This window comes from Haemaphysalis longicornis, unplaced genomic scaffold (assembly GCF_048455015.1).
Source record: "Haemaphysalis longicornis isolate Haplotype H1 unplaced genomic scaffold, Haemaphysalis longicornis Haplotype H1 scaffold_1, whole genome shotgun sequence".
Taxonomy (NCBI): domain Eukaryota; kingdom Metazoa; phylum Arthropoda; class Arachnida; order Ixodida; family Ixodidae; genus Haemaphysalis; species Haemaphysalis longicornis.
This window is the reverse complement of record NW_027526203.1, coordinates 174,313,519-174,385,437: the sequence shown is the minus strand read 5'-3', so window position 1 is coordinate 174,385,437 and position 71,919 is coordinate 174,313,519. Positions and strand designations below refer to the sequence as shown.

The 71,919-nt window shown below is 47.1% G+C and overlaps 1 protein-coding gene across 13 annotated transcripts; it reads left to right on the top strand.

The window, feature by feature from the left end:
* Positions 1 to 13,280: 13,280 nt before the first annotated feature.
* On the top strand, positions 13,281 to 67,157 carry LOC144139488 (uncharacterized). 13 transcript variants are annotated; one of them, XR_013316254.1, is made up of 9 exons: positions 13,281 to 13,398; positions 13,570 to 13,674; positions 13,892 to 13,980; positions 29,533 to 29,656; positions 36,828 to 36,929; positions 37,009 to 37,188; positions 44,971 to 45,090; positions 53,404 to 53,539; positions 66,845 to 67,157. XR_013316254.1 is itself a non-coding variant. In XM_077671831.1 (8 exons), the coding sequence occupies exons 3-5, from the start codon at positions 13,902 to 13,904 to the stop codon at positions 45,010 to 45,012; spliced, it is 264 nt and encodes an 87-aa protein (XP_077527957.1). In that variant the 5' UTR covers positions 13,281 to 13,398; positions 13,570 to 13,674; positions 13,892 to 13,901; the 3' UTR covers positions 45,013 to 45,090; positions 46,101 to 46,232; positions 53,404 to 53,539; positions 66,845 to 67,157. The 13 variants fall into 13 exon arrangements, 4 of the variants coding, with proteins under 4 accessions (XP_077527957.1, XP_077527953.1, XP_077527944.1 ...); XR_013316246.1 differs by having other exon boundaries at positions 29,519 to 29,656; XR_013316249.1 differs by lacking the exons at positions 36,828 to 36,929; positions 37,009 to 37,188 and adding an exon at positions 46,101 to 46,232 and having other exon boundaries at positions 29,519 to 29,656.
* Positions 67,158 to 71,919: the final 4,762 nt, after the last annotated feature.

Sequence of the window (71,919 nt, the reverse complement as noted above, 5' to 3'; positions counted from 1 at the left end):
GTCAAGTTTTCAATGCTTCGTGCGTAAATGCCCTACAGTCTGCCTGAAGTAGTGTACTATTGAGTAACTTTTGTTGGGCGGCAATCCCCCTTAGGTGTAAGTACCACTCCTGGATGAGGTAGAGCAAATCACTGCAATGTTCAATGAAATAACGAACTTTAAATTTATCAAGAACAAATAATAACGCGAAGACGGCGTTGTTTGACCATACTCTTGCGGTTAGGCATGCAAGTTGAGCAAAACCTTGCTGCATTTGGAATTTTGTCGTGAGATCTCAGGAAAGAATTATAATGAGGTCCTACCATTCTGGTTACAAACATTAATGAAAGGACATACTGTTTAGTGGACGCGTGCGCTGCCATTGTTGAGCCGAGCACACACTGGCGGTTTGAAAGGTAAACGATAAAACAGCATTGGTGGACGCACAGGAATTTTGTGGTTTTGTTAGCGACTCGGGAAATGGAAATATATTATGTTGGGACGCTCCTTGGTCCACCAGGAAACAGGGTGCAGTGGGAAGCTGCACATGACCTTCAGGCTTGGGTCGATGCTCGAAATGAGTCAGCATTTTGTTGCCCGGAATACCAAGAAAACATGCGAAATGCCATGGCCCTGCGTACATAAATGCCACAGACTACCGTATTTCAGCATGAAACGGACAGTAATGGTACAGTTACGGTGGTACAGCGACCGTGATGTTCAAATTGAAGCATGGTTTCAGGCTACGACATAATACATTGGCAAAAAATTGCAAAGTTGTTTACAGTGATAATTTTTCGGTCATTTCGGTTACTTAAGTAATGCTCGAAATTTACTTCATGCGATATTTTAGGACGTATAACAGTAGTGGATCCAGGCAAAATCACTTCAGCGCGCACCCGCACGTGGGGCGGGGGGCGGAGGTGTGCTGGTGCTCTTGAGAGGGCCTGTGGTCTGTAGCCTGTTTTTTTGAATTACGACATTCGTTCATCATGCCAAATCGATTGAGCATTGAAAGAACGATACTCTTGAGCCCACAAAACTTCAAAAAAAAGGCCAGAAAGAGCTGAAGGAAAATTTTACTAGAAAGACACGTTGGTTTTTTCGTCAGCAGTACGAAGGCCCTTCACGCTATGATGATTTTAAAATGGGGTGTAGCAGTGAATGCGCGCGTCGGTATGAAACGCGGCAACAAAAGTTCCGATAACGGGCACGCCATGTGACAGCGGCTACCTCACATTGCGTTGTGTGAATGTAGATGAAGCAAACTACTAAAGCTGCAGCGAACACAAATATATTTTTAACTCTTCATGTACTTCATGGACAGCGGTAACTCTTAATGAACGTAACGCTGTCCGGATACGCTTTGAGTAACCCTCGTCAACTTTGTGCATCATAGGATAGTTGAGCATTTATATGAGTAGAATTTACGTTTCCCCTCTTTCAAAGGTACCTACCCGGTTCATACCTGGCGCTCCTTTCAACAACCAATTCAAACGCAAAAATTGCATTAGAAATAAAAGGAGATATATTTTTTTTGGCTCGCAGACATAAAGGTACTGTGACATCGTGTAAATATTACGAAGCGATTATTTAAATATTAAAAGACACAGTGATCACGCAAGGATAAATCAGGGGCAGCGGCCTCTTTTGTGTGTTGCATGGAACTTCGAGTGTGAGCTTCCCAAAGCCAGGGCGCTTCTGCCCTTGCACCGTTGTCTCATGTCGGCGTTGTTGTGACTCAGGCCCCTGAATATACACAGCTCTGGGCAGCCGCCGCCCAGGCAAAAAGCGGCCGTGGACGCAATGGAGGGGCTTTAGTTGTGACCGAGGTCGAAGATGGCCATCGGGTATTAGTTACTGCCGCGACCGCCGTCTGCCCGTGGTAGGGCTGGTGATTGTCGCGCCTTCGCGCTTACAATAAAGCCGCGCCGGATTCGCCGAACCAATGCGATACGCTGCTGCCGCATTCATGTAAACCCGCTTTGGGGGCAGCGCGCCCTTTTTGTCAAGTTGGTGTTCCCCAGTTTCCTAGATTAGCGAAAAATACCGCCGAACGAATCTGCCTAATCACGGAGGAGAAAATGTCTGTCTGGAACACCGCTTTCACGAGAGAACATGCAGTGCGCGCAAGCTGAGACCATACAATTATCCCACGCCAACACCCTCCCGGGCTCCACAGAAACGTGAAAAAGAATGAAGGGGTGACGTGCAGAAGAGGGGCATACTTGGCTGCATGCCTCACCCACAAAGGCCCTCTGCCCCCCCCCCCCCCCCCCCCCCCCCCCCGACGGTCATCCAGCTAAAGCAGGCGTTTCGCCCAATAAGCAGAACCATCGTTTTCTTCAGAACCACCACCGATTACACGTGGTTCTGCTTACGCATACAAAGATAGTCTTTTCCCTTTCGGGCCTTCATCGTGCCAGTCTTCACCCATCAATGTCCGGCGGTCCCTCTTTTTTTTTGCGCACTCAATGCTTCCCCAGCCATACCGTGACGAGCCAATCTACTCTGCTGAGAACGACTCAGCCGAGCAATTATTCTCTGTGTGGTGACATGCCACACACAAAGGGACACAACGCACGCCTTTGGCGTCCCGTGGGCTGAGCTTACCCGAAGGCGCCATCGCTTTTGGAGCTGCACCCCTCCGCAATTATCCTGACCTGGGAACTTCGTTTTGTGTCAGCACCAATGCGTCAGGACAGGCATTCAGTCGTGAATGTTTTTAATAGTAGCACGTCAGAAGGTTATGCCCCTTTGTTCACAGGCGACGTACCAGGCATAACAGGCAGCACGGCGCTGGCCGGAAAAATTTCGGGGGGGTCTTGAGCCCGGTTAGCCCCCCCCTGGCTACGCCACTGTGCACAGCCGATGCGCTCGCCATGCCCATCATCTTCGTCGCTTTACGGACGGTGAAGAGAGAAAGAATATATATAGTGAGAGCGAGAAAAAGTGTGAACCATATATATCTCCTAGTTACGGTGTCATGAAATGTTGTAGCAAAAGAGGCAGAGTTGTGGTTGAGGGTAATTGGGGTGGGATTGTGAAACTGCATTTCTTGCAAAATGAATAAGGCGTTGTCTAAAGTGCCGGCGGAGGGTACTATAAGCACTCCACTATATCGACGTCTACCGGTGTTTTGTAAAACAATTGCCGCGTCTGGCACTACGTCGGTGTGGATAACGTAAAACAACCTAACCTAACCTAACTAATACACTATGACCTAACGAACACAAAGCTGTCATTTAAAACACCAAACACTGACCTAAGCCACAAAAATTACCCTTCAATTAAATCATGAACAAAACCGAGGAAAGAGCCGGTCTTGAACCACCATCAAGAAGCCAAGACGGATCATCTACACTACAACGGCAGACGCTTCCAGCGGTGCTAGCCTAGCCTTAAATATTCGAAAGTCGTCGGACGGCACTCTAGCCTTGCCTGCAGCGCTCAGCTAAAGTACCTTCCGACGGCACTCTAGACACTTCGAATGAATAAATACCAGGTTGCCGGAAAGCACAGAGGGAGCGCTGTATCTTTGCGGACGTTGCAAATCGCAGCCAACTGAAACTGTTGCCCCCGACTCAGGACTAAAGTTACAACCTCACTGCATGATTTCCTCATTTCTCTGGGTGAGGAGTTTTGCCGTGTAACAACAACCTTACAAAAAACTTTAAATTGGCGCAGCTTGTACTAGTGCATAGTGTAAGGCTGGAGAAAAACCGGCGCTGGCGGCCCCTCGTCCTTCGACGGAGAACCGGCTGTTGCACCTTACAAAGATTTCCGAACTTGACGCTTAAAGTTCTCCATGATAGAAAGGCCGGATCGTTTTGTCTCCAGGCTTTCACATCTCTCCCTAAGTGGGCCGCGTTAGCACGCGCTAGAACCCGCGGCAACCGGCTTCGAGAATTCGACTTCTGGGCTCCCCACTTCAGGAACGAACGCACGTGAACTGGCGAGACGAGTAGCACGCGAGAGGTCACGCCACGAACGCTAGGAAGAGTGCTCTCGAAGGTCGAGCTGGCCGACGGCGGGCGCTACTCACGGGGCGCACGCTCACGTGCGCTCGGTTGGGGAGAGAGAGAGAGAGAACAACTTTATTTAGCCGCACAAAATTGCGGCGACTACGTGCCGGATGGGGTGGTTCCCTCTTCACGGGACCCATATGCTTCCGCGGGCTGAGTTGTCTGGCAGCGGAAATAAAAGCTTAAACATCTCCACTGTTTAAAAGGACGAAACGGGAAAAGGTGAGAGAGAGAGAGAGAGAGAGAGAGAGAGAGAGAGAGAGAGAGAGAGAGAGAGAGAGAGAGAGAGAGAGAGAGAGAGAGGCCAGAAGTGTCATAGAGCGCAATCCTCCTTCTGCCTCCAGGTAGAAACAGAAGACGATCATGTGAGGAAACGTAAAGCATCGGAAAGGGCCCTAAAAGATGACGGAGTTCTTCCATTTTTAAGAATACAAAACAAGAATATGTCTATGGGTTCTTGCACATTCCATTTAGGTAAAGGGGATCGTCGTGGAACCGGGGAAATTGGTGGAGACAGGATGCCGTACGTGTACAATGGGTGCGGAGACGCAAATGCAGCCGCAGCGTTGTCAGCTTTCGCAATTTTACAGGGATGAAGTGGCTAGTAGGAATTTCCGCTAGGCACGCGAAGCTCCCGAGGTTCTCAAGTCAACAATTATGCTGTGAGCAGCACAGGGCTGGGTCAGGTGCAGAGGTAATGCCCCCCCCCCCCCCCCCTTTCTCCAGCTTCCCACAAAATAGCACTACCAAGGGTATACCCTGTCTGCCGCCATCCCAATCTCTCCTCATTGCCACGATCCATAGCATACACAGAAGTAATCGTCCCCCGCTCTCATTAGTATTGACCAGACCAACAAGCGCCGTGTGTGCATCTACCGTTGATTTCAACTGTCCTGCGTAAGCGCTGCCTTTACCGCCCCCTCTGTCTGTGAGCGCTTCGCGCAGTTAGGAAGGCGGTGTTCCTTGTCCGAGATGGCGTAAAGCACAGTCCGTCAGCACGACTATATACGTTCGATGGCGAGGCTATCTTTGAAGGTGCGCAAGTGCTAGTTGCGCTTCAACATTCTCTGCTGTAAACCACGACGTTATAAAGTTGCAGTGACGGTACTAGGAAAATTCCACCCTCGGAAGTGGCTAGTCGCACTGACGCATGAGTGTAAACCTGCATTGCAATAAAAATGCCCGCCTCATTTACTGTCTTCTGTCTTAATTGTTTATTTCATGTGGTTTGCATTACCACTGAGTCGTCATCCGTTTTTCGCAACGAAGCATCCTGCATTTCATCTGCAGTAGGCTGTTAAAACCGCGTGCAAACCTTTTTTGCCTCTGGCAGTGCATGAGCGCTGCACAAAGGCAACTCGACCCCTACAACACCAATATTGCGCGAGTACTGTCCCTTCACCAACTTCTAATTCACTGTAAAAGTCTTTCGCGATCAACATACTATACGGTGTCTCAGCTACCAGGACGTCTATCAATAACAAGCCACCATTTTGATGCTGTCTACACGGAAAGTATTTCGCAACGAACCGATAACGGGGTCTACGAAACGTACAACACATGCGCAATAAATAATTCTACAGGACTCTCCACTGCCAGTTTAGTGATGAAGTACCCATCTCGTGAAAATCACTGCTAGAAATAGAAACTGTTTCACAGAACTTGTACGGGCTGTAAATTGCGTCAAGCGCACACAACAGCATTGCCTCGGTATTGACGTTGAGAAAAAGCCAGGTCCTTGCGTAAAGTTACATTACGCACCTTCGTTACAGTTTGGTCGCTCATAATAGCGCTGATTTCTTCCTCACTGCCATTTCTGGCGTCAGTGCCAGTTCGTTTTGTTGCCTTTGTGTTTCAGATTGTTTTAGTCCCCCTTACTGTCGCTGATTTCCCCCAGCATTTACAATTTGTTAGTCGGAAACAAAGTATCCATTACATCAAAAACCTGCATCCTGTTGTACGTGGTAAGGGTTTCGTCGAGTAGGATTCGCGGGAGCTTATCTTCGACCTTGGATACGAACCCCGGCGTAAGAAAGCTGTAGGTGCTGACACGCAGCGCCCGCCTTGCTAAAAGCGGGCTTGTTATGTTCGTGGCACGCAGACGTAGAAGGCACTGCCGGTACATAGCAATGGAAGTTGATCGAAGGTCGACCTCTGTTTTGCCAGTTTCGTTCTACGTGACCTAGCTCATCCAGCTAGTGGGCAGCGCTACAACGCTGTAGATTACTTATTTTACCTTCACTCCTTTGCACCTGATTTCCTCCCTCCCTTCAGCTTGCCGGAGAGTTTTTGTAAAAGTTGCGCTAGTGCGCATGCGCCGCAAGCACTCGTGTGTCGTCGCCGCGGCGAAAGCGGGGCGAGGTGCCGGCAATCACTCGAGGCGACTGTTCCAACTATCTCGAAGCAGATGCGGTGAATTTTAGTGCGAGGCATTTTTCGGTCACTTCAGCCACCTTGCCAAATCTGGCTGACTATATGGTCTTGCGCCTGGCCTAGCAGGATGAGCACGATGGTTCGGTCCACGACCAGCTTTATAGATGATTTGGTCTACCATCGCCCTCTCCATTAGATAGATATCCGCCTACTAGCCTGTAGAGGGTGCACCACAGCACTAGTGGTGTTACGGCGGTGAAGCACTCTTACAGTACCTAAAAAACTGTCTGTGGATACGCTCTGCCACAATGCCGCTGAATGGCCAATCGCGAAGTCCGCGGACACAAATTTACAAATAAACATGCCCGACCTATGATCTCATTCAAAAATGTGGCCTGAGCTGCGACATCGCGCAATGCAAATCATCTGCTTATGCAGCTTTTCTGGGTGTATGTGGATACGTGCGTGCGAGTGTGTGTCCCTTTTACATGTATGCCACATCATTGTCTTCTGTACATCCCCGTTTAGTCCATGATTTAGTCTATATCTGTAGTGTTTCTCTCTGTATTAGCAATTTGCACAATTGTTTAACTTTTTTTTTCATTTCTGTTTTATATTTATTCTTGTTGTGCAACTTTTCTTGTGTGTTGTATATATGTACCATGTTAACCTTCTCGCCTATCCTCCTATTCCTATTCCTATGCAGGACCCAGGCTGGGCCCGCAGGCCTATTGGTACGGGCACACTGCCTTCTGCGGCCCTTGCAGGCTTGGGTCTCCCAGAATATGTATGCTAATAAAGTATTATTATTATTACTCTTTCCTCCCTATCTCACCTCCCCTACACCAGCAGGCGTTGCGGTGTCCGCCCCTATGCGAGACAATTTACGCCTGTTGGCGGATCTTCCCATTGCAATTTTCAATAAATACATACATCATACATGCATCGTGCTTGCGTTGCGCGATGTCGCGGCGCAGACTGCATTCTTTTCAGGCCAAGCCTGTCATTTTGGGTTGCTGAAAGCTGCCCCAGAGCAGCTCCATGTTTTGCTGCACTCAAATTGCTGCCTCCCTCGGACATGGTGGCCCAGGCGGCAGCGGACGACGCCCGCCTGCTCATCCTACGACAGCTCCGGACCAGGCATCCCGCGGCTGCGTGTCGGAGGGGGCCTACCGCCTGTGCGGACATCACGCCTGCCTCGTCGACTGCGCTCGGCCGTCCTGCGCGTCCGCGTAGGGGACGCGTGGACGGAAGAGCGGAAACACCGACTGGGGCGGGTTGCCAGCCCCGCCTGCATTCACTGCCGAGTGCCCGTGCAGTCCCTGCCGCACGTGCTGTACAAGTGTCCCAAGTTTGCGGCAGGGTGGGCGGAGCTTCTGGCCGTGCTACGAGGAGTGCGGCCGCTCGAGGAACTGCTTTGGCCGCCAGGCAGTGCCAGGGAGCGGGACAAAGTGCTCGAGGCCCTGGGTGCATACCTGGGTGCCTCGGGGCTCCACAGCGCACTCCGCTACAGCATCATGTAACCACCCAGGTTGCAGTGGAGTGCTGTGTGTGTGCAGGTGTATGTGCATGTGCAGTTGTCTTTTCTGCTTTTCTGTCCTGTACCTTGATGTTTATTTATATATCTAGTGTTTATATGTATTTGGCCTTTGCTCTATTGTTTAACTTCTCTTTTTTCCACTTATACGTTGTATATATGTCCCTTCTTAATCTTGCCTATAGGATTCATGTAAGGATTCATGTAAGCCCTCTACGTCATAGAGGTTCAAACTCTATGCTCTACCCTATCCCCCTATTCCTATGTACTCTTTCCTCCCTATCCCACCTCCCCTACACCAGCAGGCGTTCCGGTGTCCGCCCCTAGGCGAGACAATTTACGCTTGCTGGTGGACCTTCCTTTCCTTTTATAGTACAATAAATACATACATACAGTGTGTTGCGACGATAACTGGAACACTTTAAAAAATTTTCCTGAGCGATCGGCCGCTCTGTTCGCGCTCAAACTTCACACAAAGGTCGCATTTTGTGGTCTATTTTGTTTGACACCGGGAACAACAACGGTAGTTACCTGTTTATTCTGAAAATAAATAAAAACGATTTTCGCCTATGGGAAAATGGCGGCAATTTGGACGTGCGAGCCCGAAAACCGGGTTTTCTGATCGTCTGTTAGCTCATTTCTAGGTGCATTTTCTGGTCGTCTGCTGCACCATTTGGCTCCGTACGTGAATCCCAAACATGCGTTTCACTCTGCAGGTGGTTCCGTCGTTCCAACATCAACTTGCGCTGGCTCGCACGTCCAAATCAGCGGCCATTTTCCCATAGGCGAAAATCGTTTTTATTTATTTTCATAATAAACAGGTAAGTACCGTTGTTGTTCCCGGTGTCAAACAAAATAGACCACAAAATGCGACCTTTGTGTGAAGTTTGAGCGCGAACAGAGCGGCGGATCGCTCAGGAAAAATTTTTAAAGTGTTCTAGTTATCGCCGCAACACCCTGTACATACCAACGTTTATAGATACTTTTTCAGTTTCGGAACTGCGCCTTCCAAAGCGGGCGCGAGTTTACCCTAGGCGCTGAGAGGGCGCTCCGGTCGCGAGTTGCGCTGTGTCGGCGGCTGCGGCGGCGGCTCCGGCGGCAGCGTTGACGGCGTGCGCGGCCGGTCCGCTGGGCTCAAAGTTGCGGTCGTGGTGTAGTTACGTGTCTGCTCTACCAGTTTCTTCTTTTCGCTTGCGTTTGTCTTCGCCCTTGCGGGTGAAGACATGTGCTGGGCTTGGCTTTCGCCTTGACATGTGCTGGCCTTTCATGTGCTGGGCTTGGTGCAATGCCGACTTGCTTAAAGGAGCCATGAAGAGAAAACACAAGTTTGGTTCATTCGAAAGATTGCCTCGTTAGAACCATAACGACACCACTTATAACGCAAACTTCGCTCAAATAAGCTACATAATTAGGAAAAAAGGAAATGACCATGCGACCCACCAGCTCATTTTCCGCAACAGAACCTGTGATGTCACTTGGGAATGCTCTGCGATTGGCGGAAGCCGGCAAAAGCAAACGCATGTTAGGCAGGGCTTACAGCTTGCATAGCGAGCTAAATGCCCGTGAAACATACTGCACATTCTTTTTATGACAAAGAACGGTGGAGTAAACGGTTGAAGGTCCGAACGAACTCGCAAGCGTGTGCGCCAATGCGTACGAAACTAGCGCGCCGGCCGAGCTCGACATCTCGCCGTCGCGCAGACGAATTTTCGGGTTCGAGGCTCTTCGGGGCGAACGAACCGTTCCAGCACGCACAGCCGCGACCTTGCTTCGTATCGTAATCCCTTCACAGGAGGTTGGCCGTCATATCGCCAACCAGCAAAGGTAAAAATAGAAACGAGGGGAGTAAGGAACAGCAAGAAGCGACGAGATAGTGCCAGTCGTCGCGTAAGTTTCGAATGGTGTTCGCTTGCTGCTGTCGTTACGAGCTCGTTTCCAGTTTACAACCACTGAAAACTTCAGTTTGTTCAGTTACGGCAGGGACCCTTACGTTAGCTCACTCCTGGGACATGCTGGCGCTCGTCGCAGACTTCGTCAAATCGCTCTGACCTTGGGGAAAAAAATGCTGTAAACACCGCGCATTGACGCTCGTATCTTTCTGGTCGAAGCAGAGAGCCCGCGCGAACGGCTTTCCATACACGACACCGGCCAACTGGCATAAGTGATACTGCTACTGACATTGAACTATTATTAACCGTAATAAAAATACGGCACATACGTACCAGTCTATATTCGTCCGTTGCGACGGGGCTGACGAGGCAGCGGTGCCGACGGCTGGGCGTTCGTCTGTTGTGGCTATCGCGGAATGGTCGCTTTCCCGTCCACCGCGTATCCCACAACTCTTGCCGCTCGTGCACTTAGAAGCATTGAGCGTTTTTGTGGTGTGAGGTTGTTAAATGCAAGCCCGAGCTCCTCGGCGAGAGTTTTGTTCTCCGGATCAGGCGATTCCATGACTACGGCTGCGGGTGCACTAGGTTTTACTAGTATTTTTAAAATGGCCGCCGTCTCGATCGACTCCCGCGTGTGGGTGCTATATGGAGTCGACATACTAAGTATCTGTTTCATGGACCGGCTCTATGACGCCATTGTACACGTCACGGAATGTTCAATTTTAGCGGGAGATTTAAAATTTTGGCTTAAATTGCCTTATTTCTCAGTGAATAAAGCATCATTTGCTTCCGGGAAAGCGCTTGGGGTACTATGAAACACCTAATCTTTCGAATAAAACAAACTTTTGTTTTCTCTTCATGGGTCCTTTAATTCGCAGTCGGCTGTACGAGATTTTACAGCCCACTTTAGCAGTGATGCTTGTGAAGAGGCTGGGCACATGCCTCGTGCATGGGGCACGTGCCCTTTACAAAATGTACAACTGTGAGGAGGAGGACGGAATGTATATAGATTCGCATGCTAAAGAACTATTATTAAAACAAAACAGAGTAGTGAACAAAAAGAAATAATATTAAAGCTAACATTATAACCGGAAAACATGCAATTCAAATATCAATACAAAACTTCCTAATTTATCCAGGATTTTGGGTTAGCTTTAACCGGCAAAACAATTTGATTTCTTCGGAGCAACAAAGGATACACGGATGTCTTTCATAAAGAAAACATGCAGTTGCTGCGCATGGCTATCAGCTGGAAATATCATTCGTGCTGCAACGAATTTGCGCGATTGGCATGGCAAGCGAAATCGTGTGCCCGCTTGACAGCTGTATACTGCTTACGTGAAAATTCATTTAAAATGCTGTCATTGTTATTGGTGTTTTATCCACCTCTAAAAATCACTGGGCGTACGTACACCTCCTTGCATAATAGGCCCGTTTCAAATAAACCACCAACTGGAATAGCGCGGCAACAACGTTGAGCAACTTCCGAGAACAGTTATTTCTTTTCGAGTACCCAGCCAGAGCTAGCTGGTTACAACCCGAGATGCCGGCGCGGAACGTACATTTCGGGAGGGCCGGTGTTTTCATCAGGGCGAAGGAGTCCAACAGCGAAAAAAAATCACCTGACCACTAACCCTACGTAACGTGTTACGCTACGTAGATTTTTTTTTGCTTTTTTCCTGAGGGTTCTTGTATTTCTCTGCCATTCTTTTCTCTCTATCGCGCGCGCGCTGCCTTTGCACAGCGCTGACGCGCGCTCCGGCAAGTCGACGTTCTCATGTTGTGCTGATTATTCTTCTCCGTGCCTGTTCTAGGTTCATGCGCACCGAGCTTTTCTTGCGCGGGGACATCCCGGCACTCACATGCGGTTTCAGTTATGTTTTCCTTCCGAGCGGAGCAGGACGGCGAAAACCACTTTTCCTAGTTAAGCGCTCCGCATGTTTGCTGTGCGTGCGTGAGTGGGCGCACACATCTGGAAATTGTGTGCATTCTTGGAAGCCAACTGCTACAATAAACAGAAGGCAATAAATTTTTTTTTGCTCCTTGTAGTGGTTTCTTCCGAGTCATCTCCTCCATAAGATCATGTACGCGTGCTCAAGTCGGCTGACCTGAAAGTTTCGGCGTAGTTGCGCGTCTATACATTGCAGTTTCTTCCTTTCGTTTGCGTTTGTTTTTTACCCCTGTGCGCGATCCTTGCCCTTTCAGTGCGTTCAGTTTGCGACGCTATTGAACAGTGCCGATTTCACCGAGGATTTCGTTGGCTTCGTCAATACATTGTGTGCTTTTTTATAAGCCTGGCTTACCGCAATGCCAACGTGCTCCGCACCTGGCTGTACGAGCAGATATAGAAGCAACACTCAGAAGCGTCACTTTTTAGCGCCGCCATCAGATCCATATTTCCCCGCGCGGTCAATGAGCTAAGGAAAACGCGCAAGGCATGTGGGCTTCATTTTCTCGAAAAGGACGTTGCGAAGAAGTATAGGTATCATCAACGTAAAGTCGCCGAGATCGACCGGGCTTACACTGAAGGAAGGTGCAGTCTCCGTTAACTTTCCCAACTTTCCCAGCAACTTAATTTGTTGCGGAAGCAGATTCGGCGGCGATCTCCGAAAAAGACAAAGGCAGCGTGTGCGCACAAGCTAGGTGATTACAAAAAGAGAGCACTTGCCCATGGAGCGACAAGAGGAGTTGTCCAACTATGAGTCGCCTGTTCCCCTGCAGTGCACCTATTTTGCTCAGATAGTCGAGAATAGTGCGATAATACGGCTCCCAGCCAACTTTATAATGGCCGCACTCGAAAAAGAACCGAGCCAGCGTCGGCAAATTGTTTTTTACGCGGCCGGAATGAAAGCGGGGGCGTTGTTGTGAGGCACAATACCACCTATGTTGTCCACAAAACGGAAAGCTGCTCCAACAGTCGTGTGAGGAAATATCATTCATGATGCAATAAATTTGTGCAATCGGCATAGCAAGATAATTTGTGTGCACGCTTTACAGCCACTGCTACGCGAACGTTCATTTAAAACACTGTCGTTCTTGATATTCAAGCCACCGCTTCAAACCCCCTGGCGTACGTACACGACTCCTTGCATAATACGGCCCGTTTCAAATTTATCTCGCACTGCAACGGCCGCAACAAAATGATGAAACATCTGCGAACAGTTATTTCTGTTGCAGTACGCAGCCACAAGTGAGGACCGGTGATGCCAAGCGGAACGCTCCCCGCTAGCAGACGACGCTCGCTTTCGTAGCGCCACTCGCAACCGCAGCGCCGCGGTGGCGAGAGTCGCGGCCGGCCGCTTTCTTTCCATGGCCGCGGCGGGGAGATACGGAACTGAAAAAGTATCTATGAACGTTGGTACATACATACATTTGCTCTTGGAGCCCGCAGACTGCGTCAAAACAGTTCTGGACGGGCAAATAAAAAAAAAGCCACTTGTTTGAACAATCGAAAAGCCCGATCCGCAGCCATAGCATGCCTCCTGGCAACATGAGAAACAACAAACTTCAAACCGCCGTGGAGGGAAGGATGAACGCCGCCTGGTCAAAATCAATGGCACGTAAATCATGGCCCGCGCATTTCTTCCTCAACAGGGTAAGGTTGATTTCAGCAAGCACGCTTTAATTATTACGACCAAGTTTCGAACACTGATGCTTCACGAACCACCCTTAGTGATCTTGCACCTAACTATACTCGAAGTAACCAACCAAAAGTTGGATCGGATCACACATTAGGTCCGATTTTATGGCGGAACGTCCTTTGCAGATTACACTTGCAAGCCAAAGGTGAAAGAACAGTCCCTGTGCTACGGTGGACTGCGTTACCGGGAAACTCTTCGGGAAGCGCAACGTGGGGCTCCACTGTATTGCTGTAAGTCAAGCTTTCGAGCAGCTTGATTGGTACCTGAAGTATTTCAAGGAGATCTTCAGCTCAAACCATAGCGTCGTGCTGAAGCAGAAGTTTGAAGGAATTTTGATGTGTCGTTTGCGAATACGGTCCTGAAATCCGCGGCTTTGTCGTGGAGATTGAGGTAGTAGTCATAAGCCACCAGTGCCTACTAAAATTTTTGTACGTTTCTCTCGCACAGGATCGTACCGATGACGCCGCCAGGGAAAACAAGTGTTTCTCAATATTTGATCGGCGGCGTCTTGATCGAGGGCCACCAGATTTGTCACGGTCAGTTCCCCCCCCCCCCCCTTTATTTCCGTTAAAATTGCTCGCATACCAATTAATAGCCCCGTCAAGTATGCTTTATGTGGAATTTTGTGCAGGTATGAGATTGATGGGGCTTTATTACTGCCAATAAAGACCTTTGCCTGGCATTATTGTGTGTATTTTAATGTTTCAAGAGAACCCGAAGGCCTATACTCACAATTATTATTACTACTACTTCGGCGGGTAAATTCGAAAGGGGACTGCTTCTTTTAGAAGTTCTTTTTCTGTTAGTCGTGAAATTAGGTGTGAAGCAAAACCGTAGTCATAATATTTAGTGGCTAGTTCATTTTCGCACAATTTTTTTCATTTGGGTACTTTTGTTATCAACTGTTGTCCCAGCTCTCACCTCTGTCAATGGCACTTGTGTCAATGAGCCGGGACTCCCTACCTGTTATTGTGGTCGCCATTTATGACAGCATACACCATTCTTTAAAGGGGCCATGAAGACAAAATGCAAGTTTGGTTCATTCAAAAGATTGCCTCATTAGAATCATGCTAACACCATTTTTAACATAAACTTCACGCAAATAAGCTGTATAGTTAGGAAAAAAGAGAATGGCCATGCGACCCACTAGCTCATTTCCCGCAACAGAACCTATGATGTCATACCAGCGAGCTCTGCGATTGGCAGAGGTCGGAAAAAGCAAACGTAAATTAGGCGGAACCTATAAGCTTGCCGGACAGGCTTTTTGCGCTTAAATTTAGGGCACATTCTTTTTATATCGGCAAGAATGGTGGGACAAACAGTGGAAGTTACGAAAGTACACGTAAACATAGAAGTACCGATGCGTGCTGCTGTTGGTACTGCGCGCACTATGCTTTGTTTAGATGCACAGCACTGCGGGGCTTTGGGGCTGTCTCAGACGACACTGGCCGTTTGATGCAAGTGACGGAGTCTTACGCGACCATATTTGTCGAGCGAGCACCATGTTTTAAAAAGAATATTTTCTCCATGAACAAAAACAAGTCAGGTTTAAATACGGCCACAAACAAATTAAAGGCAGAAAACGGCTTGCCGCGGTATGGTGGCACCATCTAGGTTGACTAACCATAAGCAAGTCTCCACTCCACACCAAGTTTAGCTCAAAGACCTGTTCTTATGATGTCATTGCAAACGTCGTTCAAACACACGTTTTGGCGCGAGAGTAAACATTTTAGCTTAAATTGATTAATTTTGCAGTGAATCGAGCATCGTTTGCTTCCGGACAAGCGCTGGGGGCACCAGAGAAAACGAAATCTTTGGAATAAAACAAGCTTGCATATTGTCTTCATTGCCCCTCTATGTACCAAAAAGAAGGGGCCACCATTCTCCTCCTGTTATGGCAGTGTGTGTTCTGTACCTTTGAATGGCGGGAACAGCTTTTTTCTTTTTTTATCATAATATGCTATACCTTCTGTAATCCAGGGCTTTTTTATTTTTTGCTCGCTGCATTGAACTAATCGATGACCATTTATTCAACGGGATTTTTTTTTTTTTTTTTTTACATTAGTATGTATGTTTGGCTCTGGCAGGAAACAGTCGTCTAGCAAAGCTTCTGTCTCGAAAGATGTGAACACGGCAAATTTTACCTTTAAAGCCTGGCTACCTCCTGAGGGAATGTTTGAAGGCATTTTTGTATATTTTAACTGGGATGTGCTGTTTCTTGCTGTGAAAACAGCTGTTGCCACATATACTACTACTGCCTTCAATTCTTCGTCGTACAACTAAAGACAACAGTTGGACAGTTTCAGGTGATTAGATTAGGAACAAATAAAAGAATTTGGTTCTCCTGTGTTTCAGGTGAGGCTTTCATTCTTTTGCCTAGTCTCAGTACCATCTTCACCAGCCATTAAGGTTTGCGTCTGATGTTCAAACTACTCCTCAAAGTCTCGAGGATCTAAAGGGGCAATGTAGGGCAAGAATAAGTGCATGGGCTTAGCTGGTGCATGCGTGATACCATGACCGAACAGTTAGTGCAGTGCAGTTGGAGATCTCTAAGTTACCAAAATTAGACCCATCTGTTCAGAAACTACGAGATCATGACTGTTTAACTGGCCACCAGCAATGCTGTTTAAAGGTGCATTTGAATGAAATAAATATTGCCATTTATTAGGTTATGTCACTCTTTTGTAAATAGCCTTCTCTTGTGTACAAGGGTATGACACCGTCATGTAGTTGGATAATTCATTATTTTGTCCATATTATTCGTTCTCCATTTCAAATGTTTGGGCTTTTCTCCCTGTGTGACTCTTGGATGCATTTTGTTGAGGCCATTTTCTTTAAAAGACACTTCAAGTAAGTTATTTCGTAAACTTTAGAATTGTGCAGTGAAATTACAAATCTGTGGCATTCAGGGGAAAAAGCTGTTTTACATGGAGGAAAGAAAAGAGTAGAATTGCTTGGGTTTGGGCAAGTTGGTTCACTTGAAAATTCAGCTTGAACTTAGGAAGAAAACACGGACACAATGCTGACTATCAACTGAGTTTACTAACAAAAATAGGGAACATATACCGGGTGCGTGAGGTATTTCAGAACAGAAAGATGGTGTCAGGCACAGCATGATATATCTAGCAAAACCAGACATATTTTTACCGAACTTTGTGACGTACTTCTCTTATGGTTTATTTCCATAACTACTCAATTAATCCGCCATCAGCAGCAATAAGCGATTCGGTTTGGCTTCGCAAATGGCTGCATGCATGGATCAGGTGCTCTTTAGAGATGTTGGCCATGGAGTGAGAAATGATGGCCTTCAGCGAGTCTTTTGCATTATGCGGCCCTTTGTTATCCTCTCTCTCAACGACGCCCCAGACATGGTAGTCGAGTGGATTTAAATCTGGAGAACTAGGAGGCCACAAGTTGGGAGTAACGGGATCACAGAAGCTCAGAAGCTGTCAGCCATGCCACTATTGGGTGACATAGGGGGTGTGGACGGGTACCGAATCTTGCTGAAAGACATATGGTCTTCCTTTAGAAACCCTCTCTATTCTTGGCTTTACAACAGTGGCAAGCACATCCACGTAACGGGCAGCATTAACGCAGAGTCCTACAAAAAAATGTGTGGTGGCATGACGTCACCCTCATTGCGAACAACGGATAACACCACCGCCGGAGTAATTAAGGGGTTTTGAAGATGTCTAACCGCTGACCGTGCTTTTTCCTTTTCGCTACAGGTGCCACGTTACCACCACAACACATCAGCTCTGTCCGCACCTTGTAAACGAAAGACTTCGCTAGTTTCAGAAAGGTGGCAATTTCCAAGTCGCTGTGCTGCGCGGCCAAGGTGACAAGGACTGCCTGGCGTTTCATTTCCTGCTTCAACTTTTGCACTTCCATCTTTGAACAAACTGCGCATCATGAATGATAAGGGGTCGGCTTACAAGAAGCCGTACTCCTAGATATATATGATGAGGCTGCTGGTGTCTATTGCGATAAGGCATAGCGTTCTCAAATATCTCGCGCACCCGGTATACATGAAACATTGCACAACATTGGCACAGCGCGACACTCTTTTTCCCGAGATTAGTTAACAGGATAATCGCTAAGCAGGTCCAGTTCTTCCTCTGTCAGAGCTACGGAAGCTGTGCTGATGCACATGTCACCTTTCTTGCTCGTGGCCACTGCTTCGACAACCTGAGTTTATCTCCGAGTATAACTAATCCTGGGAAAAAGAGTGTTGCGCTGTGCCAATGTTGCGCAATGTTTCATGTACATACAGTCAAACTCCGCTACAACGAAATTCACGGGGATCGCGAAAAATTTCGTTGTAGCGAGAATTTCGTTGTCGCGGAAAAATCAGTAAATAAAGAAAACAGGGCAGGCGTCTAACTGGCGTCGTGAAATCTCCCACCTACCTTTTCGCTCCAATGTTGCCAACTTGCTTGGAGCTCGCTCCGCCAAAAATAGCACCCTTTTTATAGCACGGAGTTTATATCGTAATTTGCGGTCACAACGCGTCTCGCGGCGCTTAGACCAGCGTTGTAATATGCGCGTCGTACTCGTGGAGATCCGCGCAAAAGCAGGCGTCGTAAAATCACAGCGCGGAGTTTATATTTTAATTTGCGGTCACGGATATGCACAGGATATGCACGACACTCTGGGAGCATTTTATTTCCAAAACTTGAAAAAATCGCTGATTTTTGACTGTTTGCGCTTTCGCACGAGCAACGGGAGAATGCGCTGCTCACAGTCTGCGAGGAGCTGCATGGCGACATCATCGTCATGGGCGCCAAGAAAACTACGTAAAACGTCCAAGGAGTCCATGACCTGCGACGCGGTCACTGACGTCGGGACCGTCGGAACACCATGCCCGACCTCTTCGTCGTCGGATGAATCGGCGGCGGCGGCGGAGGCGGCGCGAGCACTCTTGAGGATCTCGGCATCACTCAGCTCCTCGTAGACGATCACGTCCGCGTCGGCATTTACGTAGTCGCTCAATGCTACGTTCTCAGGAACGATGCCGGCTTCCTCGAGAGCTGCCCATGCTTCGGCCGTTTCCTCCTCCTCCACCGCCGCCGCCGCCGTCGGCGGCGGAGGAGGCGCCGTCGGCGCCGGTAATCCGGACATCGAGAAGCGGCACCTTCTCGATGTCCGGATGTTCGGAGAAAATGTTGCTACTAATAATTTACATTGTTAGAACTTATCAAAATTAGTTAGAGTGGTTCAGTCCGTTGCAGATCGAGTGACTTGTGTCCCGGGAAAATTTCGTTAAACCGGGAGAACAATAAAAAAGTGGTTCGTTGTGGAGGGAGTTTTAATACATTGGGGCCTATGGGATGCGGGCGGGGAATCGAAAAACCTTCGTTGAAGCGGGAATTTCGTTGTAGCGGAGTTCGTTGTAGCGGAGTTTGACTGTATGTTGATTGATTGATTGTGGGGTTTAACGCGCCGACGCAACGCAGGCGATGAGGCGCGCCGTAGTGGAGGGCTCCGGATTAATTTTGACCACCTGGGGATCTTTAACGTGCGCCGAAATCTCGTACACATGGGCGTTTTTGCTTTTCGCCTACATCAGAAAAGCGGCCGCCACGGCCATGTACATATGTTCCCCTTTTTTTTTGTAAACTCAGTTGATAGTCAGCATTGTGTCTGTGTTATCTTCCTAAGTCCTGTGGTTTTCATTCAAGCTGAATTTTCAAGTCAAAGGAAAAAAAAGCTTAGGAGAGGGCCTGACATCCCCTTTACAGAAGCTACAAACGCCTTTTTAGGCTGCCTCCTTTTTTGCTTGTAGTTTTCGCCCACTCACCACATCTTCACCTTTGCTCGCTTCACTGTTTTCTGCTCCATCTGCACCTGTCGATTATTATGTATTACCTGGGGAACAGCGTGACGTATGGCCTTTGCTGCATTTCTAGGACGCGGTTTCTAGTGGCCTCGTGTGAGTGTAACAAAGCCCCATGGCTTTCTCCCCACTTCTTCCAATGCACCGGTGGCGAGCGGGGCCTCTCCTAAGCTTTTCTTTGCTTTTTTATAAACTGGAAGACGACAGATATATCAGGATGTAAATATGGTACCCGCACCCCATAATATTTTCCACAACTTAAGTTTCGAATGTAAAAAAGCAGAAAGGAAACAAAAAAGAATTGGGAGAACGATAAACAAATTAGAGGACACCTAAGCACTGCTTTGCCAGACAAGGGGGAAAACATTGTGGGTGCTGCTGTAGCACCCTGGACCCCTGGTGACTGCTTCACCCCTGGGTGAGGCAGGAGGAAAAGTGCAATAGTGGCACGTCTGAAATGGTGTGTCTTCTGGTATAACCGGAATCAGTCTTTTCGTTTTGCATCTTCTGGTTCTTTTTGTGTCTGTGACGGAGAACCTTGACGAGTCACCTTGTTGGGCTTAACATTAGGCAGCCATACAGGGTGGTGCGACGATAATTGGAACACTTTAAAAATTTTTCCTCAGCGAACCGCCACTCTGTTCGTGCTCAAACTTCATACAAAGGTCGCATTTTGTGGTCTATTTTGTTTGACACCAAGAACGATGACGGTGCTTACCTGCTTACTCTGAGAATAAATAAAAACAATTTTCGCCTATGGGAAATTGGCGCCCGATTTGGATGTGCGAGCCAGCACAAGTGCAACAACGGCGCCACTTGGGGTGAAACGAACGATGGGGATTCATGGTAAGAAGGAGCCAAATGGTGTAGCAGATGATCAGAAAATGTGAAAGGAGGTGAGGAAAAAAATCCAACAGTTATGGGCAACGATGAACCGTTGGAATATGCAAAAATTGTTTTTATTTATTTTCAAAATAAACAGGTAAGTGCCGTCGTTCCTGGTGTCAAACAAAATAGACCACAAAATGCGACCTTCGTGTGAAGTTTGAGTGCGAACAGAGCGGCGGTTCGCTCAGGAAAAAATTTTAAAATGTTCCAGTTATCGTCGCACCACCCTGTATGTTGTGCCTTTCATCTGCCAAGCAACTTTAAACTCTTTGTATGTAAAGAGGGGGGGGGGGGGGGGGGTGCGGGCTGATGACAATAGAGCTCAAAGCACAGCATTGGGCCTATCATCAGGCTGGCATGTACATGCATTTGCAGCATCAAGCAAATAGGACATTAGGGGGGGAAATGTACAGTGCTAGTTGCCTAGTTGCTATTTGTGTAATCAGCATGCTCAAGTAGGCCTCAGTGCATGTCTCCAACAGAGGTTCCTAAGTTGAAGGCCACAACTCATTCACTAAGTCCGGTTCTGATGAGCTAGAGCCATATAGCCGTCGGGGTGCTGGGGACGTACCGTATTTTTGCGCGTATAACCTGCACCAAAAATACGAAAATTTCAGTGATAAAGTAGGGGTGCGGATAACGCGGGTTTTTTCCTTTAGTGCAGCTTCACGGCAATTTGCGTTGTGCCGTGAAACTGCCCTGCGCGTTGTGCCGTGATATGACCTTGTGTACAACAGTGAGCAGTGCGGCTCAATTAAGTGATAGCTCTAGTGAGAGCAGTGACACGGAGTGAATTGTGACTTTTGCCTTGCAGTCAGTGTGTTCTACTTGCTAAATATCACTTTTTCTGTCTGCGTAGTATATGCGATGTGTTGCTTGAGCAGTAGCTTTGGTGCAGCCTTTGCTGAACGTATCAAATGTGCGGGCAATACGCGAGGATTTTTTATTTCTTTTCCGGCGGGCTGAAAGTGGGGGTGTGGAAATTATGCAGGGGGGGGGGGTTATACGCGCGAAAATACGGTATGCTCGTTTCATATTGTAGAGGTCCTAGGTTTGATTCCCATCGAGACCCAAATTTACCCAACTTTCTTTTGGATTCAATTACTTTGCTTTTATTGTTCTTTGTGGTGCCAGCCATTTTGAGTGCCATCTATGCGTCAGGGACACTGAATTGTCAACCCTCCAAGTCATTTAATGGTTTCTGAGTACTGACTGCATGAAGATGCACACTTGCAAATTCCAAAAAATATTACGGGCACATTCTGTTTGGCTTATATTTGGCCATGGGCTGGTGCTCTGTTTATCACAAATGGGGAAATGAAATGACTAAGAAAAGTGCCTGCTTTAACTGTCAGTTTTTAAGAAAAAGATTCTGAGGTCGCAGAAGAAATGCCCCGAAAGTCCAGTCTTTTAACGGTTGGTCCTCTCATGCACCATGAAGACAAACACCATGCGTAGGGACAGGTTCTGTCTTTCTTGCGTCAGGTGTACGAATCCCTGACATATCTAGCTGTTGTATGCAGGCACACATAGGCAGTAGCTAGGAGGAGGGAGAAGGCAAAGAACCAAAGGTGACAAAGACCAGAGAGGCAGGTGCTGCTGCAGTTGGGAATTTTGATTGGAAACTTTTTGTTTTTGATATACTTTAAGGCAATCTAACCGTTCAGCTTCACCACAATGCATGCAGGTGACCAATCCACGTGACCAGCAAAACAAAAATGGTGAATGACAGCGTCATGAATACCATTTCACTCCAAAATGAGTTCTACGCTGGGGCACAGCACAAGGCAGAACGCCATACTTGAACTCAGATTGAACCTTTGAGTCGAATGCTATGCTTGACATCGTCATTCACCAAAATTTCATTGTTGGCTGCATGCGGAGGTCAAGCAAGTGCATTAAAGTGAAGCTGAACTGCAGGGTTGTCCTAGAGCGTAGTCTGTCGGTCAGAGCGTGCTATGCTTCTATGCATATATTTATCGTGCTGCAACTTGGTGGAGGGCTTTACTGCAAGCACTAAACCTGTTCTTGGGCAGGGTAGTAGCTGCCTTTCATAGATTGAATGCAAATACATGTCAGAGTCCCGAATGTTGATTCTGCATTCAGTTTGGCAAAGTGTGGGAAGCGCTCAGGTCTGAACTTTTCTACTTTGGTAGTCCCGCTGGTAATTGCGTGCTTCGCTACCATGCATATAATTATTGCACTGCAATTTCATTTGGAGCTTCGCTATTCGCGGCACATGTACTCATAACAGCAAGAAAGCCTTTTGGTGTGAACCCATCTGGCTGCATTCTTTCCCAGGGCAACCAGGCAGGCATGACAAGGATGAAAGGATTGGTGTGCTCACTAGCTGCGTGGGCCAAGCTTCTACACCTGCCATGTCTTCCGCACTTGGTTTTGGCGGAACAAGCACCTACCCTACCGCTTCTTGCTGCATTCGTCAGGTGGGCTACAGTGAAAAGCAAAATTTGTATTGAGGGATAGGCGGGTTGTCTGCTAAAATGAGTAAGTGGTGGCTGTCATGGGCTATGGTACCATGATTTAATGAAAGGAAACTGTGGGGCATGCCATGCTCAGTTTTTCCTGTCAACAAAAGCCCAGCTTGAAGGTACCTTTGCACTCTTAGAAGCAGGCAAACACTTGTGAACATATCCACATCCATATTGTATTTGGAAGCCTGCACACATATTGTGTGGCTCAATGCTTTGCTATTATGTAGTAGTACTAGGCCTTCCTGGTTATTGGCTCGAGACCGAATTTCTATGCTATGAAATTTTTTTATAACGAAGGGAAGTGTCTTTTTTTATGACTTTGTTATATCAAAAGCTGTGCTTGCACATCTCTACTGTTAATCCATTTTGCCACTGATCTTCGGGTGTATCGGCATTGGTTGTAAAAGGGATGATAGCTGTTGTATTCATCCGCATAAATATTTTGACTGCACTGTGCAACAAGGCAAGATATTTGACGGAAATCGAAACAAAACAAAATTTTTGCTACCTGTTGCAGTGAGACAGCCTGCTTTATGGTCCGGAAAAATTCATGATGGGTACAGATGAGGACATGGAAGAGCAAGAACACCGCACAGCACTAACTTCCAACTGTTTTTTTTTTATTTTATTAGAACGTGCACATGAGTGTTCGCACAATTACCAGACTGTTACCACCAATGCCAACATTTTGAAGCTACGCGAAGAAATGTTGACTGCTTATCTGACAGACTAAGTGGTGGCACACTTGCGCAAGACGACCCTGCTCTTACAAGCAAAGCGTGCATTCTCATAGTGAGACATAGCAGGCAAAATATGAGAGATCAATAAAGTCGATTTGATTGAAAGAGCAGGGTCATCCTACACAAGTGTGCCATCGCTTAGTCTGTCCATTAAGGAGTCCTCATTTCTTTGCAGGCTTTCAACATATCGCCGTTTGTGCAGACAGTGCGACAATGATGAGAGTAATTACGTGCGCATATATTTCGAATAAATAGAAATTTGCCCACCTTCGCATTTTAGATGCTACGACTGAGGAAACAGCGGAGCTGGTGCTCTTCACTACTTTTAACTTGGCTTTTCTTAGGTCTGCCCATCTCATCGGTAGATCGGACACTGATGCTGTCGAGCACACGCCATCTCTCTCAACTAAGAGGACACCTACCTGTCGGAGCTTACGCCATCACTAGGTGCTGCCAATCCCCAACCTGTGCCTCCCCACCCGAACATCTGTGCCGTGACGTGCACTCCCCACACCTGCTTGCCAGCGCCTTGCCTCCTTGCCACTTTCCCTCATACTTCTTGGCCAAGCATTTTTCGTCCTCTCCACTTTGCTGCACCGGGTCTTAAGCGGCACCAGGCAACATACGTTCTATCAACCCAAAGGAAATGCACTGATTGCGCAGCTGGATAGATACCGGTTTCATAACGCGAGGGACCCAGGTTCGATTCCAACCAGGGGAAGCATTTTCTTGAGGCGCACACTCCCCACACCTGCTCGTGGGCTTCTTGCCTCCTTGCCACTTCCCCTCACACTTCTTGACCTAGCATTTTCACCCTCTCCACTTTGGTGCACTGAGTTTTGAGCGACGCCAGGCACGGACGGAACTCAAGCTTAAACAGCTCCACTGTTAAAATTACGAGGACACCTCAGCACTCCTTACGATGTAGTGATTGGGAAAGTATGAGGGTCCAACTACAGAATGTGCATGTGAGGCGTTTTTTTGTTGTTGTTTTTTTTTCGAGATGAGCCAGATCCATTTAACGCAAATTTGAGAAACAAGCGAAAGTTTGTTACCGGACCTAAATGCAGCGCTGTCAAAGCTGCTATATGATATACTATTTTACATGTCAGCTAGGATAAGTTTATGGCCACAAGTATATAAAATTTATGCCATGAATTTGAGCAGTATTGGGGAGATAAGTTTGGATTTGGCACATACTGGGTTGAAACACTCAAGTTTGATGCGTCATTCTTAGGAAAACGTTATTTAAATTTACTTTTAAGCATGGTGCAATTGCGTTTTGGTGGAAGAGGCATTCAAAATATGCAACAGGGCTTCAAGAACAGTAGAACTGTACACTGAGAGCAGTTGAGTCCTCTTGGCACCATTAGCCGCTCTTTTCGAATTCCTCCCTAGTATAATTTTCTTGGGCACGCCTGAAGGCACTCACGAAGTAAGCGAGCTCTTCTTTGCTTTTCCATGAATTTCCAAAACGCTTCACAAGAAGGCTGCTCATATCTTATTTTCACCTTAGTGAAGTGGTTTGTACTCGGAGGGGGGGGGGGGGGGGGATTTTCCAGGGCTTGTAGGCGGCGGCTATTTAGTTACCGTATTTATTCGAAAATAGGTCGAGCACGAATATAGGTCTACCCCCTAAAAATTGAAGTTGCCGAAAAAAAAAATAATATATTCGATTATAGGTCGACCCATACTTTTAAGAAAGAAACTTGAGGAAACTTTTTAAAACCCCCATTTATTTACAACGCGGTCACCTCACTGGTCGGAGCCACACACTGCGTCGTCGTCGGAACTTGCGCCGCATGCGCCGCAGTTCATTACCCACCCCCGCCCCCGACTGGCTTTGAAGGCTGAACGGCCAATCCCGCCTCGCAGCGCTAACTGTTGAGCTTTGGTCTGAATATCTTCGCAGGACACTCGGTGTCCTTTCGCACGCTCCTCTTCCACGTGCAGCCGGAGTTTTTTCTCGAGAGCATCGTGCCTCCCACCACGAAACGCACGACGCAGTCCCCTACAAGCAAAAAGTTCGTCCCGCTGTTTCCGCCATCCCCTGATCTGCTTTTCATTAACGACTAACTCTCGCTGAGCGGCGCAGTTGTTCAAGTTCTCAGCAAACAGGATCACCCGGCGCTTAAAGTCTGACGTGACATCGCGAAATGCGTACGAGAAAAACATTGTGTGCGGAAATCACAACGAAGCAAACACAAAGAAAGCGCATGAAACGGAGAACCGGAGATAGTAGAGACAGCGAGTGAAGCAGGCAACGCCGTTCCGTTCACGAGGTGGCTACGCTAGGTGGCGAAAGTTACCTTTACCCCCACCTCGCGCTAGCCGCTACCGCGGCTCCGAAGTCACCAAGCCAAGCCAATCTGGCTCTCTAGCCAGTACGTAAGCTCGCTCGTGCGGTTCGGCCACAAGTAATGCGCGATAGCCGGCAGTGACTGTGGGTGGCTTTCTTACGCTGATTGTTTTGTTATTTTTTCCTTTATTTTCTTGCCTGTCTTTGTTCTAGATGCTCCGCGCAGCCGCCTCAAATTGAGGAGCGCCGGGCGCGACGGAGAAACGGATCGCTCGGTGCGCTCGCCATTTTTGATCACGACTATAGGTCGAGGTTCTTCGGTCACGATTATAGGTCGACCCTCAATTTTTAAGCACATTTTCGGAAAAAAAAGGTCGACCTATATTCGAATAAATACGGTAAGTACTAAAATTGTAAATATGGGAGTTTTAAAAAATAGATATAACGAAAGTTTTTTCGTAGGGATGGGTGAGATGATATAAAATCATTGTTTCACATCTCTCAGTATAATTTCGTCCGCTTCGTCGTCGACATCTGGGGACAAATCTTTTGCTGATCTCATAATTGCCGTCTGAATTCATAATATGCCAGCTATGAAAAGCAAAAAAAAAGAACTTCCAAAAACTCCCACGAAACAGTCTGAACACTCAAGCCAAAAGCAAACTCCCATTGGGCAAATGGATTTGGCTCATTTTGATCCGTGAAAGAGCAGGATGTGGCTCATTTTTGGTATGAACTACGATCTGTGTACACGTTTTCAGGGCGTTATCTCAACTATTTTCTAGCCACCTCTTTTTTAGGGGAGCGTTGCCGAGTTTTTCTTGTCACTGCAGTTTTATCTGACCCTGTTTCGGTTTCTGGATCTGGCTCATTTCGAAGAAAAAAAAAAGCCTCATATGTGTCCTCTCATTATTGTCATCATCCTTTACCTTTTATATCTTTTCCCTCTTTCAGGTACTATGACTCTGCACCCACTCGCATCCACATTGCCAAGCAAAGATTGGGCATACTTTGGGCATACATTGCCAAAATTGGGCATACTTTGCTACTTGCCTAGTTAATTCTAATTGTGTGATTGGTGTGCTTGTGTGATGTTGTGCCATGTGGCATGCTGCACCCTGTGCATTTCATCCAGCAGCCGTGCACAGGCCTTCAACTGTCGGTGTGCGCACGAAGCCTGCTCACCAACATTCAAGGGCCTCAAGAAGCAGTGTGGTAGGCACGCGCGCCTGTTATACCACTTCTTGCCCCAGCAATAGGTAGTCACTACTGGTGCTGGCAGTGCCTGCCACAAGCAGGTACAAGCTACATCTACAGCAATAATGTGTCAAGACTTTGGGTCATCGGCATGGCACCACTAGCCCTGATATCTGCGTACCACTGCGATATGGGCAGTTTTAGCGTGCAACATCAAGTAACCACGAATGCTAAACACTGCCGCTAACAATCAACTGGCCTTCAACTGAAAGCACTCGCAGGCGTGGAAAGGGGAGTATTAAAGCGAAGCTTTGTATGCTTCACTTGTGGGGGTGGCGGAAAAAAAGGCCCTGCAAGAAAGCCAAACTTCTGCAGGAAAGCCAACTTTACACAGCGGGCTTCCACAAAGGGCACATCAATCGTACCGCATAAACAATAGGATGTCTTTACATGCATAACGGGTTCCACTGTGGTAGAGAAATGCGGTTTCACATCATATAGTTGAGCAATGATAATGATGAAAGCATTCTCTAATGGGAGCACAGATGCATGCCACATGCTTAACCAATGGGAAGCCCAAATCAACAACAACGCTGAGGTAACCAAATCAGCACATTCAGATGACCCAACCACAAACTAATACATCAATACAAAATGATAACATCGCATTCAGTTAGCTCAGCATTGTCGTAGATTTGGACTTTGGCTGATTGGATTGTGGAATTTGGGTTTGTATCAAAGAAAGCTTCGCGTTTGAACCATCTTTCTTTGAGAAAGGAGCGTTAAATTTTTGTAATAAAATCATAATGGTCTGCTTCAACTTGTTTAAAGGCACCAAATGGGTTGGTTTGTTTAACCGCTTAAGTGTTTTATTTTTGAAAAACTTTTTACCAAAAGGACCTCTATTTTTTATTGCTGATATTGAACTTTATTGTGCTAAAAAGCAACTACTCGATGTTAAAAAATTATTTATACCATATACTAAGTCAAATCAACACAGTACAGTTTATTTCTAAAGATTGCCCTCTGCTAATGAAATACTAACCACAAACGAGAACAGTCGCAAATGCCCACTTCAAATGTGTTTCGGTAGGTTCAGTTACGTAATTTTGAGGCTAAGCTAAGTCCTCAGTGCAGCTTGTGATCATGAAAGAGTTACTATGTCTCCAGATCAGCACACACAGGGAATAAGTTCAGTTCCAGCTGTTGCATTTTGTCCTACTTTGTTTTTTGAGGTTTTGGGCATTTTAATGTTGGCAGCTTTTGTGTGTTGTAGTTTTGTCACCATATTTGTAGACCCTACCTTTGATTTTGTTTTTTCTGCATTAGAAAACATGGTCATACAAAATCGTAGTGCAGGCTTCAGTCTCGCTAACTACTCCTGAATGTCAAGCCTAATGTCGATGAAGGCTACATTGAACCTCCTTCACCATTCGGTTCATGAAAAATTTCAGCCGTTTTCACTGCTCCGCCAAATGTATCACTACAATCCAAAATTAAAGAGTGAACTTCTATCCGAACTTTTATCTCTTGGTGACCAAAGCATAAGTTAAAGGATCCACATTGCCCATGGCGGTGGCTTAGTGGCTAAGGCATTGTGCAGCTGAGCCCAGTGATGTGGATTCGATCCTAGCTGCGGTGGCTGCTTTTCTGATGGAGGCGAAAAGCAAAAATGCTCATGTGTCAAGATTTTGGTGCACATTTAAGAGATCTTTAGGTGGTCAAAATTAATCCAGAGCCCTCTACTACGGTGCGCCTTACAGGCCAGGTGTTGCTTCGGCGCATTAAACCGGCAAAATTTGATAACTTGAAATGTTCCACACTGTGGCATAACCTTATTTGTTTAAATTAAACTTTATCTTCAAACAACAAATGACTGAAACCACTTGCTGGCCTCAGTTGTAACATAGCCTATACATCTGCCTTTAGAATCACACTTGAAGAATACTTATTGTATTGAGCATTATTAGGGCTTTGCGAGCTGTCCTTGTACTCGTAGATGTTTTATATTTAGCATCCACTCCCTTCTGTAGCACGTTGGGGCATTGAAGTATGATAAATGAAATGAAACACGGGTCTCGAATGAACGATACAGGTGTCATATTACTGACAGTGCGCCACAGCAGGGCTGCTTGCCTATTGTAATCCTGCCGAGACAAGACTTGAGTGCATTGAGTGCAAGAACCATATGCACCAAAAGGGGAGAGCAGCACAGTCACAAGACGCTTGGTTAGGAAGAGTGACGCAATGTGGTGCAAAAAAAGACGTGCACGTCTAAAAAAAACGCAGGCAATTAACTCTTTGAGTGTTGTTGGATTGCACCACAGCCGCATATTTGTAGTGCTGTCAGAGTGCTGTCAACAGGGGGATGTTTATTGTGGGCATACAATAATGAGATTCAGCTCATGTAGGTAGTGTAGGCAGGAAGAGTGAGAGGGGAATTGTTAAACTCTCCCCTCCCCCTTGTGCCAAAAGTGGTTTGGAACCACCATCCCCCCCCCCCCCCCCCCCCCCTAAATAAAATCCTTACTGCCCTTAGCTCACAGATGCAATGGCTGTAGAACGTTTGACCTCAGCAGTTCATGTTAAAAAGACACTTTGCTGTGGATTCATTATATGCAGGTGCATGTTTTCAGACCAGGGATGCAGGATCTGTGGGCTGCCCTGAGATGTTGCGTGGCCTGCTGGCTCTCTTCAAAAGAAAATCACGCCAGTGCTTTGGACACTACCCAACAGTCTAAGAGGCTTGACTGGCATGCAGTAAGGAAGGCCCTTTTTTACCTGCAGTGAAATTATTAGTTTTTTAATGGAAATGAAAATATTGCAGCCAGGTGGTCTTTATTTCATGTGGAAAAAAACAAGATGCAGGTGTGAAATGTATTCTGCTGCGTTCCAATATATGTGCAGAAGTCGACAAAGCTGCACACCTAAACATTGCCATATGATCTACGTTTTTCATGTTGAAAAAATAACTCTGGGGTGAATGTCGGAAACAATTGGTTGCAGAACAAAATGCATTTCCAAATGAAAAACTATAAAAGACAGCACGGACACGTACCATAATCTTTAACAGATAGCTGTTTGATGTTCATTTGCTTACCCTAATTCGCAGTCTTTGTTGGAATTCAGCGAGTACTCATAGATTAGCAGTCTCCTCAGGATGCGAACTTGCTGAAAGTAAAGGTTTAAGGACATGTTGGGATGTCTGCATGCATCAAGCTCAGTCACTTGTTTTCATCTATGATATGAATGACAGCTTCTTGGTAAAGCAGCTGCAGTGGAAAACTCCTATTCGATACATTGACGAACCACAAGAGATCAACACCGAAGATGGCACAGGGCTAAGCAAAATATTTAATTTGCAATGAGAAGGTCTCAGTTGAAAACACTGATAGAACAAACCCAGATGAGAGCAAAGGTGGAGCTGGGCTTTGAGTGCCCAGTTGTGTTGTTAAAGCAATATCACGCCATACTGTGCCAGAAATCACTTTTTTTTTTTCCTAATATAAAACCCAAAAGCATCGTGGGTCATCCTTCCCGCTCTTTTGCCATGCACAAGAAAATATTTTCACTTTACTGTATGAGGAAATCAAACACATTCTACGGCTTGGTCATAGGCAGGGATCATGGGGCCTACTGTTCCTTTGATAATATTAATAGCCTTAGTGCATTCAGTGCAAACGTACAACTGCCATATTTCTTGGATGTAGCATGTGAAACGGCAAGGGAGGAAAAGAGGAAACAAGAGACGGTGGTGACTTCCAGTGGGTTTTTATTGCTCGACAGGATAATTATGTGTACAAAGGTTTTATTTTTTCTTCTATACTTTCCTCCCTATGCTGCTTCAGAATTATACTTGTATAAGTACCCTTTTGAACAACAAACACCAGTCGCAAGTCAGCGCTGTCCCATTTTCTCTTGCATGTCAATGTTGTTTTTTTGCTCTATACGCAAGAATGAATTGCATGCTTGCCAAAGCCTTATTTAAAGCGCTATGTGCACCTTTTTTTTTTACTAAAAAATTAATTGCCCTTAAGCAGATTATGTTAAAAGCATGTGTATTTCTGCTAATTTTGTTGTGAGAATTGTCGTTTTAAGCTAGCAAAGGATAGTAACCTGGAATCTCTGTGAAGAACTAACATTATTTTGTTGTTCCTTATCTTTTTGCAAAAAAACAAAAGAAAAGTGCCCAAATGTTCAGATTTTGATGCACATTAAAGGTCGCCATGTGCTCAATATTAATCTGGAGCCCTCCACTATGGCACGCCTCATAGCGCAGATGTAGCTTTGGCATGTAAAGCCCCCAGGATTTGAATTTTTCAAATTTTTCTTATTTTATTTGGTTAGTTCTTAATTAGTGTCTACATAATTTATGCATTTGTATTCTGCTCCTTTTTTCAATATGCTCAACCTAGTCTTAATCCTGTCATACTCAACAGGCAATTCATAGGCTTCACAGTTACCTTTTTAATCATGTTCTTTGTTTTTTTTTAGCTGAAATATTTTAATGGGGACTTCACGAGGAAATCGTCTGTTTGTCTGAATACTTGATGTATCACACTTCCCCCAGATATTAAAATGCTAATAATAAAAGGCCCTAGGGTCTTTATACCTACACCTATGGCAGTATACCTACAATACTCCTATGACCACTTAGGTATATTGCCGCTAAAAAATATATCCCCATCAGTGGAGTTTTGTTTAGCTGTAAAGCCACCTCTAAAGGGGCTCAGTGTATAGTGCTCCATAGGGATACATGAAATGTTGTGGAGGTATTTCATGAAAGACCCTAGGGCCTTCCTACTTTAATTTTGAACTGCTTATATGGCACCTGGACATCCCACGAAGGCATAGATGAGTAGCTCTGAAGCAAACTTTAAAGAGCCTCGGAATATAGCGGCACAAGCAATTATTCAACAACTCCTCCTGGGTAATTTCTGCAGTTTGTTTATTTGTGTGTATTTTTAGTTTCTAGCATTAAATCAATCTGTGGCCAGTCTAGCCCCCTAATCAGTATAATTTCGCTCGGGCCATTTTTGAAGCATAGAGCCCTACACTAGGCTGTTCGCTTGCTGGTTTGTTGATATCTTTGTCTAACCTAGCTCTGCCGCAGGGGGTACAGTTGCAAAATGGACACTTAAACCTGCTATGAATCATAAGAGCCTTCCTGAAACAACCGTAGAAATACCCGCCGCGCAGCTTTAACTCTTTCGTTACCATGCCTATTTAAATCAATCACTGGTGATCGATGCTTTGTATTGCTGATTTCGGCATGTTGTAGTCATTTCTCGTACACCTAATGTACCCCAGTGGTTAGTCTATCCACTGCACTTTAAGAATCGGGTTAAATTTTCCTGCTCCAGCGACACAGATTTTTGACGCAGTTTCTTGCCAGCTTAGTGTTTTTGTGAAAGGGGGCTTAGCTGTTGCACTTGACCAAAAAGCATGCCACTCGTGGTTATGCTGCATTACCATCAATTTTTTTTTTTTTATCAAAAGGCTCCTAGCAAGTCAAATACCAAATTATGTTGTCAGCTTTGTAATCCGACAGCACTGATAGATGATAATTTCCTGAAAATGACACCAGCTATTCACTAGTGATCTTTGGTTCGGAGAAAGGGTAACTTTATTCTGTCAAAGCTTATTTCTGAAGGTCCCCCGCATGTCTAACAAGTGGACCTGGCATTTTCAGCCAATTTCCAGAAGTTTCAGTTTCGTTCTTGTGTTGCAAAATTCATATTTGGCGCTACTATGCAGTTACCCAACTTCAGGCCGATTTGCCATGGCGCCTACGTCGCCCGCTACTGTTCCTCGAAAAATGCACGCCGCTCATTATTCCACTTCACCCACATCTCACCTCTGCGATAACAGCTTCAGATGAAAGTAAAAAAATAACACCAAGTTGTCGGATATCAGTTCAGACGCGGAGAGCACTTCCAATAGGCCTTGAACATTGCCAGCTGTTCAGCGGCCAGTTTCGTTTCTGTACGAGGGTTTCTCCGAAGGTCTACTGTTGCTTCTTAGCATAACTGTCTATTCTGACAAAGTCTCCTAGAGGCTTGATATTGTTTCTTTTCGAAATTGTTAGGTGGCACTGTAATGTAAGAAGCTCACAGTGCTGTTAATAGAGTGACACCTGCTTGGTGAAAGCTTGCTGGTCATGATTCTAGTGCAGTGCACCTTATTCCTGCAAGCAGGGCTACCATAGTGAGTCAGAAGATGATAAACTGTAAATGAAAGTTCTGACAGATAAGTCACGATCAGAACGTCAACAAGCATCCCACCACCGAGTTTGGTTTTCAACTCCAAGTGTATTTCTTCGCATCGTTTGCTTGCTTTGAATCTTGTGCTGGCCATAATCATTGACAAGGTGTTTTTACATCACGTGGGGACTAATTGGTGTCTTTAGTAATGTTAAGCCACCAGACTTCTTCCAGAGAACCATCCAAAATTGCAAAATTTGAAATAGAGGTCGCGCTTCACCACAAGGCGTGGGTACCACGCGTGCTAGCCTTTTCTTTGATATCTGACAAACTGTTCTGAGCAAATTAATTTTTTTTCTAGGACGGGTTTTGAAAGTGTTTACCTACAAAATGTATATTCTAAATTTTTTCTGCTACTGGTGTTTGTTATACACAAGTTCCTTGTTTTTATTTTCTTCGACGTTTAGACAAAAATTTTGAATTTGATAATTTTTTTCTCAATCATTATTTATGAAAAAAAAATTTAAAACTTGTGTCAGTGGAAAGTGCATTGAATCATCTGCATTTATGTTAATATGTGCGTAACCAATATGTTTAGCACAGAAAAAATGTTTTCTTAGACCACTAAATATGTGCAATTTCCTGCGGTAACGAAAGAGTTACAAAATTGATGCTGAATTTGTTCCCGAATTTTTTTGTTGGCATTATCAAGGCCGCAAATGAACTGAAGATTTTCCTTAAGGTCTTACCTTATCCTGGAATTGGCAGTATGCGTAGCCGGTCAGCCATTTGGTCATAAAAGCTTGATACCCCATTGTTACCCTTTTCTTCTTGTAGGGCTCTCATGTGGAAAGTTTTCGGGGCATCACAACATTTTTTAGACTACTGATATCATTTTCCATATAACAGGGTTCGCGCAGGTGCTTGAAAACCTTGCAAACCCTTGAATTTAGAAGTGTCATTTTCAAGGTCTTGAAAGCCCGTGATTCTCATAATTTATATTGGTGTATCTGTCTTTGAAGTTTATCATGGATTTTAAGTTTTAACTAATGTAAAAAATTCTCCCGCATTTCCCCGAAGGGGAGAATGTGAAAGTGCAAATGCACGGTTGTCGGCCCGCTTGCGGCGCTTGCGCTCGGCCCCCGCAGCCCACCGCCTCGCCGCCTTCTCTTCCATCTCTTCCATCAGGTTTGTAGTATCACGTGTACACCACGCAGTTATCAAGCCGCTATAACGCCGCTGAGTCGCCAACGCACGCCGCTGACGACGTAGTTTGAATGCGTTAAAGATATAAGGCGCGTCACTAACAGTGATATCAGCGTCGTGTCCGTGGCTTGGTCGGTAGAGCGTCGCGCTGCGGCCGCAAAGTCCTCGGATCGAAACCTGGCGCCGGATGCCGTTTCTTTTTTAAATATAGAGGAGCACTGCGGACGCCGCCGCCGCCGGCGGTGGATGGTTTGGGGTCGCTTATAAAGTGCATTCGCACTTAAAAGATTGCAACAATCAGTGTATTGCACAAAGGTATGACACATTTAGTGAATTTTTGTTAAGTGCGGGTACAGTGCCTAGAATATACTGGCTAGTGTGCCGACCGCAAGCAACGCGCTATGGGAGAGGGTGGTGCCGTTTGCAATGAAAGCCCACCGATGGCGGCAGAGGGCGCTGCTTGCCGAGAGGGTGCTTTCTTAGCAGACGACAGTGTGAGGGGCTGCCTCAACAGACGACGCGCTTTTGTCGCTTCTTCATGCTTCAAGTTCGCGCTGTGTCTGCGTGGTCAAACTGCTTGTGCGCGTGTTTTTATGCACCGAGATGCAGCATTTACCGTATTGTGTGAGTGTCTGCTCATGCAAGTCATGCTGTGCGCTCCCACAAGTTATCTGTGCACGCGTGTATCCGGGCTGCGCAATTTCACCGTCTGGTCAACTCATGGATTGAGTTCCTGATTGTGGTCTTCCGACGCCTGTCACCTGCGTGTAACCGTGCAGAAAAATGTCAAAGCCAAAGCGACAGTGCAAAGAGAAAACTTGCTTTGTCCCGCTGTGTAAAAGCGGTTACCGCTCAAACAAGGAGCGTGTTTCCATGTTTACTGCGCCATCCGATGCTGCGTGGCTTGCAGAATGGGAACGCAGCATCAACAGAAAAGACAGGAGGCTGACCACAGCTGCAGTGGTTTGCGAGAGACACTTTGAGAAGAGTTGCATCGAGCGCACGTTCAGCATCATCGTAAATGGCATTACCAACGAGCATCCTTGCGATAAACCACGCCTGAAACCTGACGCCATACCTACGATATTCCCAGATGATCGAAAACACATCGTGTCTAAAGTGACAGAAAAGAGGAAAAACGGAATTCTTGATGAGCAAGAGCTTCCAGCAAAGCGTCGTAAGCATGCTGCGTCGAAGGTCTCTGAGTTTGGCTCAGGCATTGAGATTGCCGAATTTGGGGGCCTGGAAGGATTTGGTGCAAATACCGGAGCTCCTGAAACTGAAAACTGCAATCCAAGCTGTAATTCTGAAGCATTAAGCACTAATACATCGCAAAACGATACTGCCAAACGACTGCCAACCACGAGTCTCCACCTATTCTGCATCTCAATTCCAGTGACATGGATGAAAGTACCTTCTGTGCCAGTAGACTCTTTACCTTACGCCTATTGTGAAGCTGAAGAACATAACTTCGCCAGCCTTTTCATTGAAAAGATGGTCGTGTTTGGGAAGCCTTCGGGAGATGGGAAAATGGGGGTGGCCACAGTGTACCTGAGGGGGAGAGAGAAGGGTAAACATACCCTCACAACTTGCCAAGAGGCTGAATCCCTCATCAAAAAAGTGTCTTTGACCAGTCTTTGTTGCGGATGCAGCATAAAGCCTGCCTCAGGAAAGCACATTTTTTACAGAGACATGATTTTTTCGGCCAAGTGCTCGCTACCCACGAAGACCGATGGACAATCGTGTGCTTTCTGCAAGTACCAGAGAGTCCTGGCTCAAAGCCAAGCGTGCAGAAAAAGGAAAAGCAGAGTTCAAGCAATCCTGATGAAAAAAAACAGTGCAAAAACATTTCTCGAAATCTATCAAGAACCAAAAAAAGATTGGCGAATGCAGTGATACAGGTGGCTCATATGAAAGAGCAAAATGAGGCTCTCAGTGAAGAAGCATTTGACAACAAAATCAAATCCCTTCCATCAAAGCAGCAGCTAGCGGTCAAGAGTTGTTTCCTCGCTGCTCGAAGGAAGTCACACAAAGGCATGCGATACGACGATGAGTGGATTTTGGAGTGTATGCTAATGAGGATGCGAAGCCCCAAGTTGTACAAGCATCTCCGCAGAGAAGCCATCATGGTTTTACCAGAACGAACATGTTTGCAGAAGTACCTCCAGCGGTTCAAGGGCGGCTTTGGCCTCAGTGCCAATATCTTCAATGCTCTGCATGAAAAGACGAAGACCATGGATTTTTACAGTCGTCATGGTGGCCTCCTCATCGACGAAATAAAGCTTTCGGAGCACCTGACTGTCAAATCAGCTGGTGAGTACAGCTTCACTCAATTCTTGGGACGTGTAAATGAGGAAAATGCGGTGTCAGCTGATTCACTACGATTTCCGTAACGTAGCAGTGCTTGACAATATTCACAAAGTCTTCGATTATGTTTCTTTTTATTCTTTTAGCCCCATCTATGATGGGAGATGTCGGGGTATAAAGCAGGATGTTCCTTGTGTGCTTTTTCTGCAATTCAGGTGATATTGAAGGCTTCGTCGACCTTGGAGATCATACACCTGCTGACCAGAAGAACGTGCTGGCAGACCATGGCATGATTATGCTGTTACAGCCATTCATCGGTAAGCTCTTTTTCTTCCTCGTAGATTTCAACTTTGTACGACGCCCAACTGTCAGATGTTAACTGTTTTCTTTCTGCAGGAAATTGGACACAAATCCTTGGTGTTTTCGCCTCAAAGGGCAATGTGAAAGCCCCAACACTAGCAAGAATCATTTTGGAAACGACTGTGCTTGCGGAAAAAGCTGGTCTATTTGTGGATTCCATCACATGCGACGGCGCCAACTGAAATGGGAAAATGTGGGAGCTGTTCGGAATAAGCGGTAAGGTTGTTTTCTACGCAATATGCAAAATTGCTCCCACCGTGTAGTGCGAGTGCAGCTCTAAAGTAATATATAGGCATTCATTCTTGTAGCGTGAGCTGCACTGGCCGAGGTGGAGCAGTTTCGCGTGGCTCCTGGAGAGCCATGCTGCGCAAGCGCGCCATGTGGCGGCCCGGTCCACTTGATGATCTTGCGAGGGGTGGCTGGGTGTGGAACCGATGGCAAGCGTCGCAGCAAAACTGGCGCGCGCCTGTGGAGCCAGCTTAGCTCTGGGGCGATGGGTGATGCTGCGTCGGAGCTGCTTGATAAATATACACGTGTCACATAATGCGTATACTGTGTGTATGTCATTGAAGTAGCAGTAAGCATGATAATCAAGCTAATCCTAGACAACCAGGAAAGCTAGGAATAACCAGTTGAACCTTAGCTCACGCTACGTACCGTATTTTCCGGTCTATAAGTCGCACCTTTGTATAAGTCGCACCCCCCTCAAAATGACAGTTTTTCCGAAAAAAACGTATATAAGTCGCACCGGTGTATAAGACGCACCGGTGTACAAGACGCACTTGTTAATTAGGTAAACTCACAGTGAATCAGATCGTTTGAAAGAGCGGCGAAAGTACATGGTTGCGGCGGCCGCCGCCTTCAACGCATCGCCCGATGAGGAGGGCTAGACACGTGCATCTCCCGTCCAAAGTCTTGACAGAACAAAGTTATCAAAAATGGTTTATTGATACACACAGACGGCATGTACTTACAAACGGCATAAGGCAAAACCATCGAAGTTTTCTTCCTCCGACTCGCTAACAAACAATTCAGCAACTTCAAGTGGGAGTTCCACCAGCACATCGCTATCACCCTCCGACTCACTGATATCTTCTTCGCCAACATCGTCCCCACTTGCGGAACGGATCATTCTGGCCTTTATGAACCCGGCTACAACTGCTTTTGTAGAAATGGAGTCCCAAGAGTCGGAGACCCATTTGGCCACCTCTCCAAACGTCGTGCGTCTCGTGCGTGCTGTCGTAAATCAGCGCAATAAAGGTGTCATGGTGGACGGAAGTGACGCGACCGGAAGCGGCCTGAAAATTGAAACTTATCAGCAAGCTGTCATTTTAAAAATTAGCAGCATGTTTACCTCCTTCAGAGTAACTCTCTGTGATAATTTATAAGCTGCATTTTATTTTTGCTACCCACTTTGATATTACTTTGAATTTATTCTGAACTGTAGTTACTGTGCATGGCAGAAAGTGGCGCGCGGTTGTCGCAGGCCATTATCATTGTTTTCGACTGGAATAAAGTGCTAATTCTTTGATTTAATGTCCTGAAGCGACATATCGGCTATGAGAAACACAGTAGCGGTGGGCTTCAGACTCATTTTGACCATAGAGCTGTGTCTCCTAACGTGCACTGCCCGTGCGCGGCCGCCGCGAACCGGAATTCTTCCATACATAAGTCGCACCGGTGGATAAGACGCACCAACGAAAATTTCAGAAAAAAACCGCGACCTATACACCGGAAAATACGGTATACCCTGGCATGACCGAGCTAAGCCACTGCTAATTTTTTGCTTGAGCGCTTTCTTTGCAAGGATGCCTTGGACGTCTGTAACATGAGGCTACCCCATGTGTTCCTCTAAAATCTCTAAATAATTTAAAAACAAGTAATTTTTTTCACATGTTGTTTCGGTTTCAACTATACCAAAGAATGGTTGTGACGCCAATGTTGTGGTATACGTCACGTGAGGCATAGAAAGATGCAGATAATCGCTAACGCGTAGGCTTTTTTTCATTCCGCCTGTTGAGGCAGGCTTACTGAAGCTATGAAGGTAATAAAACGGCGTATATTGTTGTAGTAGTTTTTTTATGCTTCGCGTAACATAAACGTTCAACTTTTAATTGACTTAAAGATATGCATCGTTCGGTTTTTCAAACAAACAGCATAAGAAATTTTTTATTTGTAAGTTATTGATCATTCGTAAGTGAATACAACGTAATTGCTCATGTAAGCCAATGTCTTATGCCAATGTTTTATGCATTTGTACGAAAGCGGCAGCGCAACAGACGGGACAGAACGAAACGGCGGCAAACACTTGCGCCTTTTTGCAGAGTTATAACCTAACAAGCTGAAGTTTCAACTCTTCTGAGGTCATATGCATCGTTACGGAGTAAAAGACATGAAGCTAAAATTGGGTATCTCTGTAACGTTTCCAATGTTTAAATGTGATGAAGTAACTGATACCAAGTTTACTTTTCTCAAGGTTCCGCAAGCCACGTTCGGAGCAGTACTAAGCACCCAGTACCTGCAGGAATGGGAGCAGCATGCAAGGGGGGAAAAAAAAGGAAAAAAAATTGCGGAAGGTGTTGGCTTTCTGGCAGAAAACACGGCTGTTGGTCTAAGGGTTACCATCACGAGCACACTGGGCTTGTCCTATCTGACGTCGACTTTGGGCTTCAGGTATCTTTTAACATCCAGATTAAGCCAGGATAACCTGGAAAACCTGTTTGGAATCATTAGACAGTCATCAGGGAGTAATGACCACCCGACAGTTTCGCAGTTCCTGACCACGGTCAATCTGCTTGCATTCTACAACCTAGCGAAGACACCTAGAGGAGGAAACTGTGCCCCGGACGTGATCAAGGCACTGCTGAGTCCAAATGAGCTCCGTGAAATGACGAGAACGGCCCTTTTAGATAAAATGGATGACCTGCTTGACCACGGGAATGTCGGGGAAGCTGATGATGTAGTTCAAGCTCTCGTGCCTAGCGGTGACCATGCGTCGTACAGAGAAAAAGAGCAACAGTGCTTTGATCTACTACACTACAGGCTATGTGGCAAGAAAGATAATTGCAAAGAACTGTTGTCCACAGTGTGCAGGCTGCCTTTGTGTAAGCAAAGCTGAAGCAAGTGCCAACACTGCTTTGTACTTTACTAGGCCATTTCGACAACGGGGCCTCGTGTATCCTAGCCAGAACTTGTCAACTGCTGTAAAGGCCATGGAAGATGCATTTACCACATTTTTTAGCAAGAACAAGACTCCAAGAGGCAACTCTATTTTTTGTCAGATTTTGCCCACCTACTCAAGAATGTGAGAAATGGATTCGTTGAAAAAGGGTACCTGACACCAGCTGGAGATGTCCACCGTGGTATTCTACAAGCGGCCTTCGAAAAAGATCGGGAAAATGTAACACTAAAAGCGATGCCAAAAATTACAAACGCACACCTCGAGCCCAACAGCTTTGACAAAATGAAAGTGGACCTCGCATTTCAACTGTTCAGTGACCAGGTCATCAAAGCACTGTTCATTTATAGAGAACACATTCGATCCTCGTATGAGACCGTGCAGCCAGCAGAGGATTTCGTGAAAGAAATGAATCGCCTGATTCGTGTGATGACATCGCGGACAAGCCAGACGGCGCTGAAGCCAGGTAGCCCAAACGTGCAGTTTCTGGAAGGATTCCTAGTACCTGCAGAAATGGGAGCAGCATGCAAGGGGGGAAAAAAAAAGGAAAAAAAATTGCGGAAGGTGGTGGCTTTCTGGCAGAAAACACGGCTGTTGGTCTAAGGGTTACCATCACGAGCACACTGGGCTTGTCCTATCTGACGTCGACTTTGGGCTTCAGGTATCTTTTAACATCCAGATTAAGCCAGGATAACCTGGAAAACCTGTTTGGAATCATTAGACAGTCATCAGGGAGTAATGACCACCCGACAGTTTCGCAGTTCCTGACCACGGTCAATCTGCTTGCATTCTACAACCTAGCGAAGACACCTAGAGGAGGAAACTGTGCCCCGGACGTGATCAAGGCACTGCTGAGTCCAAATGAGCTCCGTGAAATGACGAGAACGGCCCTTTTAGATAAAATGGATGACCTGCTTGACCACGGGAATGTCGGGGAAGCTGATGATGTAGTTCAAGCTCTCGTGCCTAGCGGTGACCATGCGTCGTACAGAGAAAAAGAGCAACAGTGCTTTGATCTACTACACTACAGGCTATGTGGCAAGAAAGATAATTGCAAAGAACTGTTGTCCACAGTGTGCAGGCTGCCTTTGTGTAAGCAAAGCTGAAGCAAGTGCCAACACTGCTTTGTACTTTACTAGGCCATTTCGACAACGGGGCCTCGTGTATCCTAGCCAGAACTTGTCAACTGCTGTAAAGGCCATGGAAGATGCATTTACCACGTTTTTTAGCAAGAACAAGCTCCATGAGACGAGTTTGCTTGAATTTTCCAGTCAGCTGCAGACACTGTTGTTCCCTCAACTTGGCTGCCCAGAGCATGAAAAGGAAGTTTTATCTACCGTTGTAAGGTTTTATGTTCTGTTGAGATTTCGGTCTTTTGTCAAGGGCCTCAACAATGAGCGCGAGGGTAAAAGGCGACGGCAAAAGTTTCTTAAAATGCGGCGCTGCCAGTACATGTTGATTGACTGCGTGCTCTGCTCTTTGTGTAATTCTAGTCATGTGCATGCGTTTGCTAAAAAAGGCAACAAGTGTTGTGCAATCTGTTTTCTGCGTTGTTCACGTGAATGTATGAATAAATGAACATGTGTGTTCGAAACTTGAAGTTGTGCTCAACTTTATAAATGTTTTCTGGCCAGCAACAACGGCTGAATATGCCACCCCTAGCCGAGGGCTCAAAGCAAGCCATGAAACTTGCAAGCAGCTACCGTCATAATAGCTGCTGTCCGGAATAGATGAACCATACCCTCCTCAATAAACTTCTCAATAAACTTCTCAATAAGAGATTATGGCTGAACAAAAGCAAAAACGCACCAGCCCTCTTGCCGGCATTGCAGAGGCTGCGCGGCGCGGCCCGCACCCACCCAACGGCACCCACCCGCCTGACAGCGCTCCAAGCGGCAGCCGGCGGCATTCATCGCTCGCGGTGCCTCCGGGAAGGCCGCGGTCGGCACACTAGCCAGTATATTCTAGGCACTGTAGCGCGGGGCAACATTAGAAGCAGGAACTTGTCAATCCAATCTGCCATGATGCGATGGGCTTCTGTATGCCATCTTGCGTTATTCTTTCATCGTAGCCTGTGGACATGCCTGTGGATGCTCGCTCGTTGCATGTTAGCTGCCTCTCATTTGCTCCTTCTACATTTGCTTTTACGTGGCAAATGGTGGACGTGGACATAGTTGAAGTTCGTCATTCTTGGGAAGTGCACCTGTCAGCAGATCGTGATTGAGCAAGAACCCGTACAAAGACATGATTTCGCCAGACCCAACGAGCGTGAATCGCACAAAATGCCAACCGTGCGGTAAAATTTTTGATATTTCGTCACTAGGACAGTGCTCTAAAAAGCCATCAGCAAAGTGTGAAGCACAATGGAAATATGCTACAGCTGCTGGTAGCTCCTTGAAAAGTACCTGGTGCTCGGCAGAAGTGCACAACCCGTTTATGTGGCCCCAGCATGTGGTCCCAGGTGCATGAGTTGGTGGCAGATGCAGAGATTTTGTGGACGTTAAAGGTGGTAACATCTTGTTCCTCCTACGGTTCGTCATCGCGCACAAATTTCCTCTTCGATAAAATGTCCCCAGATAGTGAAGCCTTCCTTGTGGGAAGAAACAATGCGTTTACGTGGCATGCCATGAACTTGGGCCATTTTTTCCTTCTTTTTTTTATTTTATCCACCCAACGGGATATCAAGAAATGTGACTTATGTCGTCCTGCTTGATGAATCCACTAATTGTGACTTACATCGAAGCTAACACGTGTTCCAAAATCTGGAATCTCCGAAAAGGAGCAGCTTGCAGAAACAAGGCAGTCGCAAAGACATATTCTTGAAAAGAAGATTGAGAACATGAGGGCAACAGTTGCTGATTTTGACTTATTATCTTCATCTGACACCTTTGCTGACAAAGCAGGAGATACAGGCAACTTTGCGTATGTTGTGAAATCAAACAGCCTGAGAAAAACAGCAAATACAAAGAAAGAATAACTTGTATACACCAACCAAGAAATAAAAAAAATAAAGCTGGGGGTGCTTCAACAACTTGTTAGCACTTATTTGCACATTGTGCACTTATGTTCTTAGGCATTGTGCAATAAACAACTTTTGCATTGTGTTGAAAAAGTTATAAATAATCCCACATAAAGCATTAAATGGGTCCTTGAAAATGTATTTTCTGGTTTTCTAGTCCTTGAAAGTTCTTGAAAAACCTTGAATTCTGCCTTTGAAGCATGTACAAACCCTGATATAATTATTTATATCATCACATCATTTTTACAAGGTACTTTTTTCACTACCTCCACATACCACTGCAACTGCATTAATTAACCAAAATTGAAGTTTGTGTGCTGAGAAGCAATCCCGACTTGTATTTTGATTCCTTTGCCCTGAGAGCAAGTGGACACTGAAATAATCTTCCTGCCTCCATATTTCCCATTTGTGAGCGTCTGCACTACAACGTCCCTCCACGACAAGATGAGAAGATTCGAATCCCATCAGACATTCGACAACATATCCGCATAGCACCCCTACCCCGAAATATGCACCCGGTTTTCAACGAACAACAGCGCATGGCGCGAACTCGCTTAATTTATAAGAACCATCACCACTTACCATGCACTCAATACACAGATGCATCGCCCTGCCCTCATCAGAAAGCACATGCAGCCGGTGTCGTTAACATGCAAGGCACAGAACTGGCAGCAGCGACCATTCTCACCACTTCCATCGACATTGCCAAGGAGGTTGCCATCGCTCTTGCTGCCACAACAGGCAAGGAATTCCTTACTGTTATCACCGATTCTCAGACCGCCTGCAGAAACTTTCTAACCGGCCACATCCCTTATCCCGCACTGCACCACCTTCGTCAAGCAAAAAGATTACCAGGACTTAATGTCATCTGGTCACCCGGCCACGAGTCCCTCGAAGGGAATGAGGCGGTACACGCTGCTGCCCATGCTCATACACACTGGGCCTTTACCCCAGAAGGAGAAAACAACGACCAACCTCAGAGTCAGCACCACTCCACACATGCATCGAAATCTTAACCCACTACAATAATGACCGCCGTCGCTTCCCGCCACCTGTTTCACAACTAACACGCAATGAAGAAACCACTTTCCGGCACCTGCATAACACCCTACTAAATGCTATGTACCCCACCCAATACTCTGACACCTGTAACTTCTGCCCTGTTTCTGGCACCCTATACCATGTGGTATGGGAGTGCCAACGGACCCCTACCCTTACCCCAAATCCCAACCCTACCTATAAGCAGTGGGTAAAGCAACTGACCAGCTCTGAGGTCTTGGACCAGCGCCAACTGGTAAAACAGGCCCGAACGGCCAGCCAGCACCAAGGCATCTTGGAATAAAGATGCCTCTCACTGGGTGAAGGCCCTAAGAACTTCCTCCTGCTCACCAGTATAATAAATGTTTGTCTCTCTCTGCACACAAGTTTGTGTTAATTGGCCATTTGTATTTACCCTATCTGACTTCAATGTTTACCACGCCCCCTTTGAATGGCCCTGGGAGGGAATAAAAGAAGTGAAGTAGGCTGTACAGCACTTTGGCATAGCTGAATGGTTACAGTGGCAAATCAGTGTTCAACTACAGTAGTGAAATCGGTGCATGAAAGCATATTCCTCCATCCCCTCCCTTGGATAAGCGGCATCAGGGGTGGCACAATCGTGAAGTAGCATGCTATCAGTGAAAATGTGTGGGCAAGGCCTTATGTTTGCTGTGCCAGGGTGCCTGAAGTAATAGGGTATGCAGTGTACACGTTGCCAGTTTGCTGCCGTGACATGCCTGGCATTGCTGGGGCATCTGTGCAGTGTTGCAAGCAAGCACGCCTTGAGGAGGGGAGGACCGAGTGATTGGCGATCTCACCAACGGGACTGACTCCTGGGCTGAAGCCTCATGAGCCAGAGGGTGGCAGGCTCGCAAGTGACCAGGTGAGCTTAGGCACACTGTTCCATGCAGCTGGAGGGTTGGTATAATGTTGCATATAATGTTTAGAATAAGATGAGGCATTTTAATCAGGGAACAAGTAGATTGAAGTACAAGTCTGTTCATGCACCGATTATGCATCTTTGCAATTGCTCGTTTCGAATCTCTCCTGCCGCACTCCCCCATTGCATGCCCAAGTTCCCATGGCACAAGCCCTTAATAAATGCATTGCTGCTGTGTGCAGCAGCAGCACTTTTTGCCCCCATTAGGCATACGCAGCAGATACATTGTCTTTGTGAAGAGTTTACTGGTTTTTGAGGTGCTGGCTGTTTATAAGATAACTAGGTGAGGGTGAGCAACTCAAAGCTGCCACGGGAACTCCCCTACCCGCTGGAACCTGCTTTTACAATTACTAGCACAGGCCATCTGGGAGATCTGTATGAAATTCTGTACCCTTCGACAGGCAAGCATGCTTACCTGTATGCCTTTAAAAGGGGCTGCGGATACTTACGTGGTGCAACAATTATAGGCGGGGTATTGCCTTCTGTGGGGAAAAAAAAAAGAAATACTGGTAACAGTATGCCATGTTGGTCTTCAAAATGGGTTTGACTTTGAATGGTCAGTGTGCAGGTGTTGCTTGCATCACAGAATTTTGTGCATTAGCATTGTCAATGAACTTGCAATGTTCAGAATATCAAATAGCTGATGACTTCAAAGCTTTCACCAAGGCCACTGTAAAAATTAAAGGGAAACTAAAGATTGAGTAACTTTTTGTTTTAATTTAAAGACTGTGCATTGCACAGCTCTTGCAGCTTTTGCTCGGCAGTCAACAATGTCTTGTTTGCTGAGAAATAAATAATTGAGGCTTGCATTTCTCTTGGTCATTCCCCTTTCATTTTTTCGTGACGTTTTAGAGAATGTTGCAAAACGCCCAGAGCAAGCCAGGGCCCAACTTCACTCGACCATCGCTGTCTCTCTGAAAGCCTGTTCTCATTGGCTTTCACTTTCGTCGCAGAGATTGGAAGCCAGTCAGAAAGGGTCTTTTTAACACTATCTGGGCATGGAGGTGTCCAGGCGAATTCGGCCATCAAGCCCCTCTTCTGTATGTTCACCGCCACCCCCATCTTTCAGGAAACTTACTGGAGAGGTACTGCTGCTTGAAAGAAGCATATTCGTTTATATTCTTTGAGCATTTCCATTCATTCAAACCTTCAGAACCTTTCCTGACTTTGACTTTATGTTAAGGAGGTTTCTGTTTGCATGAAGCTCCAGCTTTCCACGTGCGAAATTTGACAGGAAGGGCCTGATGAATTCGCTTACAAGTAACTCCAACGGGGACATTTTGTGTGTGGCAGCCCCATCATACTTGCACAAGAACGGATGTTTTTTGCCAGCAAGGGGAGCACAGTTGACGGTAACTTCTTCAGCAACTGCAGCTCCTTCTTAAGAATGGGAGCAGCTCCTTTAATGTCGTTTACAAACCCAACAAATGGCCAAGTTGGGTACTGCAGCCCACCCCTATCACTGCATGCAATGAAAATCATAGTTATCTTCAAGATATCGTCTTTGGCCACTGCTTGCATGCAGTAGCATCAACAAACTTGTGAAAACCTTTTTCATGTTGTTGAGGGTCTTGCGCAGTGGTATGCAACAATAATAATGTGCTAATGTGGTAATGTGCTCACCGATATTACTGTACAAAAAACCTCAAAATGAGAAAAAGAATAAAATAACCCTGACAGACAGAGCAAGTACTGCACATAGCTGGCGAATGACAGATAAAAGGTCGCTCAGCTTATTTGGCTTTTTTTTAGTTTTCTGTAATGCCACTGCGCTGACTAGCGCTGCATTTGATTCTCACTTACAAACGAGCTCAAGGTGGAGCACAGGTATTGCCTAGCATTGGCAGTTTGTCATCTTTAAAGCGAGTCGTGGTTTTAATGCTCACTTCTACTTGTGCTCACCTTGACCCGAGAGAGTCGGAGACTAAATATTGATTCATTGAATAAGAAATGTGTTTGGCTTCAAGCTGGAAGGAGGCGTCCTCAGTCTAAGGTGCCTTAGGCGCAGGTAATATCAACAGCCCTTTGCGCCAGCCGCAGCTGGTCGTCCAGGCCAGAGCACGCCAAGGCTCTCTCTCCCAAATCTCAGTTGTCGAAAGATGGAAGTTTAGCGGGGATTAGTCACACCCGCCTACCATATGTCTCAGTGTTCCGGGTGTGCGTAGTCACTATCATATTCGCTCCATGGTCCGCTGGGCTGAGCTAAGTTTGCTTTCCAGTTCCACTCCATACGTCATCATCGGCAGCATGCATTGGTTGTATACCATTCTTTTTAGGGATAGAGGTGGCTCACCCTTCATTATTTGTGAGTGCTTGCCGAATGCACACCAGTCCAAGGCCATTCCTATTTTACACCTGATTTCTTTCTCATGGTTGGGATTAGCACTGACCTTCTGGCCAAGGTAGTTACCGTATTTGCACATAAATAATGCGACCTCGAATGTAAAGCCAGGTCTCTACGAAAACTCTGATCTCTACGAAAAAGAAAAAAAGATGTATTATGATTATAACGCGAAGTAACGCAAGTGGAAACAGCAATCAAAAGGTGGTTTCCCGCAGTGATTTATTTATCGTTGCAGCTGCCGCAACATAATAGAAAATAAATATTATGTGCATGCCCGATCATTCGTCATCGGTGCTTGTGTCCTTGTCGCTGTCAACAAAAACCATGTCGTAGTCGGTGCTATCTATATTGTTGGAGAGGCAGCTCTTCAGGAATGCCCGCGACACTGCTGCAGATGGCAAGGTTTCCCAAGCATTGTTTATCCATCGGGCAACCTCGCCGACTGACGCTCGCTTCATGTGACCCGACAGCGTCACTTGGCGATTGTTATCCTCCATCCATTGCTCGTATTCTATTCATACGAGGTCCTTGAAGGGCTTATTAATACAGACATCCAGTGGCTGAAGCTGCGACGTCATTCCTCCAGGAATGACAACGATGTCAGTGTTGCCTTTAGCACACGCGTCCTTGACCTCCCTTTGAATGCATCCAGCATTGGCTTTAGCAACGCATCCTTGGTGCCCATTGAATGCATCTAGCACGAGCATTGCGGGAGTGTTGAGGAGCGTGCCTGGACGTTTTCCCCACACAACATGGAGCCACTCCTTCATCATGGTGCTATGCATCCATCCTCTGTCGTTGCACCTTATGTACATCCGAGGCTGGGAAACCTTTGTTCTTGGGGAGCGTCTTCCCCTTAAATATAAGGAAAGGAGGAAGTTTACGCCCATCCACCATGCATGCCAGCATCACTGTGACTTAGGTCTTTTCATTGCCAGTTGTGTGAACGCGTACCTCTTTGGTACCACATTCATCAATGACATACCCAGCCAGAATGTCCAGAAAGATTGGAGCCTGTGGGATATGTGAGGGGTTCCTCGGGGGCCTTGCCAGCACTATGGGGTAGGCCCCCACGCTAGCTCCCGGCGTGTCAACCACGCGGGCTCCCATGCCTACGGCAGCCCAGCGAGGTTCGTCGATACGAGAACACAGTAGACAGTAGTGCCAAAGCACAGCCGTTTATTTGGGGAATCCCAAAGCATGCGAGCACAAGGCTCGACGGCGTCCACGAATCACGCCGTCCGGGTCGTGACCGCGAACGGGAGGTAGGCACTCACGGCGCGCGACAAACAAAGCTCCCACCTGAGATGCACGTATCCATCACCGCCGCCATGTTCCGCCGATCTCGCCCCAACCGGGTCTCCGCCGAGACTCTCCCAACTCCCGCGTGCACACGCTCACGCCGCCCGCGCCCGCGCGCCTATCCCCGCACACATTGGTGGTGCCATCTCTCGGGGGACGCCGACGAACCAGTGGAGCGCCGGACCGGTTTCAGCGGACAAGTCTCTCCCGAAACGCGTGCTGGCTCGGGATCGCGGTTCTCCACGATTCCCACACTCCTCCCCCCTAAAACTGGACGCCACTTGAGCTCGAGTGACGCCACGTTGCACCACACTCGTCACGACGTCTCAAGTCAGCAAAACAGCCACCGAACGCCACTCCCATGCCAGTCCACACCAAGGTTTGCCACACCATGCCGTCGTCGCGATGCTCGCCTCACAAACCCGCAAACACATTGCAATCATTCCGAGTCTCTCGCGGTTGGGCAGCACAGCAGGTTGGCAGGCCCGGGGGTAACCTGCAGCCGCAGCCGACGAACGCCGGGGTCGCGCCATGATGCGACCCCCACTCCCAGCTCGAGGCGGCAACAGGAACGGCCGCGCCCACTGCGGCTGCCCGAAGGCTCGCGCCGCTAGCGTAGGCGCCAGATCCCGCCGCTCCTGGGTTCCGTGGCCGCTTCGGCCGCAGGTCCTCCCGAACGGTTGGCTGCCGCCCGGCAGGCCGGAGCAGCAACTGGCGGTAGCTCCGCGGGCCGCGCTCGGCCCCGCCGATGGTTCAGCAGGCCATCCTCGCTGTCCGTGGCAGTGGTGACTGGCGTGGCTCCCGGTGGTATCCGTTTGCTGCAGGTCTCGCTCTCACCGACTGGTGCAGACGATTCCCTTACTTGAAGGCGGGAGCAGCGGGACTCCGCAATCTCCTGTGACTGGCCGGAAAGCTGCATGCCCGAGGGTACTGCCCCTTGCACGTTCGCTTGCTCGCGGAATCACGAGTCCGGCAACTGTGCTCCAGCAGCCACTCCCGCCTGGAGGCAGCTCGGCTGACTATTACGAGGGGTCAGCATCGAAACACCCGTTCGAGTAATTTCGGCTTGGTGCGTTGGTCGGCAAAGCTGCGTCAGCATCAAGCAGGCGGGCTCCTGCAACTCACTCGCAGCAATACAAGCTGCCGTAGAGCCAGCACCAACCGCAATACCAGCGGCTTACGGGCGCACATCACCGTTATAGGTCGCCTGAGAGTCCGTCTCTTACTAAGACTGGCGATCTCTCGCGACCAACGAGCCCGCTGCCAAGCCGCGCGAAGCTCTTACTGCCTAAACGCAATCTCTAGCGGAGACTTCACGGCATCAAGACGCACGCACGCCGGAAGTGCGGAGACAACGGTCCCATTGCTCCCGCTTCCCCCCGCAGCGAGAGGAGACTGATTCTTCAGCGATCCCCCTCGCTCTTTGTCAGGCGTCAAATCGGCAAACACTCCGCCTCGGACTCGAAGCGCAGTAGCGGCGGGCTCATCATGCGGCTTGCGAACTCCCAAACACCGCACCCTCGCTCAGGAGTGTCCGCCGCGCCTGCGGGAAACTTCAACCGGCGCCGCCGGTGCGACTGCACGGGGACGGCGCTACGAGGAAGGCAACCTGCCGCCATGTTGGAACAAGGCCTACGCACCTCCCGTCTCGCAAGCGGGCCGCGACTGCGGCGCTCGGAGGTATCCTACTGACTCACCGCCTGGTGCGTGTAGGATGGTTTACACATTTGCCGTCACGGCTGTATCGGGCATCATAACTGTCTGCCTGCAACCGACTGGCACGAGGCGTTTCGTCCGAAGTCTTCCGGACAAAGGGTAGCGGGCTACAACTGCAGCAACGCATTTCTCGGGGAGCTAGCAACCTCGAATTCGTCTGAATACGAGACCCACGTTCGGGCGCCTTGTGGGATGTGTGAGGGGTTCCTCGGGGGCCTTGCCAGCACTCTGGGGTAGGCCCCCACACTAGCTCCCGGCGTGTCAACCACGCGGGCTCCCATGCCTACGGCAGCCCAGCGAGGTTCGTCGATACGAGAACACAGTAGACAGTAGTGCCAAAGCACAGCCGTTTATTTGGGGAATCCCAAAGCATGCGAGCACAAGGCTCGACGGCGTCCACGAATCACGCCGTCCGGGTCGTGACCGCGAACGGGAGGTAGGCACTCACAGCGCGCGACAAACAAAGCTCCCACCTGAGATGCACGTATCCATCACCGCCGCCATGTTCCGCCGATCTCGCCCCGACCGGGTCTCCGCCGAGACTCTCCCAACTCCTGCGTGCACACGCTCGCGCCGCCCGCGCCCGCGCGCCTATCCCAGCACACATTGGTGGTGCCATCTCTCGGGGGACGCCGACGAACCAGCGGAGCGCCGCACCGGTTTCAGCGCACAAGTCTCTCCCGAAACGCGCGCCGGCTCGGGATCGCGGTTCTCCACGATTACCACAAGCCTCATCTGCATTTTCAATCTGGCCTATGGGGTACTTGTGTTCCCTTCTCATGTTAAGGACGTAGTGCTAAAACTCGAATAGTTTTTCTTTGTGCTCGGCCAGGAGCTTCTGGGAGATCAACATCCTTTGGCAAAGCAAGAATCCTGCGTGACGCATGAACTTTTGTACCCAAGAGCCACTGGCCTTCAAATTGTCATGAGGCACACCAGCCTCACTTACAAGCTCTCTGGCTTTAATCGACCAGATTTAGGGGAAATCCCCAGGGTGGAGTAAGTTTCTGCGGAGGAAAGTTTGTCATCCACCTCAATGCAGCCATACGGCTACAGAGCAGAGCTATACAGCTTTCTCAGAAACTTTGCAGTTGAAGAAAAATTCGTCCTGGTCCAGGATTCAAACCCGAGACCACCGTTGACCGGAGCAGTCGCTCTACCAACTGAGCTAACGAGGGGGCTAGTCGTTTGTAACGCTGGAGCGAATTTATCAACTGCTCGAAGTGATCGACTAATCGACCAGATATAAGGGAAATCCCCAGAGTTGGTTTCTGCAAAGGAAAGTTTGCACAAGCTCAGCATTTGCAGGCAAAAACTGGCCGCGACGTTCACAGACGAATTCTGCCAGGTCATTCTCGAGTTTAGAGTAGCGGCCATTCTTAGGTCCAGGGAACTGTTTACGAGTCAGTGCGGCTTGAAAGATGCAATCACGGCACCTTCTTCAACCTCAAATGGTTGACTCGCTTAGTCCGAGGTGCCACACCGCACTTGAATTTCCCTGTTCTTCGGACAGCAGGATCACCCGTTTCTTAAATGTGGCGATGTACTGATTTCACCTGTTCATTCCAGTGGCTCAGAAAGCAGAAGCAAGTATGAACAAAGCAAAACACAATGAGGAGCCAATTCTGTGCCGCACGTGCAGTAGCGCTCGCCTGTGGGCAGGACCGCCTGGTCGTGTGACCACTACTGGCATAGCCAATGGCGTTATTGGAAGAAGCCAGCACCAAAGTTGCCGTTGAGAGCAGTGAGCTCTTGGCGGCAAAAATTGGAGGGTAGCGAAGCGGATTGTGAGGTTCCAGGCATAATAGTGTGAGGCACATGTTAGGGGCAAAGGTGTTTGAAAAAACAAGGCGAGAAAAAAAGTTCCCGCTGTGTTTGAGCCCGAATATATAACGCAAGATGCGTTTTGGAGGCTCAAATCGTGGAAAAAAAATTTGTGTTATATTCGTGCAAATACGGTATATTCTTATACTTGTTCTAGCATTTCATTACCTATACTGGGTGCTTTCAGCATGTTTATTTATCATTAGTTTTGGTATATTCATATTTATTTTTAGCCCCATGGCAAAGCTTTCTGATTGTACAGTAAAACCTTGTTTTAACGAAATGAGATATAATGAACTAATGGATGTAACGAAGCAATAATAATTCACCTTGGAATTTCCTTAGATGGCCATGTATTTACGATCTAGTTTTAACGAAGCTGAAATTTCCTCGCAATGGGTATAATGAACCTTTTTTTCCACGACTACCATTTATGGTCATTTCGGTACCCATGAGGTCAATGTCTTATAGCACGTGATGGTTTACGTCCCATCATAGATGCGGTAATTCAAAACTCGCGCTGGCTAGGGACCGCCAACTCCAGTGCGCTAAAATTGCTACGGGCGCCTGGCAACATGCGCAAGGTTACGTGTCTCCCGGGCTCCCGGTAGTGTGCCTGCATGTTCTTCCAGGCACTCTAGCGGGATGCGGCAGACCTGCAGCACCACCTCTTTGGTGCTCACGATGACAGCAGCGACGATCTCGAAATCGTGGCTGCAGCTGACTATGCCATCGGTTGCCTGAAGAAGACGTGGCAAAAATCTATCAAGGACTTTGTCTCTGGGAAGTGAGCCGCCAACTCGTGTGCTATCGAATGATCATGGATGAGCGTTTTCCGTGAACAAAGTAACGATTCTTTGCAGGTTTTTTTTTTTTTTTCACTTTTTTTTTTTTTTTTCGTGGGCTGCTGTGAGTTTCAGTGGTGAGTACATCCTCTTTTGCATGCAAATTGTTGGTAGAAATAGACATTGGCCATAACGAAGTAATGGTTATGACGAAGTAATTATGACCCCCCCTTCAGCTTCATTACAACAAGGTTTTAATGTAGTTCTTTAATCATTTTTTTGCAGTTCACTGAGCAAGACTACGTCATCTGCAAACCTCAAATGGTTCGAGTATTCCCCGTTTATCACCAACCCTGTGTTTTCCCGGTCAAGCTGCCTGAGTACCACCTCTAGACATGCTGGGAACAATTTCGGTCAGATGGTATGTCCCTGTCACACTCCCCTTTCAGATTGGGAACTTTTCACTTTGCTCGTGAAGGATTATCGTGCCCATGCATTCCTTGTATATGTCCTCTAGGAGTCTTATGTAGGTCTCCTCTGTTCCCTTGTCCTTTAAGGTTTTCAACACTGCTGCGGTGTCTTTTGAATCGAACACTTTTTTATAGTCTATAAATGCCATGTAAAGGGGTTTACGTACTCTGCGGATTTTTCTATTACTTGATCGACCTCATGGATGGGATCCATTGTGAGTATTCTTTCCTAAACCCAGCCTGTCTGGGTTTTTGGAAATCTAGGCTGTAACTTATGTGGTTAACTATTATTTTATTAAACATCTTCTATACAACTGAGAGTAGGCCAATGGGTCTGTAATTCTTAGGGCCTTTGGTATCTCCCATCATGTGAATCAGAATTATGTTGGCATTCTCCTGGCTATGGGCACTTTTAGAGTCCTTACGCATTCTGAAAATAGTGCAAGTTTTTCCAGTACAATGTCTCTACAAGCCAATGCAATTCATGTGCGTGCATTTAGAGCTTTAAAACTTCTTTTGAAGAAAACTAATAGAATTCCAATTAAATTGTTTTTGCTGAAGCTTTTTTTTCTTTGCACAAGTTGCCTGCTTATTAGGGCTTGTTTTAATATCAAAATTTGCTTTTTTTGAGGTCGCGGGTTCGATTCCCGGCCGCGGCGACCGCTTTTCTGATGGAGGCGAAAAGCAAAAACGCCCGTGTGTACGAGATTTCGGCGCACGTTAAAGATCCCCAGGTGGTCAAAATTAATCCGGAGCCCTCCACTACGGCGCGCCTCATCGCCTGTGAAGCGTCGGCGCGTTAAACCCTACAATCAATCAATCAAAGACACATGTAGCAAACCACCTCAGTCTTTTAAATTTCTAATCATCCAGCCTCTCAAACCTGAAGCACTGGTCTCCAGCATGTCTGTCTTTTAAATCACAGTTTCTGAACTTTAAAGCTCAGTAAAGCGTGTTGTTGGGCTAGGGGGTTCATCATACTTACACGTAAAATTGCGCATACGGACGGAACAAGGAAAAAAAGAGACAGGACGAGCGAATTCTTACAACTAGTTTATTGAAAAATTGAACATGCTAATATACCCACACCAGCACATGCACACACATGTCACCATCCTTATCACATGATATAATGGTCTAAAAATTGATACTCATTTCCATACAAAGATATGGATCGCTCACTCACACACTGTTCACCATGCTTTGGAATGAAGAAGGCGTCCATTAGTTCCCTTGCCACCTGTTCTCGGCTTTTGTTCAGCACCTTCGTCTGAGTCAAAACCGGCTCGCATGGCTTGCTTTCACAAGCAACGCAGGGGTGCAGTAGGTGGCAGCCTGACGTTTCACATCTTGCACGTCTGGTAGCCACGTCAGATGTGGTCAAGACAATAATAAAAAAAGAAAAGCAAAACTGTCGCCAACACCCACTAGGGCTCCCGAAACGGGCGACCGTGTTGTGTGCAATGGCTAGCCTCTTTCTTGTGCCTACCAATGAAAGAAAAAAAAACGCTAGCCGTGGTATAAGGTGAGCGTTGATCATTAAAAAAATACAGGAGGCGATGGCGTTGATATCTGCTGATTCCCTAGCGTGGGGAATCACCAGAGCCTTCTTGAATTGGGTGACACAGTCACTGCAACACGTCATCAGCGGATGTTGCGTTTGCACTAGACTTCTGGCGCACCATGTGCGCTGCGGTTCGGTTTCATGGGGGGAAAATACTTGATTTTTGCAGGCTGCAGGGCTCTACAGAGTGTATTTTTCTTCGCTTTAAAAACTGATCGTTTATTGTCGCCTCCGTGGCTACAAACTCGCCATTGGCAATAACCGCCAAACTTTGCTAATTAAAAAGTTCATTGGACAGTTTTAGTAATTAACTATGTAATTCGCATGTTTCTCATAATTGCTGCCGTCCGCCGAACCTGATAGCTTGTTCCTTAAGAGAATTCCTATTTTTATTGAAAAGCCTACCTTCAGGAATTTTTGAAAGTGTTCACTGAAACACCCTGTATATAAGACATGTTCACATATCGACGTGGCAGTTGGCTTTGGTTTCTTTTTTCCTCCATTGAGGGAGGCGTGGATACCAGTCCTTATGAAAGTGACCATTCCTCAGTATTCATAAAATGCATCGATAAAGAGTGCAACAGTTTTATCTGAAATGAATATTCAAAGAAACCACAGCAGGCTGGGGAAACTATTTAGACAAGGTCTTTTTTTTTTTATCTTCATAAGGCAACTTTATTGAATGGTTCTGGGAATTAATACAACAAGTATTTGGACTGATACCCAAGGGCTAGCAAGGGTGCAGGGCTGCTGGGTTTTTGTTTTTTTTGTGAGGGAACGTTGGATTCTGTTTTTATTGCAGCCTAATTGCTGCAGTCTCATCCCAGCGGTACAGTGCTCGATTTTTACTAATCTTGTCATTAACTAACCATACTATGTCGCCATATTCCTAGGACTGGTGGTTTTTTACAGCTGTTTTTTGTGTTTCTTATGTGAGCTGAGAAATATTTACTAAACACGAATTTAGTTCCTTGGAGTTTATGGCAACAGTTTTTTAAAGTTTTGGTTTTCCCCGCAGGGGGCACCTTGTGTACTCAAGGTGTTTTGGTGAGTAGCGCCACCACGGTCCCGAGCTCCGCAGGGGTGCCTACTGCTGTAGGCACTTGGTGTCTTGCAACACCACGGACCCGAGCACATGTGGGTTGGACCCACCCACGTCCCGGCTGTGCGTGGCTTTGCCGTGTCCGGGGAAAAGGGGAACCTGGTGGCTGAGCCAAAGTTGGGGTTGTTTTGGACCTTTCGGCCCCCCAGAAGCGGCAACACGCCACTTCGGCCCCCACTTCTCGCAGACGGTACCCCCCGTCTGACCCGCCCGGGGGGAATCAGCCAGTCGCCTTTTCCTGTCAGCTCTTTCTCTTTCCTATTTTCTTTCCTAACACTGTCCTGTCATCTCATTTCTTCCTTATTTCTAAGCTTTTCCAGGCGGCGAGGGTTAATCCTGTGCAAAGACGTCACTCTCGATCCCGAGCATAGGATTATAGTGGCAAGGTACGGCTAGCGTGTTAAGTCACGTTCCCTTGTTGGGCTCGGTGGTGGGCGGCCGGCCTTGCTACCGAATGTACACCATGTATTTATGGCTTCTTTTTCCACCCCAAGAAAAACTGATCGGTCCCTGAAAAGGGGCCGCACCGAAGTACTTAGCAGCAGAGCAGCTCCACTTGTCGAAACCTTTAACAAATACCTTGTGGTACACTCCGAAGAAGAGAATGCACCCCTAGCAAAAAAATCGGTGTTCCTCATTGCAAAGTGCCTCGAGAACATCGTTGGGAAAGACTACCATGCAAAAAAACTTGCCTCAGGTGACCTGCTGGTAGAAGTACAAAGAAAAAACCAAAGTGAAAACCTCCTGAAACAGGACACCTTGGCTCAACTAAAAGTAACGGTCACGCCACATCGTAGCCTAAACACAACCCAAGGCGTCATCTCTGAACGAGAACTACTTCATGAGAATGAAGACGATCTCCTCGAAGGGCTCAAAGACCAAGGCGTAACAGCTGTGCGGAGGATAACTATACGTCGCGCAGGTGAGGAAATCAGAACTAAGCACATTGTTTTGACTTTCAACCGTCCAAAACTTCCCGAATCGGTCCATGCTGCATTTATTTCCTGTCCAGTGCGTCCATATATACCTAATCCGCGAAGGTGCTTCAAGTGTCAGAAGTATGGCCATGGAACTCTGTCGTGCCGTGGCCGATCCATCTGTGCTCACTGCGCAAGCACTGACCACACCAGTGACGATTGTAGCAAGCAACAAGTTAAATGCCCAAACTGCAATGGACCACACTCTGCCTTCTCACGTGCATGTCCATCATTCAAAAAAGAAGAAATAATCCAACTGAAAGTCACTGAGAACCTAACGTTCCCACAAGCACGCCTGAAGCATGCCTTGCTTTCGGGCAAAAGTTAAGCAGACGCAGCTCGCCGGGGGGTGGGGCGTCGTCTGGTAGATGCGGGCACCCAGTACAGCGAGGCTGACCTGGTCCCGTCGCAGCCCCCCATTCAGCAGCAGAAAGTCGCTACCGTGGCTTCTGCTGCTGCACTCCGACCTAGTGCTGGGCGAAAGGCCGCCAGCACGACTCCTGTCCAGGTCAGCGATGTTGACCTGGCCTCGTCTCAGGCACCTGTGCAACAGCAGAAAGCTGCTCCTGTGGCTACTGCTGTTCCAGCTGTGCCCAGTGCTGCGGCTACAGCTTCTAGCACAAAGTCTGGTTCTGACAATCATTCAACTTCATTAACCGCGGTTGAGGCCATGGATGTCTCTCCAAGTACGTCTGCTCCTGAGGCATCACAGGAGCGCCGCGGTGCCACAGGTCGTGGCAAACCAACCAAACCAAAGGCCAGTAAAGTCGTTGCCCCTGGAAATGACCCCACAACCTAAGTGAACCTGTTCAGAAGGGCCCCGAAACACGGCCTGCTAAAATGAGGGGAAAAAACATGATCCAGAACATGATCCTTTTTTCTCTTTTGCTGATTTTCATGGCTGCTGAAAGTGTTATGTACTGGAATTGTAGGGGGTTGTTAAAGGGGTCCTGAAATGCCTTCCGCCGATGCATGGATGTACATGTAACCAAATAAAGCAATGTATTAGCAATCTCCTCCTGCAAGAATTTTGTTAAAGTGATGAGTATTAGCTAAGAAATCGTAAATCAAAAACCGCGTATTATCGTCGCGCCGTATTTCCTCCTCCTTTCAACTGTTTCTTCGCTGTTGGCCTCCCCTCCCATGATGCTCCGCTCCTCAGCGGTGACGAACTTCCGCTATCGCGCTCCCACAGACTGCCGTCTGCTACGGGCCAGCTCTTTCGGCTTTTTCATCTTTGTTGACCCCATGGACACTCCTCTAAAGGCTGGAAAAGTGAACGAAGGACCTGGCCGCATGTGTGCGGCCTGGCCTTGCCCTTTCGCGGTGTACGTAGCTGCCGTTGGTATCGGCGGCGAATTTGCAGCCGCGCGGGGAGAATCGTGCGCTCGTTCCCTTTGGTGCACCGCGCACTGTTTATCCAAAAAGCGCGGTCTCAGATGTGACCCCGCTGGTACCGGGTGTTATTTTGCGGCAGTTGTAATTCCTACTACCGGCGGCATGTGAAAAAGGACATTTTAAACCGACACAGAACCCGTGCACAAAACGCGCCGGATTGGATCGCTTTATCAGCGGCGATGAACGGGAAGGCGCAGAGCAAACCAAAGCCGCACTCGATCAGCGAGAACCCGTGTTCTGACAAGCTGCACCCATGTGTTGCATTCAACACTGACGGGAAAGCGTATGTTTGCACTTGTTTGGATAGTCGTAAAATGTCCAAACACTCCGGCACTCCGATAGCAGATGAGCCGGCGAGACATTTCGGAAAACATTTGACAGATGGCGCCGTATGCATTAGTGTGTCGCTACGCAAAACTGATTAGACGCTCTACCGCTCTACTAAAACTCCCCTCGCAGTGTTTACGTAGCGGGATGCAAAAATTTAGCGTTTAGCGTATGCAAAGGCCACAAACGCTGTACTAACACTCTATTAGCAGCAAAATAGCGTGCGTATGTGAGGCCGCTTGCGTTTACAAAGCTGCACCCCAAGCGCGTACGTTTCAAACCTAGTGACATCGTTTAAATACACTGGCAAGCACAGTGTAACGTAGTCAGATATCAACCGTATGCTCAGGCGATAAGCAAGAGCTGGTTTTATGTGATTGCGCATAAAGGCCTGTTCGCACTTGCGACGAAAGCGAGTGAAAGCGGCAGGAATTCCGTCGCTTTGTCGCGCGACGATCGTTTTTGTCGAATGGTCGGGACAAATTTCCGTCGCATTCGCTCGCTATCGTCGCAAGCGGGAATGGAAAGTTCTGCCGCTGCCGTCTGCGCCGCAGCTCGGAGGTAACCGCGCGATCTGCTCGGGCCGAACGAACGCGCACACTCCCGCACGGCAGCGCCCCAAGCTGCAGCCGGCCGCGTACATCGCTCCCGGCGGCCGCCTGGAGCCCGCCCTCGGCACACTAGCCAGTATATTTCAGGCACTATAATGGAGGACATATTTTTTGCTTCCGATTAACCTAGTTCTTTGCCCCTGTGTTTTTAAATACGTGAAGTGGTTAGCACGTCGTCCTCACGCAGCTCTGTATCGTCGTAGCATCGCTGATTGTCCGAACGAAGCTTGCAGCTAAGCCAATGCAGTGACCGAAGCTGTGTGTGTGTGTGTGCATCGCCTCCTGTGTGTTGTGGACGCGTTCGTTTCGCGATGAAATGCGACATTGTACTTCTGCGGGTGGATAGTGCTTCCAATGGTCTGGATTATCTTTCTCGAACGACGTACGACTCAACCTCGCATGGGGTATGTGTAGTGTGCCTGGCTAAAAGCCTTCTCGCTTGCGCGCCAGAGTTGTGACTTGCTGTTCGTCCACGCAAACCGGGTGTGAGGTGAGTGCCGAATTTACGACGGGCAGGAGGAGGCAACCCATCGTCTGTCAATCGCGGTTCAGACTTGCAACGCATGTTGTGACGTTGCGTTCGTTCGAAACGCATCTCTGGATTGTTTTGAAGTTGAATAAAATGTACGCGTCAAACCCTGGCATTCGGCTCAGGGCGTTCTCTGCGATTGCACCAAATAAGTGTCACGGGGCTTTCTTTATGGTACGTACTCATGTAACATTAAATCCATGTCGTGCTATGGCCGTGTTGCATTCAATACAAACGGTTAAGCGTTTGTTTACACTTGTTTCGTTTGTCGTAAAATGTCCAACACTCCGGCACTCTGCTGGCAGATCAGCGGGCGAGCCGATGCTGAGCAGACGACTCATCTCTTTGCCGGAAGTGCGTGAAAAAGCCGCCCAATAGCAGGATGTCTAGCTCATGACGAACATATGGGAATCGATGATGTAGACATGTGAAGATGGCGGCGTCCAAAAACACGAAGGGAAGGGTGAGAAAAAAGCGACAAACTTTGCAACAAAAGTGTGAGCTTTCCGCTGCGCGTAAAAGAGTAATACTTGGCACAGATGATGTTGACGACCCTATCTAACGATTGCGCTAGTTCATTTACTGTGCTCAAAATGCATTTCAGGGCCCCTTTAAGAAATCTAGACGATATTTATGACATCCTCACCAATCACAAACCACAAATACTGTGTCTCCAAGAAACACACTTGCGCCCATCACAGACAAACTTCCTAACACAGTACATTGTTTACCGTAAGGACAGACAAAATTGCATCCAGCCGTCTGGTGGTGGGGCAGTAGTACTCCAAAAATCTGTGGCTTGTCAGTACCTCCAGCTACAGACGTCACTCGAAGCTGTAGGTGTCAGAGCCATAGTTTTTGGCAAACGAGTGACAGTTTGCTCTCTCTACATTTCACCCGACTATCGCCTTTCCAACGTCGAATTTGAAAACCTAATCAATGAACTACCTGAACCTTACATCATAACTGGTGGTGATTTTAATGCTCACAACCCCATCTGGGGATCTGTGCGAGCCGATGCTCGAGGGCGGCTCATTGAAAGGTTTGTCACGACATCCGGATGTTGCATCCTTAATAAGAAACGCCCCACATATTACAACTCCACACACCACACATACTCAGCAATAGACCTTGCAATTGGCTCTGCAATCTTACTGCCTATGCTTGAATGGAGTGTATTTAACAACCCATATGGCAGTGATCATTTTCCTGCAAAACTAACAGCTGTAAACAATGACTCTCAAGGCACAGAACCACTTCGAACATTTAAATTACAAGCAGCTGACTGGAAAACATACAAAGAACTTTCCAGGCTACCCCCTACAACAATATGCAATTTAGATGTTGAAGCAGCAAGTTCACTGATTACAGCCCACATTCTTGACTCTGCTCAGAAAAGCATTCCAGAGACTACTTTTAAAACTCTCCCAAAACCCAGACCATGGTGGAATGAGGACTGTGCGCATGCACGGTCTGAACAGAACAAGGCGTGGGCACTTTTACGCCGCTATCCCACGGCCGACAACCTTCTCAAGTTTAAGCAGGCAAAAGCTAAAGGGAAGCGTACGCGACGTATGGCAAAAAACGAAAGTTGGACCAGGTTTATATCATCTATAAATTCTTATACAGATTCTAGGAAAGTCTGGACTAGAATAAAGAAGCTAAAAGGATACAAGAGTCATCCTATTCCCCTAGTAAGTAGTGTGGGTAACTCTGTAAAAGATCAAGCAGATGCTCTTGGGAAACACTTTGAACATGTATTCAGTTCTTCACATTATACACAAACATTTTTACAGCATAAGAAGGCAGCAGAGCGTCAGCCCCTTCGTGTGAACCAACGCTCGAATGAGGGATATAATGCTCCATTTACCATGCTTGAATTGATGAGTGCACTCTCGACATGTGGTAAGTCAGCCCCTGGAGCTGACCGAATCAGCTAAGACATGATCAGACACCTACACAGTGAAACCCTGCATGCAATACTCTCTCTCTTTAACAAAATATGGCAAACAGGTCGTTTTCCAAGAACATGGAAAGAGGCTATCGTTGTACCGCTTCTAAAAGAAGGAAAAGAATCCTGTCTTGCTGCGAGTTACAGACCCATCGCCTTGACGAGTTGTTTATGTAAGCTGCTCGAAAAAATGATAAATCGGCGACTATTGTACTTTCTCGACTTTAATGGTCTGTTAGACAAAAATCAGACAGGCTTCAGGTCTGGAAGGTCAACTACAGATAGCCTGGTTGCATTTGAATCATATGTGAAAGACGCCTTCATCCATAAGCAACACTGCTTCTCTGGGTTCTTTGACATGGAGAAGGCGTATGATAGAACATGGCGATACGGTATATTGCTAGATTCGCAGTCATTTGGCCTTACTGGTAATATGCTCAATGTTATTAAGGACTATCTCTCTGATCGTACATTTCGTGTTCGTGTGGGTAACGTGCTGTCTAGAACCTAAAAAATGTTCTAAAAAATGTTCTCCCACGAACTGTCTCATACTCCACTTATGTTGATGACATTCAAGTTAGTTTTAAGTCCTGTAATTTATCGATATGTGAACGCCAAATCCAGTAAAGTGTCAACTGACTGGTTACATGGGCTGACAAGAACGGGTTTATGTTTAATGCTGATAAAAGTGCTGTTGTGGTATTTTCCAGGTGGTGTGGTGTTCATCCCCCTCCTTGCATTACATTACAAGGTCAGCCCATACCTGTAAAAAATGAACACAAGTTTCTGGGTATTTTACTTGACCACAAACTCACATTTATACCGCATAATAAATTACTAAAAACGAAATGCCTGAAAACAATGAACATTTTAAAGGTACTATCGCATCAGTCTTGGGGGAACGGACACAAAGTGTCTGCTTTCACTTCTAAATAGCCTAGTGAGGTCAAGAATTGACTATGGATGCATTGTATACCAGTCTGCAACCACAACAGCACTGAAAATGTTGGACCCAGTATACAACTTGGGGCTTCGCTTGGCAACAGGTGCATATTGAACAAGCCCCATTCCATCCCTTCATGTTGAATCTAATCAGTGGTGCTTGGAGTACCAGCGCACTTACACAGCTCTGATGTATGCTGCAAAGATTACTTCTATGAAGGAACACCCTTTGAACGCAATTATGAAAAATAACACTAATAATAAACTTTTTGAAAATCGACCATCCATAGCACCACCCTTCCCTTGGGCAGTGTCACGCCTCTCAAAGGACCTACAAGTTCCTCTTGCTGAAGTTTACTGCACCTCCACTCATGAGTTGGTTGCTCCGTGGGACATTTGCCCAATTCAGTGTGACATGTCTTTCAGAGAACTGCAAAAGAAAAATGTGCCAAACTTTGTTATTACTCAGCACTTTCTGTCACTCAGGGACAAATACAAGGCAGCTGAATTCTACACAGATGCCTCGAAGACTTCTGCAGCGGTGTCTTGTGCTGCAATTGGCCCCATATTCACTTTGTCCAAAACAATGAACAGGAACACTAGTATATTTACTGCAGAGGCATATGGTATCCTGCTAGCTTTGAACCACATTCTCCAAAACAAAATTAAGAGCTCAGTTATATACACAGACTCACTGAGTGTTGTTACAAAGCTTTCATCTCTGAAGGCTAGTAAAAACCCAACTTTTAATGCTGTTCTAAGAGCTCTGTACTCGGCTTATAGTCTCAAGCTTGCTGTCACAGTGTGCTGGGTTCCGGGCCACTGTGGCATTGCTGGAAATGAAGCCGCTGACCAAAGTGCTGCAGCTGCTGCCCTTCGTGAAAGCATAGATATTAAGCTGGTTCCATATGAAGACCTCAAACCTTATGTGAGGAGGAAGCTGCGAGAGCACTGGCAACAACAGTGGGATAAAGAAATAAGCAACAAATTACATGTCATTAAACCTAAAATTGAAAAACCTCTCTCTGAGAAACATGCTAGATCAATAGAAGTGGCCTTATGCAGACTTAGAATTGGCCACACACACATCACACACTCATACCTTTTAACAGACGCAAACAAGCCACAGTGCCATCGATGTGGAGGTCAGCTTTCTGTCCTTCATATGCTTATTGAGTGTGACATGTGCATCATTGAAAGGAAACGTCATTTTAATGAAGCTTACACATATAACATTCCCTTGCACCCTTCACTATTTTTATCAGACCATCCAATGTTCCCATACAAAAAAGTTGTTAGTTACCTAGCAGATGTAGACTTTTTAAAATACATATCATATAGACCATAACCTCACCTGTGTTCATTATGTGTTTTAAAACAGTGGTGGAACCTGAGACTTTACACCTTAGGATTCTTGCACTCACTGTTTTAATATGACCCTATACACCATTTATCTTAGTATACTCACTATGCTTTAATTATGGCCCAATACACCAACCCCCTGAGTAAAGTTTTTTAAACTAGTGCCTCCTTTACAAATCTTTCTCATCTCTTTCATCATTGTCATGGCGCTCTTTGCCTTTGTCGGCCTTGCGCCATTAAACCCAAAATCATCATCATCAAAGTTTTGGTTTTGTCTTATGGGTTGAGAAGTTTAAGAATTACTGGACCTATTTATTATTCTGATCTGGCTTTCCAAGTCTGTGAGCTCTTTCACTTGTTACAGGTCCTAGCTTCAGGGTTTCTTTAATAAACTTGACATTTACTGTTTGTTCAAGCAAGTCATCATCTTCATCGGTTTCATGTTGTGCATTCTCTTCTGTACATTTTTTCAGGGTGTCAAGCTTTAGTTCGAGGGCTGAGGCTACTGTTGCAGCTGCATTAGTTGATCCATGCAGCTTGTCATTTTTCTATTGAATGAATCCAGTTGCTCTAGCTTTTTACGTTAGCCTTCTTTATTTGTTGAAAGTCATCTGCTATTGCCTATAGTTTTTTTGAAAGCTACGCCATTTGTGGACTCGTGTTTGTCACGACATCCCTAGAAAGTAACAACAAATCCAAGGCACAAGATTTCTAGTTATGGAAAAATAGATGCAGCAGCCTTGTGCATGGACAGTTTGACTGAACACCATAGGCGTGCGCAGGGCTCTCGATTGGGGGGGGGGCAAAGTCTTACCGCAGCCCCCCCCCCCGCGTCTCGCCACTCCCGACCTATTCCCACTGAAGGCCTAACTGTTCTCCCGGTATGCAGCCAAAAATTGCATGCGCCACAGCGGCGGAAACAGTGCAGTTTTCGAAAGGCTAAAAACTGATATGGATATCGTAGTAATTGTGAACGAGCTAAAGCTGGGAACGATTTTTAGCTCCAAGTGCAGAAATGCAAAAGCACGATGTATTAAGCGCATGCGCTGTGCACAGTGCCCGCTATCGGCGATCACCCGTTCTGCTCTGGTATGCCTGCTCTTCGTTTCTGGTACTATACTAACCTAATGACTCCTACAGCACACACGGTCTATGCCTAACTATATTTGGATGAGGAAATACTGAAGCACAACATGTGATTAATCTCCACACACCGGCTCTCTCGACTTCGATCAACGTGTGTCATCACGCAATGTGGCCTCATCGACTGGCAACGTGGAGCAGCGCGTGTCGATGCTTTCTAATATGTACATCTGGTTAGGGTATGGGTGCGGCCGTCATGGAGGTTGCACAGCCAAAGCAAGACACATTGGGACGGCGGCCCGAAGTAAGGACAAGGACGTTTACAAGGACACAGCTGGGTACCGAACAAGGAGAACCGCTTTATAAAACGACAGGCGTTTTGATACCCATCACTGATTGTGATTGTGGCGCCTCTTCATTCTCAAACATAAACCACGGACGCCGCAACGCCATGCTATGCTATGCTAGGCCGCTGATTAAGAAAGGCAGCAAACTCTTACCAAATTTTATTTTATGAATACATGGTTGGAGATTTTCAGTGCAGCATTGTAAAGTACACGTAGCACCGCCCCCAACTCTAAATGAAAAGATCTCAGTGTAAGTACTCACCTTCACGGATACACTGTTCACCGTCGAGACGTCTTCACACGTTGACAACAGTGGCGTGCGCCTCTGGTGGCGACAGCCGAAATCACAACTGGGAGCCGAGGCCAGTGGTCAAGGCAGCGCAGACCTGCCTGACTTGATGGGTTCAAGCAACGTGGTTCCCCTGTGTACCGTTCAAACACTAGCCTTTTGAATGCGTAAGAATTTATAAAGTTAATATGTATTTCCTATTCTGAAACTCTTTTTATGTGGCTGTTTTGCTCAGTCCTATGCACGTTATTTACGAGGAAAAGTAGAAAGAGGACAAGCTCTGCAATAGGTGTAAAAATGAGAATTAAGTGATAACATGTTTCTCACAATGGCCTGCTTTTGGTCCCCGCCTTTTCGGGGCTGAAAGTAAATAGCTTTTAGAAGGTAACAGGAGGGTTCTTCGGCTGCCATTATAATGAAAACACACGCATAGTCATAACCCTACAGGATGGGTTTGACTGAGTAAAGGTATGAAACAAATTTGCCCCCACCCCCCCTAAGATTCTCCCCCCCCCCCCCCCCCTCTCTGTGCACATGCGTATGCTGAACACATTTGTCATAGTGTTTTCTTACCTGTGCAACAGAGAGGGAAGGATTAGGGGTTGTCATTTTGGCAGTGCCACCATGCGTTTTTGCATCAGCTTTTACCCTTTGGGGGAAGTATGTGCTTTTCTATGGGAGCCCAGCTGTGAGTCTCCCTGCTGCAGGACAGGAAATGCGAGTGTTTTGGTTGGTTGCCTCTCAGTTCTCCCTTTTGTTTTTACCATTGCACAGGTTTCTGGGACAGAGAGGACCAGTGCCTGGGCGGTCTTCTTTCATTGTGAATCAGGGTGCCTAATCCGCACCATTTGTACAACCCTGGCACTACCACCGGCAGCCAGGGCAAGCGTCGCATGCAGTGGGTGCCACGACCGGCTTGCCTGTCCGTTGTGAGGTCAAGTACCGCATATTCACGGCGTGCACATCAGCAGTGTTGCACTGATAACATCCAGAAACTTTCTCATCTTACACAGACTTCATTTATGTTACCCTGTTATCATTTTCACTCATTCTCTTGAACCAATAAAACATGATTTGTTGCTCTGCACTGCTTATCGAGTAGGGGTGCTTTTCAGACTCTTCTTTTCTCTTTTTTTTTAACATAATCTAATGGCTTTCATAAAATTCTGTTTTGGACCAGTATGCATCCCTGTTCGTTTCTTACCGTTGGGTTATATTTTCTTTTCTTTTCTGTGTGCTGGAGCAAACAAGAACCTTGCAGTGGTTGTAGACCGCTCAGTGTGTGTCAACAGAAGCCCTGCCTGTTATGATGTTCTGCAAATCCCAGTTTTCAGTGTCTTCGAATGGCATGAACACCGGGCTGTAGCCCAGAACTGATATGACAGTGTCGTACTTAGCCCACAACACTTGCTTGGCTTTGTCAAAATGTACCACCATATTCACTGCAGAAGCATACGCTATCCTGGTGCCATGTGGTGTATAATTGAAAGGAAAATGGACAGCCTCATAGCTTACGGAGCTTTCTCGAATGTGGTGACGGTGCTGTTGTCTGGAAAATCTAGCAGGAATGTAGTTCTCAATTCTGGGAAGAGCCCTCGGTGAAGTGCAAGTTAAAGCTTGCCGTTATGGTGTGCCGAGTTCCTGGCCACTGTAATGTAGCTGCTTACAGCCTTGCATCCCAACGCTGTAACCCTCTTCTCTTTTAAGACACTAGAGATTCAATGTCAGTTTTGCCTTGTAGTTTAAAGTCTTACCTATAAAGGAAGTAGGAGACGAATGGTGGGGAGAGTGGGACAAACAGAGTAAATAAACTCATTCTGGTGAAAATAACCAAGTCATAAAACTGTGTTCTAAGAAACTGGCAAGGGTGGTAGAGGCCACTTAGGATCGACTCTGTTGTTTTTGAATCAGACGTACCCATGAACGCACTCCTACCATTCATTTGCAATAGAGGTTAGCACATACTTGCAGACAAACCACAAGATCGACGTGCAGGCCAGCTTCTGAATTGTTTTTGAAGTGGGGTAGTTTTGTTTGATACTTGCATTCATTTACCTAATATACATACATACATGTGGCATAAAACCAACAATTGAAAGGTGAAGCTCTGAACTTGTCATAATTATTTGCAATCAGTGGTGGATCCGGGGGTGAGGGACATGCGGATCAGAAAGCAGCAGTGGGCACTACCAAATTAGCAATAGCACTACAGTGTGGGTCACACCCCACACCCTCTTTTCAGTGCTGTGGGGTGTCTGCCCCACTATTCTGGTCTTCACCCAAGTGGTTGTCTAGTATTTCCTCCTTCCACTTCAAATGATGTGCGCCTTACCCTTAACTATGCCTGTGCCGGTATAAACCTGCGCAAATCTTTCAACTTGTACATGAAACTGAAACGAATGCTGCCGCCGCTGATGGCGCTACAGCTGTCTTGTAATGTTTACTAAGTTTGCTGTTTTATAACACGTGTCGAGCAGAAGTTCCCACTTACAGTGAATTTATGTGTTCTCAAAACTCATCGCCTGTCCACCACCAGGGGAGGAAGCACCGAGTAAGCTCCTGCCGTCTTCCCTCCCCCGGTTATTGCCGGATTGTTCTAACACCCTACATTGTAACATTGCCACAAAGCTAACACCGATCTCTTTGTTTTAACCACACAGAGACACTCACTCTTTTCAAATAAGACTCAATGTTTAGGTTAGCACAAACTTGTGGCTCCCCGAAGCTGGATATGCCCTGAAGCCCTGCTACTGAATCTAGTAATGCTAACGTAACAACTTAATCATTAAAATTACCCTGCAAATGCCTTAACAAGTTTTCCTTAAAATTTTCTCCTTTGCAATGAACATCCACACTGCTAAGATAGGCTTAAATGCTCTCAGTGCATAAACTTCTAACCAACTAATCCACGCAAAAAAAAAAATGCCACCCCTACCTTCGCCAACCCCGCGCAGCCCGGGCCGCCACCCTCAAGAACACGTTTCTCACCTTAAAAACGCGATATCTAACCATATAGTAAATTAAAGCACGTGGTTCGTGTGGGGCTAACTCTGCACAGTGAACCATTCAAGTATACCGCCCTTGCATCCCTGCGGGAGGAGCGCACCATTCGTGCCGCACCATCTCCTCGCCAAGAGCAGCCGCGAAGGGGAGAAGAGGGCGGAGGGCACGTCCTCGCCATTTTTCTAATGCAAAATTTCGTTTGTGGAAGACAAAAGGTTTATTCAGGCAGCAACAGACTTCAGTACAAAGAAATGGGATATGAGCGAGTCCAAGAAGTCGTGGTCGTCACCAGGGCACACGGGACCAAGCGGCCAAACGCGAACAGTTCGTGCACCTGTAGCTCGAAGCCAGTGGACTGCAGCTCCGGGAGAAGCGGCCACTTGGGAAACGCCATTACGGCCGCGGCACCGTGGTGGCACTCCCACCCTTCCATCAGTAGCGGACTCCGAGACCGAGCGCTGCGCTCAGCTGTGGCTTCCACGGAGAAGCGGCACCACTGCCACGTAGACACCGGCATTCCTGCAACAGACGGGACAGCCCTGCAGTGGCGTACGCGGAGTGGTAACCCGCTGCAGCGCACTCCCGAAGCACTAGCTAGCTAGGCCACGTACCTTGGACCAGCGGCTGCCCTGGCGGTGACGTTGCTGCCTGAAGGACGGGAGGCGGGCTCAGTACTTGAGCCTGCTCTCGACCATCGTGAAGCCAACGATGATAATCAGGCCGATGCCGACGATAACGCCGACCCCGATGCAAATGTACGTGCTCTGCTCGGAGAGCAACGGTTTGTTTCTGGCCTGCGGCTGGCCGCCGCCCTCTGCGCGCACAAGGGAAGCTTGCGATCCTTCGAACATCGCTGCTGCTCGTGGTCTGAGAACGCGGTTGTTCGGAGCGCTGGTGATGGTGATATCCTCGGTGGAAATGCACGCGTCCGTGCTAACTCCGCGTGCCGCATGAATGGCGCATGAGTCAAAAAAGATTCCAAAATGTGCTCGCATATGCAAGGTGTTCAAAAAGTGGGCCGAGTGAAGAGAGAGGAGTTGAAGTAATAGTGATAAGTTAATTGCCCTTAAGGCTGCTTGTGGAGAAATTTCCTGCTTCAAAGTTTAGCTTTTGCTTCTCAAATGAGTGATGTGTGTCAAACCCTCGGGTGAAACCATGCAGAAGCTGAGACGCATGCATAGCAGGTGCGGCCTCCTCAATTTGCCAATGCTGTTGTAGTGGTTGTTCCTCTGTTATTGGCGCATACCCAATCACACAATACTGGTTGTTGTGACTTCCTTTTCCTCACCCCTTGCAGCAGACGACGCGAATCACCATCATGCCATTCTGCTCCTCACGAGCTGACGCATATGCTCTCGTTGCTGCGCCGGCTCGCCCCGCTTTTTCTTCTAGCATGTTCCATTGATGCCTCATCCTATGAATCCCACCTGTTTCCCTCGCCCACTGCCCGCACTGCGGGCTACTGGACAGACTCATTCCCTCTGCCAGGCGCGCCAACGATCCCTACCCAGCTTTCCCCAACCCCAGGCCTGAGCAGGCCGGAGCTCCGAGGTCTCGGACTCGGTGCTCGTCACCTCCCCAGGCCTCCAGGTCGCGGCGTCGCTGTGGGCCACCGCCCCCGCCCCATAAGGGGGAGCTTTTTCAGTAAAGGTTATTTATATACCTCCCTCTTCCTCCCTCATCCTGTGAAGACGTGTCTCTTGGCCTTTGCTCGACCAGTCCGGGCACTCCTGTCAGGCAGAATGCGCCGTAAAATGCCTGTCAAAACAGAAAAATATTCCAGATTGCGTGCCGGGAAGTCCGGAGCTGTAAATCAACGGGACCTGGCTTCATGATGACTATGGGACAGCGGAAAGGAGAAGAGAAAGAAAAAGTTTGGAAAGAAATCGCGCTCTTCAGATTCATCTCAGGTTTTGTCGGATTCCACAAAACTGGAATGTGGCTAAGATAATTTTGCTCCAGAAAAAGCCAGGTCAGGGTTTCGATTTAGGCAACTTCATATTGGTCTGACCTCTAACACGACCAAATTAACAGGGCGATTAGTTTTCAAACAGCTCGCTTCTTTCATGCAGGACAGGCAAGTACTTAGTCCTGTTCATGTTGGTTCTATAGGCCGGGATCTTCTATTCGGAACGCTCCTGTAGAATTGGAGGCGAGAATTCGCTTAGCCATCGAAAAGGAAAATGGTCAGTGACCTTATAGATGCAGCTAAATATGGGTCATTCCATCCCAAACGTCCCAGCCGTAAAATCGACCATCCCGGATTTGCTCAGTAAAAATTGTGGGTCATCCTCGCATGGCCCACAATGCTCCCAGAAAGTGTTTTTGTCCAAAAAAATTTGGTTTTTTATAGCGGCCCTTTTACCTCCAGGGTTTAACAAACTTACGTCTGTGAAAAAATTCATTAAAAAATAACTTCTGCTACAATGGCCACCATTTTTTGTGAACATCATGTTGAGAACCTGAGCTACTCTATGCCGCATTTTTAAAATATTTTTCTTTTTCTTTGCTGTGATTACGCCATTCAGAAAATACACGATGTCGAGCATTTTCAAACATTTTTAGCAAATACGAGCACATTCTCTCAGCCAATGAAGCATTTGTACCTGTATCTCAGCATTGTGGAAAATTGGTAAAAACTATATATATTTACACTGAAAAAAGGTGAAATGTGTGAGAAAACGTTTGTCAAACTTGGAAAAATCTCCTTTCTGGCCCATATTCACCTTGAAATTGCGCATTGTTGGGCTCGTAGTAAAAATATCAAATATCGGCGTTGTCGGCGTTGGCGTGCCTCGGCGTCCGCAACAGCCGAGGTTCCGTAGCCGGCCCAACTCGCACATGGG

Excerpts from the sequence above, each read along its gene's own strand:
- LOC144139488 (XM_077671818.1), top strand. The coding sequence starts at position 35,952 with ATGCAGCATAAAGCCTGCCTCAGGAAAGCACATTTTTTACAGAGACAT. Across the intron at positions 36,619-36,827 it reads CCTGACTGTCAAATCAGCTG|GTGATATTGAAGGCTTCGTC; the intron begins GTGAGTACAGCT and ends TCTGCAATTCAG. Across the intron at positions 36,930-37,008 it reads GCTGTTACAGCCATTCATCG|GAAATTGGACACAAATCCTT; the intron begins GTAAGCTCTTTT and ends TTCTTTCTGCAG.